The sequence below is a fragment of the Rattus norvegicus genome, chromosome 1 (genome assembly GCF_036323735.1).
Source record: "Rattus norvegicus strain BN/NHsdMcwi chromosome 1, GRCr8, whole genome shotgun sequence".
NCBI classification, from domain to species: domain Eukaryota; kingdom Metazoa; phylum Chordata; class Mammalia; order Rodentia; family Muridae; genus Rattus; species Rattus norvegicus.
In genome coordinates, this window is record NC_086019.1 from 58,422,042 (window position 1) to 58,494,130 (window position 72,089).

At 37.1% G+C, this 72,089-nt stretch overlaps 1 protein-coding gene across 1 annotated transcript; it reads left to right on the forward strand.

Annotated features, from left to right (window-relative positions):
• Positions 1-6,742: 6,742 nt before the first annotated feature.
• Vom2r7 (vomeronasal 2 receptor, 7) lies at positions 6,743-35,615 on the forward strand. The gene is made up of 6 exons (NM_001099463.1): positions 6,743-6,963; positions 18,978-19,272; positions 19,585-20,376; positions 20,974-21,189; positions 22,725-22,848; positions 34,687-35,615. Exons 1-6 carry the CDS (start codon positions 6,743-6,745, stop codon positions 35,613-35,615), a joined length of 2,577 nt encoding a protein of 858 aa, NP_001092933.1.
• Positions 35,616-72,089: the final 36,474 nt, after the last annotated feature.

The window sequence follows — 72,089 nt, forward strand, 5'->3', positions numbered from 1 at the left end:
ATGCAAACTTTCCTTACTATTTTGAGGAGTGGGCTTATTCTATTATTGATTTCAAATTTATTAGATCTTTCTAGCAAAGCAGCTAATACTATCACCTAATACTTCCTTTCTAAAATTAATTGAATCATATCAGGAATTATCTAGAATCATTAATTCATCTAAACATTGTTAATTCATAAAAGTTCATCTTTATTTTAATCTTGAGGAAATCTGATCAATGGGAAAGTCATATCTGCAGTAAGAAGCAATACTGAGATAAAGTCCCTTTGAATTCTTGTAAATGAGCTCATCCATCGTAAAAATAGTGGGTCGCCTATAGTAAGTCTACTGGCTAGCTTATCCTAAATGGTTGCTGTTTTAGACTAAGAAAATGAAAAGAAGACTGTAATATCTTAGATTGATAAGGATTTTTGTATGATAGAAAATTTAATGTTATGAAGGTCTAGTTAGAATAATAATAATTAATGTAAGATGATATATGTCTAACTGCTTATATCTTTGCTAAATGCACAAATGAAGGTGCTAAATAACTTATGTAAGTAACAGCATATATTTTTAGGTACCCCAAGGAAAGTTTACCCAAGGCCAGATATTTAGACATATGCCCCTATCACTCAAAGGGTTGAAGAAGATTCTTCTTGCTAAAATGGGAATACACTCAAAGCAAGAGTTTTTATATGGTCTTGCCTTATTATAGTAATAAAATAAAACTTGTGGCTCTATCTTTGGGCCTTAATGTTTTTCATTGAACTTAAATTTCTTCTTTTTGTCTCTGGAAAGAGGAACTTGTACCCCTTCCACTTATAAAGAATTGCTACCTATTAACTTATCAAAGTCAATACTGTCCACTAGCATTTGTTTCCCTGGAAGACAACCTTGGCAGATTGGAATTAACATTGTTTTTTTTAACCCATGGGATGACTATTTTGGTTTCTGTACTGTGCCCAAACTCAGTAATAGAAAACTCAAAAGTCTCTTGATGGACTTTATCCATGATTAAAAGTTTAATTTGAAGCTAAAAGACCTAAAATTTAAAATTCGGATTTTGAAGGATAAACCTAAATTCCTTGACTTTTAAAAGCTAATCTTATAAACTATTAAGGGTAAGTTAAAAAAAAAACAAACCTGTGTTTGTAAATAATTGAATCAAATGATTAACCTAATTAATTAGTCACAATATAAAGGATCAAATCCTTTAATGCATTCAGAACTGTACTTTTAGTCCTGCTCACAAGGGATTTAAATAATAACTGTTTCAAGACTGATTTTCACTTCTAAATATGTCTTCCAAAATAAGCATAGAATGATTACAAGAAATAATTAAAAGTTGTCTATTTAGATACACTTTGGAGAGACAGGTTGTTCTCTAATACTTCAGAGATCTTCAGAAAGTGGCATTTGTTTTCTGTATATGAGTACATTGTAGTTATCTTCAGACACATCAGAAGAGGACATTGAATTCCATTACCAATCTTTATAAGCCACCATGTGGTTCCTGGGAATTAAAGTCAGGACCTCTAGAAGAGCAGTCAGTGCTCTTACCTCTGATCCATCTCTCCAACCCCAAGATGTTTTAATATTTTAAAGGAATTCTTTTTTAACAGAGAAACAAATCAGGTCCCTGTATCATTCTTTCTTTCCTCCAAAGAAGGTGACAGGCAAAAGGGCCTTGGTCTTAAAAGAAACGTATCAAAACTTGTTATAAACTTCCCATTATATTGACTGCTAAGAGCACAAAATAAAAACTGTCAACAAGTAGGACACTATTAATTGATTGCCCCACTTTACCTAGAGAAGGTAGGACATTAAAGACTTTTTAGAATTTAATGACAATAAAGGTACAAAATACTCAAACTGATTGGACATGATGAAAGCAGTGCTAAGAGGAAAACACGCAACTCTAAGTCCCTCCAAAAAGAAACTGGAGAGAGCATACATTAGCAGCTTGACAGCACAGCTAAAAGCTCTAGAACAAAAAGAAACAAAAAAAACGCAGGAGGAGTAGACCACAGGAAATAATAAAACTAAGACTGAAATCAACCAAGTAGAAACAACAACAACAACAACAACAACAACAACAACAACAGCAGCAGCAGCAGCAGCAGCAGCAGCAGCAGCAGCAGCAGAAGCAATAGCAAAATATACAAATAATAAAAAAACCAGGAACTTGTCCTTTGAGAAAATTAAGACATTAGATAAACCCTTAGCTTGCCAAACAAGAGGTCACAGAGAGTGTATCCAAATTAAGAAAATCAGAAAAGAAAAAGGAGACATAATAATAGAAACCAAGTAAATTAATAAAATCATCAGCCCCTACTACAAAAGCCTGTATTCAACAAACGTGGACAATCTTGATGAAATGAAAGTTAAATCAGAATCAGTTAAACCATCTGAACCATCCCAAAGAAATAGAAACAGTTATTAAAACTCTCCTAATTAAAAAAAAAACCAGGACCATAAGGGTTTAGTGGAGAATTCTATCAGACCTTCAAAGAAGACCTAATACCAATACTGTCCAAAGTATTCCACAAAAAAGAAATAGAAGGAATACTACCCAATTCTGTGTATGAAGCAAAAATTGTGCTTATACCTAAACCACACAAAGACAGAACTTCACACCAATTTTCCTTATGAATACCAATGCAAAAATACTCATTAAAATCCTCATAAAAGAATTCAAGGGTACATCAAAACAACATCCATCCTGATCAAGTGGGCTTCATCCCAGGGATACAGGGATGGTTAAATATATAGAAATCCATCAACATAATCCGCTATATAAACAAACTAAAAGAAAAGAAACCACACGATCATCTCATTTGATGCTGAGAAAGCATTTGGCAAGATTAAACACCCATTCATGTTAAAAGTCTTGGAAAGATCAGGAATTCAAGGTCCATGCCTAAACATAGTAAAAGCAATATACAGCAAACCAGTAGCCAACATCAAAAGAAATGGAGAGAAAATTGAAGCAAGTCCATCAAAATCAGGAACTAAACAAGGCTGCCCACTCTCTCCCTTTTTATTCATATAGTACTTGAAATCTTGAGCAACCAGACAACAAAAGGAGGTCAAGGGAAAACAAATTGGAAAGGGAAAATTAAAAATATCACTATTCGCAGATGATAAGATTGCATACTTAACTGACTCCAAAAGTTCCACCAGAGAGCTACTAAGCCTGATGAACAACTTCAGCAGTATGGCAGGATACAAACTTAACTCAAACAAATCAGTAGCCTTCCTCAACTCCAAGGATAAACAGGGTGAAAAAGAAATTAGAGAAATAACACCTTTCACAATAGTCACAAACAACATAAAATACCTCGGTTTGACACAAATGAAAAGAAATTGAAGAAGGTCTCAGAAGATGAAATGATCTCCCATACTCATTGATTGGCAGGATTAATAGAATAAAACATGGCAATTTTGCCAAAAGCAATCTACATATTTAACGCTGTCCCCATCAAAATTCCAACTCAATTCTTCATGGAATTAGAAAGAGCAATTTGCACATTCATTTGGGATAACAGAAAACCCAGGAGAGCAAAAAGTATCCTAAACAATAAAAGAGCTTCTGGGGCAATCAACATCCCTGACCTCAAGCTGAAATAGAGAGCAATAATAGTAAGAATTGTATGGTATTTGTACAGAGACAGGCAGGTAGATCATTGCAATAGAATTGAAGACTCAGAAATGAATGAACATACACATATGGTCACTTGATCTTTGAGCCAAAATTATCCTGTCGAAAAAAGCATTTTCAACAAATCTCTCTGGTTCACCTGGAGGTCAGCATGTAGAAGAATGCAAGTCGATCCATTATTATTACCTGTACAAAGCTCAAGTCCAAGTGGATCAAGGACTTCCATGTCAAACCAGATACACTCAAACTAATAGAAGAAAAGGTGGGGAAAAGCCTCGAACACATGGGTACTGGGGAAAATTTGTTGAACACAAACCAATGGCTTATGTTCTAAGATCAAGGATTGACAAATGGGACTTCATAAAGTTGCAAAGCTTCTGTAAGGCAAAGGACACTGTCATTAGGACAAAACTGCCACCATGAGATTGGGAAAAGATCTTTACCAATCCTACCAATCAGATAGAGGCCTAATATCTAATATATATATATATATATATATATATATATATATATATATATATATATATATATATATATATATAAAGAACTCAAGAAGATAGACTCCACAGAATCTAATACCCCTATTAAAAATGGGATAGAAACCTAAACAAAGAATTCTCAGCTGAGGAATATTGAATGGCTTAGAAGTACTTAAAGAAATCTGTAACATCTTTCATCCTCAGGGAAATGCAAATCAAAACAACATTGAGATCCCACCTTATACCAGTGAGAATGGCTAAGATCAAAAACTCAGGTGACAACAGATGGTGGCGAGATGACTGATGGGATTGCAAGCTGATACAACCACTCTGGAAATCAATCTGGAGGTGCCTCAGAAATTTGGACATTGCACTACCTGAGGACTCAGTTTTACCACTCCTGGGCATATATCCAAAAATTCTCCAACATATAACAAGGACACATGCTCCACTATGTTTATAACAGCCTTATTTATAAAAGCCAGAAGATGGAAAGAACTCAGATGTCCCTCAGCAGAGGAATGGATACAGAAAATGTCGTACATCTACACAGTGGAGTACTATTAACCTATTATAAACGATTCCTTCATGAAATTTATAGGAAAATGGATGGAACTAGAAAATGTCCTGAGTGAAGTAACTCAATCACAAAAAACACATAGGGTATACACTTACTGCTTAGTGTATATTAGCCCAAAAGCTTTTTTTTTTTTATTAACTTGAGTATTTCTTTTTTTCAACTTATTTATTTAATAAATTTTTTGCATTTATTTTTTTTTATTAACTTGAGTATTTCTTATTTACATTTCGAGTGTTATTCCCTTTCCCGGTTTCCGGGCAATCATCGCCCTAATCCCTCCCCCTCCCCTACTTTATGGGTGTTCCCCTCCCCATCCTCCCCCCAGTGCCGCCCTCCCCCCAACAATCACGTTCACTGGGGGTTCAGTCTTAGCAGGACCAAGAGCTTCCCCTTCCACTGGTGATCTTACTAGAATATTCATTGCTACCTATGAGGTCAGAGTCCAGAGTCCAGGGTCAGTCCATGTATAGTCTTTAGGTAGTGACTTAGTCCCTGGAAGCTCTGGTTGCTTGGCATTGTTGTTCATAAGGGGTCTCGAGTTCCTTCAAGCTCTTCGAGTTCTTTCTCTGATTCCTTCAACGGGGGTCCCGTTCTCAGTTCAGTGGTTTGCTGCTGGCATTCGCCTCTGGATTTGCTGTATTCTGGCTCTGTCTCTCAGGAGAGATCTACAAATCATACGTTAAGATAAGATAGTAAGAGTACATTTTCAAATTTGTGAAATATAAATGAACTGGATATTGTAAATATAACTCCTATTCTCATATTTCTCAAAGTTTTTATAATTGTGTATAGTGCCCTAATGTGAAATATAATTATCATTTTCAGAGTAAAAGTGGAGATGTTGATTTATCCTTTGCTTCCAATTGTGGTGTCAATTGACTACGAATATGTGACCCTGTATTAGAACTTGTAAATTTTTGTGCTGGCATTTTACTTGCTGACAAGATATATGGTGTTGTCATTTCTGTAACACAATTACTTTATATAAATGTTTGTTACTTCCTTGTCTGCCACACACACACACACAGACACACACACAGAGAGAGAGAGAGAGAGAGAGAGAGAGAGAGCGAGAGAGAGAGAGAGAGAGACAGACAGACAGACAGACAGACCTAATTTTCTGAGATTACCGTGCTAAAATGTTAAAATGAAAACTTCTGTGGAATACTCCAGAAGGCAATATTAGGGGGCATTGCTACTCTCACACTACCTTTTGCTGTTACTGTTCCTGTTTGTTTTGTTTTTACCTTCTTTGTTTTTTTGGTGTGTGTATGTGTAAAAAAAAGATGTCTTTTAAATGTTACAGAATGCAGAAAGAAGGTAGGAATGCAGAAATACAGTAGGAATGCAGTAATGCAGAATACGGATGATGAATCATGAGAGAAGAGCAACAGAGCAGTGAGGTAAGCCAAATGAGAACCACTTGGTAGAAATACAGTGGCAAGTGAGTCAGGACCAGAATGTTAGCTGAGAAACTGCCCTAACAAAAATATCAACAATATTATACAGTTTTCTCTGAGGCTTTACTGTTAAGCCACAAATAAGACCTCTCAAAAACCTTGGAATATATTAATCTTAAGTTGATATACCTGCAATATTTTCATTTTGGTCATTTTCATTTCCTTTTTCATGTAATTGGGCTATTCTGATATAACATGTGGTGAGCACCCTATATTGTTTTCATGTAAAAATTTTCTTGCTTCATATTTTTAGCCAATTCATCCCAAGAGGAGGTCAACTCTGATCTCCTCTGGATATTTGTATCATTGGCTGAAACCATAGTGCCTTTGGCTAGTAAGTATGAGCAAACTTATATTCTAGATTTTTTTATTTGGATAGAGGGCCTCATGTGTAGAGCCCAAGAAAAATAGTTTAAAAATTCCCAATAGAAAGGAAGGAGGCAACAAAAAATTTTATGATTAGTGTGACAGCCTCACTAGAGAACAAAGTTAAAAACAACCCTAGTTGCAAAACATGACCTCAGCATATATGTATTAGGCACTGCAAGATCTGTGTGAAGTGAACCAATTTATCAATAAGATGTTTTACTGGATCTTTATTTCCTGGTTCTTACAGATTCCCAAATTTGTCTCTTCCTTTATGACTGTGAATATCAGTCTGTGCTTTTACAAAACTCCTGAAGATTTTCACTATGAAGGAGACGTTGTGATAGGTGCATTTTTTCCTATCCATACTTACTATTCTCCAAACAAAGTTCCACATAAAACTGTACCATACCAATATATGGACAATTATTTACAGTAAGTACAATTATTCATTTTTAATGTTTAGAATTCTTATTAAGGGGTGTGATATTAAAATGTACTAATATGTTGGTTTACTTTAATGTAACAACTCATAGATATTCTAAAATCTATTTTTTAAATTTATTATCACTTTTACTCTTTTCCTCTCTCATGTGGAAATAAATGTTAACTTGGCATTTATTCATTTTAGTTTCCTCATTTGGTTAATGAAGTAAACCTCTTCTTTGCAACTGCTGCTATACCACAATGTCAGAATAGTTTTCAATATTATGATCTCAAGGAAGGATAAATTAATCGCATCCTGACCTTGCTGCTCATATTCCGGGTGTGTTCTTGTGATTATTTCACTAAATGCAGTAAGTCCTGAGTGTTTGTTATACTGCTTGATTGAAGAGGCTGTGTTTTTGCTACATGCAGCTAATTTCAAAATAGTGTGTCACAATTAGAAGTTGTGAATACCTTTGTGCTGCACAGACATTTCATCTATCTCACGTTTTCTTATAAGTGTTTGCTGATATAAGTTTTTTCTCCAATTCCCAGTGTTTAACGACTTATGCTTTTTTGCAGTATTTTCGTTTTTATGGCTGTATTTACCAAGACATCAGGAATATGAGGGGGTCAACTTTTGGCTGTTTTAGCTTGCATGAAATATTCCAGATAGATGGATAGTGTCAGCAGGTCTTTATGAATTAGACAGAACTATTCCTGTATGTTTCCCAAAAAAGGAGATAAGATGTATTTATCTCAACCAAACCTTCCAATTCCTTGAAGACCATCTTATATATGTATTTATACAGAAAGTAGGGCACTGAAATAGAACATTAATACTTAGAAATCCCCTTAAAAGCATAACAAAACCTTTTGGGAGTTAACAAGTTAAAAATAACCAAAAGAAATACAAGTGTGAAGATAAATTACACTCAGTATGACAATATTATGTAAATATTTGGTAAAATCATAGTGAGATATTAAGAATTTTATCAAACATAGTAGAAGAGAAGGGAAGTTTATTTATGAATGCATACTGAACACTATGTTACTCTGAGGGTTTTATTTTGAAAATTTAAAACAACAAATATGATTATGGAAAATTTGATTTTTAGGTAAAATGATTGATATTCAGTATTTATTTATCTCCATTTATTTTGATGAATCATAAATTGTCTCAGAAACAAAACACAATGTTCTCAAATGCTTAGCAGATAGAGAAATTTCAGATGTTAGGGAGTCTCTTCTATTTCATCATAATTAATGCTTCTTATAACTTCACTATCTCTGTGTCCTTTACACTCAGCAATTTCAGACATGAAAATGCGTTGACTTGTTCTTCCATTATATTGTGCAGTATCAAGTCATTCACTGCAAAGACTATAGTTTTTGTGCTGTGAGTATTAGTGTCTGGCTTGTTCATTAAAAGTAAAATATTTTCCTTGTCACAAATATTTAACTTGTCAGAAAAAATTATGATAGAAATTTATTGAAGTTTTTATAAATAGTTAACAGTATTATTCATTCTCTAAGCATAACCTTCCTATAGAATTGATCTCAAATTGGCATACATACTGCAAAGATAAAAACATTCTTTTTTTAAAAATTGGATATTTCTTTACTTACATTTCACATGTTATTCCTTTTCCTGGTTTCCTGTCCATAAGCCCTGTATTCCCTCTCCTTCTCCTTCTTCTATGAGGGTGTTCCCCTCCCTGTCCACCCCTTAATGCCCCCTGGCATTCCCTTACACTGGGGGTCAAACCTTGGCAGGCCCAAGGGCATCTCCTTCATCTGGTGCTCAACAAGGCCATGCCCTGCTACATATGGAGTTGGAGTCAGTCCATGTATAGTTGTTAGGTAGTGGTTTAGTCTGTGGAAGCTGAAAACATTCTTTTGTCATTCTTAGTAAATTCTTTACCTATCCGTTTGAAATTTTTCTATGCATTTTAAAGGCATGAATTCCTATCTTTCTCTGCGATTCTTATTCATATTGTGTAGTTTCCTGTTGAACATAGAAGGATTTTAAGAAGAAATTGGCTTTCTTAATTGTCACATTAATAGTACAGTCTTCTCAAATTTACTATAATATGAACATCTTTGTGTGTGGACAAACTTTGATACAGCTCACATTTTCAGGTGAAAGAAAAATTGTGAGGACAAATTTTCTCATCCTACAATGAGTATCTTGAGATCACTCAGGCCCTCTAATCAGGATCCTACACTTGTTAAAACAATATATTAGGCAATATGTTCAGTCACTTTATTGATCTTTGTAATATGATTTCAGATACAACTGAAAATGCCCTCTATATTTTTATGAGAGTAAATTACTTTCTCTCACATCAATTAAAATATGGATATTAACTTTTCTGTCCAAATGGTTTTAATCAACCATGTATTCATTTATTCTATTTGTAGCTTTATAAAGTTGATATATCACAAGAACATATCTCTTAGTAGTAGTTATATACCATCATCATCAATTTTTGATAATAAATACAATTATTATCTGGAAAGTTGTTTTAAAATATTTTACTTTATAGTATATTTTGTTCATATTTGATATTTTATATCCATTGCTCAATTTACAGAAAGTTATATTACAGCTAGAGGTTTTCAATATTTATTCCCTGATAATATACAAACATTTATCATTTTAAATGCAGAAGTATTTAGTTATAAACATTACATAGATAGATAGGTTATAACTAATCCAAATGAAGATTATATTTCTTTGAAAAATGAAAAATCTATGCAACATTGCATTGCCAATTTTATATATATTTTGAATGAATGTGGTGCTAATCTTAGCTAGATTTTGATTCTGAATTGGCTTTAACATTGATATCCTCTTTGAATTTCAGCAGTATATTTTTTTAGTACATGGAGATATAGACTGGATCATGAGTGCTCACAAGTATCCTTCATGGCCTTCCTTTTATTTATGTTAATCAGAAAATCCTTTTCTTGGTGTTTTTCCTGTTGCTTCCAGTTCCCCTCATTCATTCTCAGTTTAGGCTTTCCTTTGGCATTCAGGTCTTGTTCGTTAGCTTTTTATCAGTGTGTTTTGTAAGTAAAAATATAATATGGACAGATATTTTTGAGCAAAACCAGAAATACCAACACAGTGAGCTCATAAAATGTATAGCAAACTCTGTGCCCTAAGGACGTTTAGAAAATCTCACTGAAGTAAGAACAGATGTCTCTTATTTTTCAGCATGGTAAGGATTAGAAATTCATCTCATACAGATAAATGTATGCATCCAATTAAAATATTCATGTTCAGTAATAATTCAGACATGTATAGACTGATTTTCTATAAAATTAATTTCATTCTCAAATAATATAATATTAAAAATGTAATGTTTTAATTTGTTTCACTGCAATTATGTAAGTAAATAGAGAATATTTTCTAAGATGCTCAAAAATGTTTATGTTGTAAAAAATTCATGCAGTCATTTCATAGATGTTTGATGTTTCCAAGTGATTTGTATGGTATTTTGTTGTAACTATCATATTTCTATGAATTTCATTTCTGATTCATCAGAATTGCATTTTTTGAGTGCGTTCAATCTTATATTTTAATATTGAACTAGGTTCCCACTTTCTTAATATTTTCACATGGCTCAAACCCCAGTAATTTGAATAACATCTAAAAACATGTAGGTACTTTATGTATATTAATCATAATTTTGATCCAATATCTGAGAAACAAGATTAAAAATCACTCTGAGGCAAGGAATTTTAACAAAAGAGTCAGAGAACAATATTTTTTTTCATTCTATTGCTTGTTTTCTTGGGTGTGCCCATAATCCTTAGTATTAAGTTCTCTTTCCTTTTCTCTGGTTCTTTCTTTGGATGTTTTGCAGAACCTAAGAGTTCTTTGTGATGCTGAGAGTAGCAGTTATTTAAGTTATTTAAATCTAGCTTTCCTATCATATGGCTGTTCTCCATCATGTATCTTTGCTCCTAGCCTAATTAACAAACATCATTATCACTTTTATTTTTCACTAGGCAGTTATTCAATTTGAAAGCTCAGTATCAGTTGGTATATTTCTGAAAACTCTAAGGAGATTCTTTTCAGTCTTTAAAAACCTATTCAGCCTGTGTAATTTTACTGCTATATGGAATTCATTTGGTGGTGCATAACATTTTGTGTAATCTTTCCCTTGTAAGAATATTGCATCTTCAGAAGACTACTTCAAAGAATATCCTAGTGAGAGTGAGAGAGAAAGAGAGAGAGAGAGAGAGAGAGAGAGAGAGAGAGAGAGAGAGAGTGTGTTTGTGTGTGTGTGTGTGTGTGTGTGTGTGTGCATGCATGTGTGTTTGCATGTGTATAAGTTTATGTCATTCTTGGCTATTAATAGGGAATAGTCCATGAATTAAGAAAGAGAAAGAGAGATTCATAAGGTTTTACATAGAGCAAAAGAAAGGGGAAATAATGTAATTAAGTCACAATGTTGAGAAAAATAATAAAAATAATTGTCATTTCAAAATATATTTATTTTATTCCACTTTCTATCAAAATCGGTATTCAATATAGGATGATAAAGTTTGTCTTATTAAAATTTCTTTTCTTTGCTCTGTGATTGATTATATTGTGCTCCTTTGGTGTCTGTAGAATGCAATACATAAAAGTTATACTAATGACTCATGCATAGGGAATTGTCAAAAATCATTTATATCTTCAAATATGTGTGTGTGTGTGTTTATTTGAATACACAGTATTTATCAATGAAAAAATGTTAGTTATTCTATTTCCCAAATTAAATATTCTTACCAATTCTTTTCCATTGAATAATATTATTTTATTTACTCAGTATTTTTCTACTTTTCATTAAAAATTGTTCAAAGTAAAAGGTTGATGACCTGAGGTAATATATATCTTTTTTATTAATTTTTTTATTACCTTAAGTATTTCTTTTTTTTCCTTTTTTTTCAGAGCTGGGGAACGAACTCAGGGCCTTGCACTTGCTAGGCAACTTAAATATTTCTTATTTACATTTCGAGTATTATTCCATTTCCCGGTTTCTGGGCCAACATCCCACTAACCCCTCTGCCTCCCTTCTTTTTTTTTATTATTAACTTGAGTATTTCTTATATACATTTCGAGTGTTATTCCCTTTCCCGGTTTCTGGGCATACATCCCCCTACCCCTTCCCTTCCTTATGGGTGTTCCCATCCTCACCCTCCCCCCATTGCCGCCCTCCCCCCAACAGTCTAGTTCACTGGGGGTTCAGTCTTAGCAGGACCCAGGGCTTCCCCTTCCACTGGTGCTCTTACTAGGATATTCATTGCTACCTATGAGGTCAGAGTCCAGGGTCAGTCCATGTATAGTCTTTAGGTAGTGGCTTAGTCCCTGGAAGCTCTGGTTGGTTGGCATTGATGTGCATATGGGGTCTCGAGCCCCTTCAAGCTCTTCCAGTTCTTTCTCTGATTCCTTCAACGGGGGTCCTATTCTCAGTTCAGTGGTTTGCTGCTGGCATTCGCCTCTGTATTTGCTGTATTCTGGCTGTGTCTCTCAGGAGCGATCTACATCCGGCTCCTGTCGGTCTGCACTTCTTTGCTTCATCCATCTTGTCTATATGGGTGGCTGTATATGTATGGGCCACCTGTGGGGCAGGCTCTGAATGGGTGTTCCTTCAGTCTCTTTTAATCTTTGCCTCTCTATTCCCTGCAAGGGTATTCTTGTTCCCCTTTTAAAGAAGGAGTGAAGCATTCACATTTTGATCATGCGTCTTGAGTTTCATTTGTTCTAGGCATCTAGGGTAATTCAAGCATTTGGGCTAATAGCCACTTATCAATGAGTGCATACCATGTATGTCTTTCTGTGATTGGGTTAGCTCACTCAGGATGATATTTTCCAGTTCCAACCATTTGCCTATGAATTTCATAAAGTCATTGTTTTTGATAGCTGAGAAATATTCCATTGTGTAGATGTACCATATTTTCTGTATCCATTCCTCTGTTGAAGGGCATCTGGGTTCTTTCCAGCTTCTGGCTATTATAAATAAGGCTGCGATGAACATAGTGGAGCACATGTCTTTTTTATATGTTGGGGCATCTTTTGGGTATATGCCCAAGAGAGGTATAGCTGGATCCTCAGGCAGTTCAATGTCCAATTTTCTGAGGAACCTCCAGACTGATTTCCGGGATGGTTGTACCAGTCTGCAATCCCACCAACAATGGAGGAGTGTTCCTCTTTCTCCGCATCCTTGCCAACATCTGCTGTCACCTGAGTTTTTGATCTTAGCCATTCTCACTGGTGTGAGGTGAAATCTCAGGGTTGTTTTGATTTGCATTTCCCTTATGACTAAAGATGTTGAACATTTCTTTAGGTGTTTCTCAGCCATTCGGCATTCCTCAGCTGTGAATTCTTTGTTTAGCTCTGAACCCCATTTTTTAATAGGGTTATTTGTCTCCCTGCGGTCTAACTTCTTGAGTTCTTTGTATATTTTGGTTATAAGGCCTCTATCTGTTGTAGGATTGGTAAAGATCTTTTCCCAATCTGTTGGTTGCCGATTTGTCCTAACCACAGTGTCCTTTGCCTTACAGAAGCTTTGTAGTTTTATGAGATCCCATTTGTCGATTCTTGATCTTAGAGCATAAGCCATTGGTGTTTTGTTCAGGAAATTTTTTCCAGTGCCCATATGTTCCAGATGCTTCTCTAGTTTTTCTTCTATTAGTTTGAGTGTGTCTGGTTTGATGTGGAGGTCCTTGATCCACTTGGACTTAAGCTTTGTACAGGGTGATAAGCATGGATCGATCTGCATTCTTCTACATATTGACCTCCAGTTGAACCAGCACCATTTGCTGAAAAAGCTATCTTTTTTCCATTGGATGGTTTTGGCTCCTTTGTCAAAAATCACGTCACCACAGTTGTGTGGATTCATTTCTGGGTCTTCAATTCTATTCCATTGGTCTATCTGTCTGTCTCTGTACCAATACCATGCAGTTTTTATCACTATTGCTCTGTAATACTGCTTGAGTTCAGGGATAGTGATTCCCCCTGAAGTCCTTTTATTGTTGAGGATAGTTTTAGCTATCCTGGGTTTTCTGTTATTCCAGATGAATTTGCAAATTGTTCTGTCTAACTCTTTGAAGAATTGGATTGTTATTTTGATGGGGATTGCATTGAATCTGTAGATTGCTTTTGGTAAAATGGCCATTTTTACTATATTAATCCTGCCAATCCATGAGCATGGGAGATCTTTCCATCTTCTGAGGTCTTCTTCAATTTATTTCTTCAGAGTCTTGATCTTTTACTTGCTTGGTTAAAGTCACACCGAGGTATTTTATATTATTTGGGTCTATTATGAAGGGTGTTGTTTCCCTAATTTCTTTCTTGGCTTGTTTCTCTTTTGTGTAGAGGAAGGCTACTGATCTATTTGAATTAATTTTATACACAGCCACTTTGCTGAAGTTGTTTATCAGGTTTAGTATTTCTCTGGTGGAACTTTTGGGATCACTTAAATATACTATCATATCATCTGCAAATAGTGATATTTTGACTTCTTCTTTTCCAATCTGTATCCCTTGACCTCCTTTTGTTGTCTGATTGCTCTGGCTAGAAATTCAAGAACTATATTGAACAAGTAGGGAGAGAGTGGGCAGCCTTGTCTAGTCCCTGATTTTAGTGGGATTGCTTCAAGTTTCTCTCCATTTGGTTTAATGTTAGCAACTGGTTTGCTGTATATGACTTTTTACTATGTTTAGGTATGGGCCTTGAATTTCTATTCTTTCCAGGACTTTTATCATGAAGGGGTGTTGAATTTTGTCAAATGCTTTCTCAGCATCTAATGAAATGATCATGTGGTTTTGTTCTTTCAGTTTCTTTATATAATGGATCACGTTGATGGTTTTCCGTATATTAAACCATCCCTGCATGCCTGGGATGAAGCCTACTTGATCATGGTGGATGATTGTTTTGATGTGCTCTTTGATTCGGTTTGCCAGAATTTCATTGAGTATTTTTGCATCGATATTCAAAAGGGAAATTGGTTTGAAGTTCTCTTTCTTTGTTGGGTCTTTGTGTCGTTTAGGTATAAGAGTGATTTTGGCTTCATAGAAGGAATTCGGTAGGGCTCCATCTGTTTCAATTTTGTGGAATAGTTTGGATAATATTGGTATGAGGTCATCTATGAAGGTCTGATAGAATTCTGCACTAAACCCGTCTGGACCTGGGCTCTTTTTGGTTGGGAGACCTTTAATGACTGCTTCTATTTCCTTAGGAGTTATGGTGTTGTTTAACTGAATTATCTGTTCCTGATTTAACTTCCGTACTTGGTATCTGTCTAGGAAATTGTCCATTTCCTGCAGAATTTCAAGTTTTGTTGAATATAGGCTTTTATAGTAAGATCTGATGATTTTTTGAATTTCCTCTGAATCTGTAGTTATGTCTTTCTTTTCCTTTCTGATTTTGTTAATTTGGACACACTCTCTGTGTCCTCTCGTAAGTCTGGCTAAGGGTTTATCTATCTTGCTGATTTTCTCAAAGAACCAACTTTTGTTCTGTTGATTCTTTCTATGGTCCTTTTTGTTTCTAGTTGGTTGATTTCAGCTCTGAGTTTGATTATTTCCTGTCTTCTACTCCTCCTGGGTGTATTTGCTTCTTTTTGTTCTAGAGCTTTTAGGTGTTCTGTCAAGCTCCTGACATATGCTCCCTCCTGTTTTTTTCTACAGGCACCCAGAGCTATGAGTTTTCCTCTTAGCACAGCTTTCATTGTGTCCCATAAGTTTTGGTATGTTGTACCTTCATTTTCATTAAATTCTAAGAAGTCTTTAATTTCTTTCTTTATTTCTTCCTTGATCAGGTTATCGTTGAGTAGAGCATTGTTCAACTTCCAGGTATATGTTCTTCCCTTATTGTTATTGAAGACCAGTTTTAGGCCGTGGTGGTCTGATAGCACGTATGGGATTATTTCTATCCTTCTGTACCTGTGGAGGCCCGTTTTTTGACCAATTATATGGTCAGTTTTGGAGAAAGTCCCATGAGGAGCTGAGATGAATATATATCCTTTTGCGTTAGGATAGAATGTTCTATAAATATCTGTTAAGTCCATTTGGCTCATGATTTCTCTTAGTCTGTCTATGTCTCTGTTTAATTTCCGTTTCCATGATCTGTCCATTGATGAGAGTGGGGTGTTGAAATCCCCTACTATTATTGTGTGAGGTGCAATGTGTGTTTCGAGCTTTAGTAAGGTTTCTTTTATGTATGTAGGTGCCCTTGTATTTGGGGCATAGATATTTAGGATTGAGAGTTCATCTTGGTGCATTTTTCCTTTGATGAATATGAAGTGTCCTTCCTTATCTTTTTTGATGACTTTTAATTGAAAATTGATTTTATTTGATATTAGAATGGCTACTCCAGCTTGCTTCTTCTGACCACTTGCTTGGAAAGTTGTTTTCCAGCCTTTCACTCTGAGGTAGTGTCTGTCTTTGTCTCTGAGGTGTGTTTCCTGTAGGCAGCAGAATGCAGGTTCCTCATTGCATATCCAGTTTGTTAATCTATGTCTTTTTATTGGGGAGTTGAGACCATTGATGTTGAGAGATATTAAGGAATAGTGATTATTGCTTCCCTTTATATTCATATTTGGTTGTGAGGTTATGTTTGTGTGCTTTTCTTCTCTTTGTTTTTTTTGCCAAGACGATTAGTTTCTTGCTTTTTCTAGGGTGTAGCTTGCCTCCTTATGTTGGGCTTTACCATTTATTATCTTTTGTAGTGCTGGATTTGTAAAAAGATATTGTGTAAATTTGGTTTCGTCATGGAATATCTTGGTTTCTCTATCTATGTTAATTTAGAGTTTTGCAGGATACAGTAACCTCGGCTGGCATTTGTGTTCTCTAAGGGTGTGTATGACATCTATCCATGATCTTCTGGCTTTCATAGTCTCTGGTGAAAAGTCTGGTGTGATTCTGATAGGTCTGCCTTTATATGTTACTTGACCTTTTTCCCCTTACTGCTTTTAATATTCTTTCTTTATTTTGTTCATTTGGTGTTTTGACTATTATTTGACGGGAGATGTTTCTTTTCTGATCCAATGTATTTGGAGTTCTGTAGGCTTCTTGTATGCTTATGGGTATCTCTTTCTTTAGGTTAGAGAAGTTTTCTTCTATGACTTTGTTGAAGATATTTACTGGTCCTTTGAGCTGGGAGTCTTCACTCTCTTCTATACCTATTATCCTTAGGTTTGATCTTCTCATTGAGTCCTGGATTTCCTGTATGTTTTGGACCAGTAGCTTTTTCCGTTTTACATTATCTTTGACAGTTGAGTCAATGATTTCTATGGAATCTTCTGCTCCTGATATTCTCTCTTCTATCTCTTGTATTGTTTGTGATGTTTATATGTACGGCTCCTTGTCTCTTCCTTTGGTTTTCTATATCGAGGGTTGTTTCCATGTGTTCTTTCTTGATTGCTTCTATTTCCATTTTTAATTCCTTCAACTGTTTGATTGTGTTTTCCTGGAATTCTTTCAGGGATTTTTGTGATTCCTCTCTGTAGGCTTCTACTTGTTTATTTATGTTTTCCTGCATTTCTCTAAGGGAGTTCTTCATGTCTTTCTTGAAGTCCTCCAGCATCATGATCAAATATGATTTTGCATCTAGATCTTGCTTTTCTGGTGTGTTTGGATATTCCGTGTTTGCTTTGGTGGGAGAATTGGGCTCCGATGATGCCATGTGGTCTTGATTTCTGTTGCTTGGGTTCCTGAGCTTGCCTCTCACCATCAGATTATCTCTAGTGTTACTTTGTTCTGCTATTTCTGACAGTGGCTAGACCGTCCTATAAGCCTGTGTGTCAGGAGTGCTGTAGACCTGTTTTCCTGTTTTCTTTCAGCCAGTTATGGGAACAGAGTGTTCTGCTTTCAGGCATGTAGTTTTTCCTATCTACAGGTCTTCAGCTGTTCCTCTGGTCCTGTACCCTGAGTTCACCAGGCAGGTCGCTTGGAGCAAAAAAGTTGGTCTTACCTGTGGTTCTGAGGCTCAAGTTTGCTCGTGGGCTGTTGCTTGTGAGCTCTCTGCAAGGCCACCAGAAGGACCTGTGCTGCCCTTTCCGGGAGCCCCTTTGCACCAGAGTCCCAGATGGCATTTGGCGTTTTCCTCTGGGGTCAGAGATGTGGGTAAAGTGTAGTCTCTTCTGGTTTCCCAGGCATGTCTGCCTCTCTGAAGGTTTAGCTCTCCCTCCAATGGGATTTTGTGCAGAGAACTGTTTATCTGGTCGGTCCCTTCAGGTTCTGGCGGTGTCTCAGACGCAGCGGACCTGCTGCTCCTGTGCCCTTATCTACGGGAACCCAGAGGCCGTATACAGTTTCCTCTTGGGCCAGGGATGTGGGCAGGGGTGGGCAGTGTTGGTGGTCTCTTCTGCTCTGCACTCAGGAGTGCCCACCTGTCTGGGCGGGTTTTGGGAGCTGTGAGCTGGAGGCAGGGAGCACGAGATTGGGACTGCCGCTCCTGAAGTAATATTTTAAAAAAGAATGTGAGTTAATGCTTATAATCCAGTAATTATATGGAGTAAGTTCTAAGCTCATTTATTATCCACTAGCAATTTCAGAATGCCGTAGTTAGAAAAATAATATCAGAGTTATGGTAACTATTACCTATAAGAAATGTATTTCATTTGTAATATTATTTAATAAACATATTGTTTCTAAAATCTGATTAGTTTAATAATGTATGATGAATTATCATAATTAGACATCTCAGAAGGTCAAGATTAACATATTAGGAGATCTGTAATTTTGTGAGAAAGTGATTCATAATAGGTAGACTGATATTTGTAGTATAATCTAATAGATTATAAATAAAGTATGTTTTGAGGAAATATAGTCATTGTGTAATAATATTTAATGATCTTGCCAAATATTAACATATTTACACAGTCTAGTTCCACGTATACATGGTGAAAAAGTTAAACTGCATAATTTATGGAAACAAAGATGTAGTATAAAATTTACAATATTTGATATGTGTCCCATGTTGCATTCCTTTTGTATTTGGTGTTATTTTGTCATTTATACAGGTATAATTTTAAGAACTACCAGTATATTCTGGCTTTGGTATTGGCCATTGAGGAGATAAATGGGAACCCCAATCTTTTACCTAATATATCTCTTGGATTTGATTTCTACAATATCAGATTCACTGAGAAAGAAACCCTTATGAATGCTTGTATTTGGATCACAGGTCAAGGACAGAAAAAGATTTTACCAAATTACAATTGTAACAAAAGAGTTTTTACTGCTGCACTTACAGGGACATCATGGACAGCATCTGCCCAAATTGGAACATTACTTCAACTCTTTAAATTTCCACAGGTAAGAGAATTTGGAGTGTGGACCTGGGAGTAAGGTCTCTTTGTTCATATTATAGGTGTTTTTAAAAATACAAGAAGAGTTTTAAAATTTTTTCAACATCAAAGGAAGTTCCAAAACACTTTAATGTGAATCAAGATTTCTCTTAAAATCAGGCCCTTGAAACTGAGAGGCTGGGTAGAAATTTCTGTAAATTATGTAAATGTAATTTTTCTTTAAAATTGAGATAAAACTAACTTTTTTCCCTGTTGTCATTTGTTGCTTCAGGAATGTAATTTTGCTCAATGTTAATATTCTTCTTCTTACTTGGTTCAGCTTTCTTTTGGACCTTATGATCCCATTTTGAGTGATCGTGGTCAATATTCTTCTCTGTATCAGATGACCCCTAAGTATACATCTCTTTCACAAGGCATTGTATCTTTGATGGTTCATTTTAGGTGGTCCTGGGTTGGTATCATCCTTCCAGATGACCACAAAGGAAACAAAATTTTATCAGAGTTCAGAGAAAATATGGAGAAAAAAGGAGTCTGCATAGCTTTTGTGAAAATAATCCCATTCACATGGACTAAGTATTTTAACAAATTCTGGGAAAATATGGATGAGACAAATGTCATAATTATTTATAGTGACATTGATTCCATCACAGGTATAATGCGAAATATTGGGCAAAGACTGTTGACGTGGAAAGTCTGGGTCATGAACATTGAACCTCATATTACTGATTATGCTGATTATTTCATGCTTGACTCATTTCATGGTAGCCTTATTTTTACACACCATTTTAAAGAGAGTTTTGAACTTACTAAGTTTATTCAAACAGTTAATCCTTACAAATATCCAGAAGATATTTACCTTCCTAAGTTATGGCATTTGTTCTTCAAGTGCTCATTTTCTGATATTGACTGTCAACTACTGGCTAACTGTCAATCCAACGCGTCTCTGGATGTATTACCTAGTCATATATTGGACATGGCAATCAGTGAAGAAAGCAACACTATCTACAATGCTGTGTATGCTGTGGCTCACAGTCTCCATCAGATGACTCTTCAACAAGTAGAAATACAACCACAGGAAAATGGGGAAGTGATGACCTTCTTCCCCTGGCAGGTAATAGCCACTCTACTATATTGTGTCATCAGCACCTTTATATGTGAGATTTGCAATTACAGAAAGTTGGGTATTATAAAATTATATTCATATTGTCCATAATCTTGGGAATTTTTGTATTTCGAAACTCATTTCAAGGTCAAGACAGTTTCCAGTGTGTGTTTGTGATAAATGGGATAAAAGAGTACAGGAGGATTATGGTATTAGGATTGTCATGTCATCAATATCTAGATATACAATATTCTCATGCTAAAAGTTGCAATTAAAAATCAATAATTTTTCTGTAAATTTTTATAACAGCAATAAATGAGTAGATAGGTAAGTGAATCAATTAGAATGATTGCACACCTAAACAATTCCCTTTTAGAAGTCAGCAACTTCATTTTAGATAGTTGATCTTTGTAGATAATCTGGAAGCAAATGGGTCTGGCTAGTATGGTATCCCACAAATCAGTCATTCATTCATTTAACATTATTAGACGCTTCATTAATTTGACATTTACATCATACTTTAAGATAAATAAGACACATTCAAAGCTATATGTTCATTTCAGTCTCCTAGATACAGTTTAATATAAATTTATGAATCTCTTTTAGCTAAACATTTTCCTAAAGGACATTGATAAGAGAGACAATATGAGTTTAGGTGGGAGAAAGAAATTAAATGCAGAATATGACATTTTTAACCTTTGGAATTTACCAAAGGGTCTTGGTCGTAAAGTGAAAATAGGATCCTTTTCAGGAAATGCTCCTGAGGGCCAACAGTTGTCCTTATCTGAACCTATGATACAATGGGCAGAAAGATTTTCAGAGGTGAGTCATGTATTAAATCAATACTTTAAGCTTGTGTTAATAAAATTTTAATTTCTCAAGATATGATACTTGTTTTCTGACTTAAGGTCCATTACTCTTTGATTACCAATACAAAATACCACAATGGTTGTACTAGAGTATTGTATGTTTTCATTCTTTGTTTCAGATTAGTGGTAATATTTAGTGTTAAATAAGACCCACAGTATTCATTCATATGAATATTATTTAGTCTCTACCTGTCAAATATTAGGAACACATTGGAAGAGGATATTTCCAGCTCTCAAATGTGCCTTGGGTCAATGTGTTTCAGAAATATTTTCATTCCAGATTAATAACATGAAACAATATAAAATTTACTTTTTATTGTAGGATCAAACAACATTTCCAAAGGTGATTCATGGAAAAATGGTTTATTTTTAGTTATGATCCAAAAATATAAAATCCTGTTATAGATAGAAGCATCACACCAAGGGTTAGTCATGAAGACACTCTCAAGAACCAGAATGATAATGTTTCTATACATCCATATTTACAGTAAGAAGAATGAGAAACCTAGAACTGAGGAGAAAATTAAAATGTTTCGATTCCAACCACATTGAAAAAATTTTCTCCAGCAAGTCTGTATCTTCAAAAGTTTAATTTACGTTCCAAATGGTGCCACAAATATGGAAATAAACACTCAAATACTTTAGCCCCTATGGTATTCAAAATACCATATAAGATCCCTGTTAGCATCCCTTAACTGTTCATATATTTTCAATAGGTCCATTGACAATCTTGCTTAAAGAATGTCTATCCCATGAACAATTGGGCTAGCTTTTTTCAACCTCTAGTATAAGGAGACCTATATCGGGTGCATGTGGAGAATCTTCTGGCTTGCATATCTCCTACAAATCTATACATAAACAATTTCAGGGTGTGTGCATTATATTTGGAAATATATAATATCCAAATTATGAAGATGTATATATATATATATATATATATATATATATATATATATATATATATATATATACAATGAATTCAGAAATGCATGAATAATGGTGCTTTCTTCTACCTTCTATACATTCATTCTGAGACATCATCAAAATTTAAGTGTCCCTTTTCAACTTATAAATTTATCTATATATTTTTCCTAGAAATACACATATCTGTTTCTATATCGAATCTAGATCCTATCAAATTGACAGAGCAGATCCTCAGTCATGATGGAAGTAAGTGTGATCAATGCATTAGTCAGAAAGTACAAAGATTGTATCACTCAGGATTTGTCTTTTATATTATATTCCCTATCACCTACGTTTCTCAAACTTGCCCATTCCTCATTACGGGTACAAATTCTCCAACACTCCGGTAATAATTATCTGATAAATCTTTAAGCACATTTGTTTCTCCAGGGTATAATCTTTCTAAAAATCCTCTGTATTTACAAGAATACTTGGGAAATGATTGTATAACATTCAAAAATTCTATTTGTGATGACTTTTGATAAAACACTAAGATTTAGATAACATTTCTTTAATTTTTCTTAGATCCCTCAGTCTGTATGTAGTAAGAGTTGTATGCCTGGATTCAGAAAAGTAACCCTGGAGGGCAAGGCCATCTGCTGTTACAATTGCACTCCCTGTGCAGACAATGAGATTTCTAATGAGACAGGTAAATGCAGGATTTACTGAAATCTTTCTCATTTCTTCACAGAACTCCATAATGATCTAGCCAATGAAATTGTCTAAATTCAAATCAAAAATAAATATTTTCACTTTGTTTAGGAATTTAAATGTCATAATTCTTCAGGATCTCTTTGAAATGGCCCACCATAGCCATTAAATATCATACGTGATTTATATTTTTAGTTCATTGCCAAATTGATCCTGGGAGAAAAAAAATAAATATTTTCAGTGTAGTTCACAGTATGTTTTATTTGATGGTACCATTTAGCACGTAATGACAAAGTATTAATATAGGTTTTCCAGTTATATTTAAATAACTTTTAACACTCAGATTCACATCTTTATATTAGTGATTATCTCAAACTCATTTTTCAAAATATATTTTCTCTCAATTTTTAGTTGTTCAATAATTTTGTACAATGTGTTTTGATCATATTCACTCCTTCTTAACTAAAGGGTTTGATCCAGTGAACAGGTACCATGACCACATCTACTATTAAAAGAATGATATTTAATTGTGGCTAGCTTACAGATTAAGAGGTTCAGTCCATTATCAAGGTGAGAGCATGGCAGCATCTAGGCAAGAATGGTGTTGGAGGTCTGAGAATTCTACATCTTGTTCTGAAGGCAAACAGAAGACTGCCTTCCAGACAGCAGGATCTTAAAGCCCATGTCCACTTGACACACCTACACCAACAAGGTCATACCTCTTAATAGTGCCACTCCTTGGGCCAAGCACATACAAATCATCACACTCCACTCCATGGCTCCCTATTCATGTTCAAACTTAAGTCTACTCTACAGGGACATACCCAGCTAAACATAATAATAAAAGTATCTTGTCTGTCTTCCATAGTTCCCATAGTCTATAGCAGTCTCAACAATGTTAAAACTCCAAAGTTCAAAGACCTATCTAAGTTTCATCTAATCTCTGAACTGCAATCCCCAAAGAAAGACAGCAAACTAGCTGAAAACTCCTTTTTCATCTTTCTTGAATATACAAACTTTTATCCTCTGGGCTGGGACCACACACTGTTAGCAACTTTCCTTGGCAAGTATCCCACAGCTCTGACTTCTTTAATACCTTAGAGTCTCCAAGTCAACTTCAACTTCACAGCTTCTTAATCAAATGTCTTGGATCCATACATGATCTTCTGGTCTCCTCCAAAGGACTTATATCACTTCTCTAACTCTGCCCTTTGGATCCTCTAACCTCTAGGATCTGGTTTTCTCCACTCCACCACTGCTCCTGGTATTCTCAGTGATCATGCCATGGTAATGACATCTCAAATATAGCATTTTCTGCTGCAAGTAGGCTTCACCAATAGTCTCTCAGAGGTTCTCTTCATGGTGTCTTGCCTCAGCTTCTTTGCCTGACCTTTTAACCTTGGGTCTTCAACTGCAGCTGAGGTCTCATCTTCACCAATGGTCTTCAATGGCCTCTCATGGTGCCACACCTCAGCTGCTCTCCATGACCCCTACATACCTGAAAAGCCAGGATCACCAGGGCAATTCTTACGCATTACCAAGTGCACCTCTAGCTGTAGGTGCTACCTTGGCTATCGCTAGCATTCTTATTCTCTAAGAAAATACTTCCAAGATTTCACCACAGTGATGTTGGGCCCTTCTTAATAACTGATAATTTCAATGTTCCAGGTAACCAGCATAAATTTTTCCAGTAGTCCCTTGACTCTAAAGTCAGAGATACAAGGCTGCTGAGTTCTGCTGTTTCCTGGGACTTAAACTTTGTCCCCTTTACTCTATCATATCACCACCAGCCTTCTGTTTTTCTACTCCTTCACAGTCTATGCTTGGCTATCCTCAAACTTCCTCCATAGATTTACCTTGAACGCAGAGATCTGCAGTCCTATTTCTAAGTATTAGGTTTAAAGATGTTTCCCCCAAGGCTGCTCTTAAGCTTTTCTCTTCTTGGAAATTGCTCTTGACCAGGCTGGACTTGAACTCAGAGATCTGCTTACCTCTCTCTCCTGACTTTGATAGTTTGAACCACTATGCCTGCCTAAATTTACCTGGGTGAGATCTTCCCCCAAAATCCTACTCTCTTAATTGGCTTATTTCCTGAAACATAGAATTCAGTTCCAATCTACTTCCTGGTGCCCCTTTAATTCTTGAGCCACATATTTTTTATTTTTCCTCTTTCATTTTGCATCTTTTCATTAAAAACCTTTTCATAAAAGTGAACTTTAGTAAGCACACAACAGAATTTATACCATGTTTTTTTGATACTTCCTTTTTCAAAGCAATCTAAATCACTTCACCATAACCTCAGGCTGTCTCCTTGGAATATAGCAAAAATTATACAAATTTTTTCACCAAAATACCACAAAATCATCTCTAAGTCACAACTAAAATTCTTCTCCATTGAAACATCTTGGACTAGGTCTGCAGATTTCAAATCACTCTCAGCAACAAAAACTTTGATATTCCTACTAGGAGATCCCTTAACCCCACTTAAAGGATTCCTCCGCTGTCCAAATCCAAAGCCACAAAATCCATATTCTTCTAAAAAACATGTTCAGGTCTGTCATAGCAATACACCAGTACCAACCTCTTCTTAGAGTTTTACTGCTATGAATACACACCATGACCACAGCAGCTCTTAAAACGTCAACATTTAATTGTGGCCAGGTTAAAATTTCAAACGTTCAGTCCATTAATATCAAGGCAAGATCCAGGAAGGCATGGCATAGGCAAGCTGAGAGATCTACATCTTGTTCTGAGAGCAAAAATGACAAGACTGCCTTCCAGGCATCTAGGGTGAGTGTCTTAATGCCCATGAGTATAGTACCACACCTAGTCCAATAAAGCCATACCTCTTAATAGTGCCACTCCCTGAGCCAAGCATATATAGACCATTGCAGCCCCCTCAATCCTCTCAGATCTAGTCCTTCTTTTCTAGCTATTCAATATTTTGCAATTAAACTTTCTAAAATTTTCTGTGATACTCATCTACTTTTATTGTTGTAGATCTCAATTGAAAGTAGTCAACCAACCATGAGATACCTGATAAAAATTGACTCTCTTCCAAAGAGCTAACAATTGCCAATATCTTATTTTCCAGGAGTGTGTTTTTATGTTTTATTCCTACCTACACTCTCTATGTGGGAGTTTGGTCTGATTTAAGTCTGCAACTTTCTAATTCATTTTCCCGTGGGCTATCAATTCATAAGTCCAAATGTCTAATACGTCTAGAAAACAATAATTAATTCTAGTTATCTGCACATTACAGGGCTTCGTGCTTTCTCTTGGATAAAATTTAAGAAACATTTTATTTTGTTACTGAGAATTTTGGAGAGGATTAGAGTTTGAGATCTTTTGGGGGGAGCTATGTTATGAGAGGCAAGTTTGAAATTTTAAAAGTGTATATGAAATCTGGATTCTTTTTTTTCTGATTTCTGATTTTAAATCAGAATAAAAGAATTTAATTCATCCAGTGCTCAAGTGTCATCCCTGCATGGATACTGTCATGCTTATTGATATGGCAGAAATGGACTAACAGTGCAAATCTATAAGGAAACACCCCTGTTAAATAGTTTTATAAGCTATTTTCTGTTCACAGAGGAATAGAACAATAACTAACACAGATAACAACACAACCCTTTAAATATTTTTGAAAATTTTACCTAGAAAATATCTAGCTGAGTTTAATCAAGAGTCAATTGATAGTTATAGCTTTTATATACACATTTTCATTATTATTAGTTAGATATCCTTTTCTGTTTCCTGTTGCTGAATGTAGATGCTACAGATTTTATTTTTAAATATTATAGATTAATTTGTATCACTATTTGAAATGTGAGAGTAACATTTTATTAAGGTCTGGTAGTGTGCTTTTGTTCTCATTAAGAACTTAGTGTGTATGATAGATGAACTATTGCCCAGAACTTTTCATATAATTCTTGTAAATAATGATCCACTTACCATATTACTGAATAAATTGATGAGGAGATTGTCATCATGAAAAATCTCTGCAATTAGGCCAATTCTTTTTATTGTTTAGGAATGAATATCTAGCACATGAATTAAAATTATAGAGGTATATGTACATACATGTACAATATGTGTTTGTATATGTACATAGGTAATATATGTATATATCTTATTTTATTTTATACATATATATATTCATATTTATATAGATAGAGAGAGAAAGAGAGTGAGATAAACAGATATAGCAAGATAGGGAGACAGACAGAGAACATGAGAGACACAGAGAATCACATTTTTATCATCATCAAAGTGAAAACATATTTTCTATCATTTATTTAATACTCCCATTATTGAATCTCAACCACACATATATTTTAAATTAGTGTTATTGTATTGACATGGAATCATAAAATTTATAGTAAGTTTTATTTTTCCTACCATAATTACATTATAAATAGTAGTAAAAATATTTTTAATGAACAGATAAAGTCTTTTAAATGAGAATTAATGAAGATTTATTGTCAATTTTAACATGATAATACATTATGTATTATGAAAATACACGGAATCTGAACTGATAAACTTTATAAAAAGGTTTGGGTGACTAGGGTGACAGCTGTCAGTCCTACTATCTTCTAATTTTCCTTTATAGAAATTTATCATTTCACCATACACAGATTTTTAATAGATTTCAGTTCAATTCAATAAATTTGGTCCCCTCAAGGAGATAACTTTTGAAAGAACCACTGTTACCTTCCTACATGTAATTTTGGCTGCAATTAAGGGAGTAGTATGTGTAGTAAATGAAATTTGCTATTTAATTTAAGGTCAGTCATAAAATAGATGAGAAACTATTACTAGTGCTTTTATGAAAGTCACAAAATCAACTTTTGAAATATAGTCACACTTTTTGTTCGCAGTTTCTTAGATTTTGTGTTATTTAACTGTCATTTCTATGAAACTACTGACATGAGCGTATGCTAGACATAAGCTGGCAGAGTACACAAATAAAGATATAAAGAAGAGAGGAGCTAAGGAAAGCATGATGTCCATGAACGCATTTCAAGGATATTGACTAGCTTTCTTCTTGGATTAAAACGATGACTACCAGATTTTTTATGATAGACTTTGTTTATGGCCTAAAATCATATAATTTTAAAACATATTAAAAAATACTCGGAGCTGCAAGATATACTTTTGGATGTAATTTTATGTATTGCTTTAATGAGACTGCTCAGAAATTCTAGGTACCCAACATACATTTCTTCTGTTTTTTTTGTTTGTTTTGTTTTGTTTTGTTTTGTTTCTGTTGTATTTTTTAAATCTCTGTAGGTAGACTGTAACAGAGGTAGTGTATATGGTTATATAATCAGCTTCAATGTCATATTTTCTATATTCCCATCCTCAAAACTTCCTGCCTTGTCACAGATTTGTAAAGTTTAGTATATTTTAAATATTATTATTTACTTTTACCCTCCAGATTTTATTATCCTCCTGCTCCACCCTCCAACTGTTCCATATGCCACATCTCCTCCTTGCCCCTGCTTGTGTCTCCACAAATATGTCTCCACCCCATACCATCACAGACCTCTAAACTTCCTTGGACCCCCAGTCCCTTGAGAATTAGGTTCATCTTCTTTGACTGAACCCAGACCCGGGTGTCCTCTGCTGTATATGTTTCAGGGGCCACATCTCAGCTGATATATGCTGCCGGGTTGGTGATTGTCTGAGAGATCTCGGGGGTCCAGATAACTGACACTGCTGGTCCTCCTACAGTATTGTCCTCCTCCTCATCTTCTTCCAGCTTTTCCCTAATTCAACAGAGAGGTCAGCAGCTTCTGTTCTTTGGTGGGGTACACATATTGGCATCTGACTCTTTCAGCTGCTGATTGGGTCTTTTGGAAAGTATCATCCTACCTGAGGTAACTTTAGTAATTTTCAGTTTCACTTGACTGACAGCAAAGATTTAAACCCACAATAAACACAGGGAGATACTTAAGAGTCAGAAATAGCCAAAGATATGAAAGATGCATCACATGTACATGTTCAGTATCTATAACATCTGTGAAGATTTATATGCTAATGTAAAGATCCTAAAATTAAAAAAAGTCATCTAAATTGTCTAAAGTGGATATCTAGTATTTGACTACAACAAATTTTCCTGCCCTAACTTGCTAATATTAAACAATTTGCCTGAATAGTTAATAAGTTCAAGTCCTAGCACTTGAAACTTACATCAAAATCTATCTAATTTTCATACGGCTAGAAATTGGAAATTTGCATTTGATTTCCCCAGCATCTTTACTGTCTATTGTAATTAAATATTTAAATTTCCTAAATCTGTAGGTTACATTACTATTGTCTATCTCCATGTAATAGAACACTATATGAAATTATAAACTCAGATTACAGAATTTATACAATTTACAGTGTATGCCATCTATAATGTAGAGATATAACAAGACTAAGAGGTATTTTAGAATATTCAATCTCTAGTTTTTTTCATATTTTTTTATTAACTTGAGTATTTCTTATTTGCATTTCGAATGTTATTCCCTTTCCCGGTTTCCGGGCAAAGATGCCACTAATCCCTCCCCCTCCCCTTCTTACTGGGTGTTCCCCTCCCCACCTTCCCCCATTGCCACCCTCCCCACAACAATCACGTTCATTGGGGGTTCAGTCTTAGCAGGACCAAGGGCTTCCCCTTCCACTGGTGATCTTACCAGGATATTCATTGCTACCTATGAGTTTAGAGCCCAGGGTCAGTCCATGTATAGTCTTTGGGTAGTGGCTTAGTCCCTGGAAGCTCTAGTTGCTTGGCATTGTTGTGCATAAGGGGTCTCGAGCCCCTTCAAGCTCTTCCAGTTCTTTCTCTGATTCCTTTAACGGGGGTCCTATTCTCAGTTCAGTGGTTTGCTGCTGGCATTCGCCTCTGTATTTGCTGTATTCTGGCTGTGTCTCTCAGGAGAGATCTACATCCAGCTCCTGTCGGCCTGCACTTCTTTGCTTCATCCATCTTGTCTAATTGGGTGGCTGTATATGTATGGGCCACATGTGGGGCAGGCTCTGAATGGGTGTTCCTTCTGTGTCTGTTTTAATCTTTGCCTCTCTATTCCCTGCCAAGGGTATTCTTGTTCCCCCTTTTAAAGAAGGAGTGAAGCATTCACATTTTGATTATCTGTCTTGAGTTTCATTTCTTCTAGGCATCTAGGGTAATTCAAGCATTTGGGCTAATAGCCACTTATCAATGAGTGCATACCATGCGTGTTTTTCTGTGATTGGGTTACCTCACTCAGGATGATATTTTCCAGTTCGAACCATTTATCTATGAATTTCATAAAGGCATTGTTTTTGATAGCTGAGTAATATTCCATTGTGTAGATGTACCACAGTTTCTGTATCCATTCCTCTGTTGAAGGGCATCTGGGTTCTTTCCAGCTTCTGGCTATTATAAATAAGGCTGCTATGAACATAGTGGAGCACGTCTCTCTTTTATATGTTGGGGCATCTTTTGGGTATATGCCTAAAAGTGGTATAGCTGGATCCTCAGGTAGTTCAATGTCCAATTTTCTGAGGAACCTCCAGACTGATTTCCAGAATGGTTGTACCAGTCTGCAATCCCACCAACAATGGAGGAGTGTTCCTCTTTCTCCGCATCCTCGCCAGCATTTGTTGTCATGTGAGTTTTTGATCTTAGCCATTCTCACTGGTGTGAGGTGAAATCTCAGGGTTGTTTTGATTTGCATTTCCCTTATGACTAAAGATGTTGAACATTTCTTTAGGTGTTTCTCAGCCATTTGGCATTCCTCAGCTGTGAATTCTTTGTTTAGCTCTGAACCCCATTTTTTAATAGGGTTATTTGTCTCCCTGTGGTCTAACTTCTTGGGTTCTTTGTATATTTTGGATATAAGCCTTCTATCTGTTGTAGGATTGGTAAAGATCTTTTCCCAATCTGTTGGTTGCCATTTTGTCCTAACCACAGTGTCCTTTGCCTTACAGAAGCTTTGCAGTTTTATGAGATCCCTTTGTCGATTCTTGATCTTAGAGCATAGGCCATTGGTGTTTTTTTCAGGAAATTTTTTCCAGTGCCCATGTGTTCAAGATGCCGCCCTAGTTTTTCTTCTCTTAGTTTGAGTGTATCTGGTTTGATGTGGAGGTCCTTGATCCACTTGGACTTAAGCTTTGTACAGGGTGATAAGCATGGATCGATCTGCATTCTTCTACATGTTGACCTCCAGTTGAACCAGCACCATTTGCTGAAAATGCTATCTTTTTTCCATTGGATGGTTTTGGCTCCTTTGTCAAAAATCAAGTGCCCATAGGTGTGTGGGTTCATTTCTGGGTCTTCAATTCTGTTCCATTCGTCTATCTGTCTGTCTCTGTACCAATACCATGCAGTTTTTATCACTATTCCTCTGTAATACTGCTTGAGTTCAGGGATAATGATTCCCCCAGAAGTCCTTTTATTGTTGAGGATAGTTTTAGCTATCCTGGGTTTTTTGTTATTCTAGATGAATTTGCAAATTGTTCTGTCTAACTCTTTGAAGAATTGGATTGATATTTTGATGGGGATTGCATTGAATCTGTAGATTGCTTTTGGTAAAATGGCCATTTTTACTATATTAATCCTGCCAATCCATGAGCATGGGAGATCTTTCCATCTTCTGAGGTGTTCTGCAATTTCTTTCTTCAGAGTCTTGAAGTTCTTATTGTACAGATCTTTTACTTGCTTGGTTACAGTCACACCGAGGTACTTTATATTATTTGGGTCTATTATGAAGGGTGTTGTTTAGCTAATTTCTTTCTTGGCTTGTTTCTCTTTTGTGTAGAGGAAGGCTACTGATTTATTTGAGTTAATTTTATACCCAGCCTCTTTGCTGAAGTTGTTTATCAGCTTTAGTAGTTCTCTGGTGAAACTTTTGGGATCACTTAAATATACTATCATATCATCTGCAAATAGTGATATTTTGACTTCTTCTTTTCCAATCTGTATCACCTTGATCTCCTTTTGTTTTCTTATTGCTCTGGCTAGGAATCGAGAACTATATTGAATAAGTAGGGAGAGAGTGGGCAGCCTTATCTAGTCCCTGATTTTAGTGGGATTGCTTCAAGTTTCTCTCCATTTAGTTTAATGTTAGCCACTGGTTTGCTGTACATGGCTTTTACTATGTTTAGGTATGGGCCTTGAATTCCTCTTCTTTCCAGGACTTTTATCATGAAGGGGTGTTGAATTTTGTCAAATGCTTTCTCAGCATCTAATGAAATGATCATGTGGTTTTGTTCTTTCACTTTGTTTATATAATGTATCATGTTGATGGTTTTCCATATATTAAACCATCCCTGCATGCCTGAGATGAAGCCTACTTGATCATGGTGGATGATTGTTTTGATGTGCTCTTGGATTCGGTTTGCCAGAATTTTGTTGAGTATTTTTGTGTCGATATTCATAAGGGAAATTGGTCTGAAGTTCTCTTTCTTTGTTGGGTCTTTGTGTGGTTTAGGTATAAGAGTAATTGTGGCTTCATAGAAGGAATTCGGTAGTGCTCCATCTGTTTTAATTTTGTGGAATTGTTTGGATAGTATTGGTATGACGTCTTCTATGAAGATCTGATAGAATTCTGCACTAAACCAGTCTGGACCTGGGCTCTTTTTGGTTGATAGACCTTTAATGACTGCTTCTATTTCCTTAGGAGTTATGGGGTTGTTTAACTGGTTTATCTGTTTCTGATTTAACTTCAGTACCTGGTATCTGTCTAGGAAATTGGCCATTTCTGGCAAATTTTCAAGTTTTGTTGAATATAGGCTTTTATAGTAAGATCTGATGGTTTTTTTAATTTCCTCTGAATCTGTAGTCATGTCTCCCTTTTCATTTCTGATTTTGTTAATTTGGACACACTCTCTGTGTCCTCTCATTAGTCTGGCTAGGGGTTTATCTATCTTGTTGATTTTCTCAAAGAACCAAGTTTTGGTTCTGTTGATTCTTTCTATGGTCCCATTTGTTTCTACTTGGTTGATTTCAGCTCTGAGTTTGATTATTTCCTGTCTTCTACTCCTCCTGGGTGTATTTGCTTCTTTTTGTTCTAGAGCTTTTAGGTGTGCCATCCAGCTGCTGACATATGCTCTCTCCTGTTTCTTTCTACAGAGCTAAGAGTTTTCCTCTAAGCACAGCTTTCATTGTGTCCCATAAGTTTGGGTATATTGTACCTTCATTTTCATTAAATTCTAGGAAGTCCTTAATTTCTTTCTTTATTTCTTCATTGACCAGGTTATCGTTGAGTAGAGCATTGTTCAACTTCCACGTATATGTGGGCGTTCTACCCCTATTGTTATTGAAGACCAGCTTTAGGCCGTGGTGGTCTGATAGCACGCATGGGATTATTTCTATCTTTCTGTACCTGTTGTGGCCCGTTTTTTGACCAATTATATGGTCAATTTTGGAGAAAGTACCATGAGGAGCTGAGAAGAATGTATATCCTTTTGCTTTATGATAGAATGTTCTATAAATATCTGTTAAGTCCATTTGGTTCATGAGTTCTCTTAGTCTGTCTACATCTCTGTTTAATTTCTGTTTTCATGACCTGTCCATTGATGAGAGTGGGGAGTTGAAATCTCCTACTATTATTGTGTGAGGTGCAATGTGTGTTTTGAGCTTTAATAAGGTTTCTTTTACGTATGTAGTTGCCCTTGTATTTGGGGCAATCTCTAGTTTTAAGAATAGGTAATATGTACAATTATGGTATATTAAATAAAGGAAAAATAATTCTCAGTATTTTTCTATTTCTTAATATTGATTGAAGAGTTGGATTAATTTAATTTTTCTTTTTTTATTAGATGTTTTTATTTACATTTCAAATGATATCCCCTTTCCCTCTTTCTAATCCTTAAACTCCCTATCCTACCCCTCTTCCCCATTTTTCTATGAGTGTGCTCCTCCCCAATCATCCACTCCTTCCTTCCTCCCTGACCTGACATTCACTTATATTGGGTGATTCAGCCTTGGCTTGACCAAAGGCTTCTCCTCCCGATTGGTGCTTAACAAGGCCATCCTCTGCCACACATGCAACTGGAGCCATGTGTCTGTCTATGTGTACATAGTAAATGGTGATTAGTCCCAGGGAGCTCTGGTTGGTTGTTATGATTGTTCTTATGGGGTTATAAACCCCTTCAGGTCGTACAATCCTTTCTCCATCTCTTTCATTTTGGACCCTCTTCTCCATCCAATGGTTGGTAGTGAGCAACTGCCTCTGTATTTGTCCATCTCTGGCAAAGCCTCTCAGGGGACAGCTATATCAGGCTCCTGTCAACATGTACTCCTTGGCAACCCCAATAGTGCTGGGTTTAATGTCTGTATATGGGATGGATCCCCATGTATGGCAGTCTCTTGATGGCCTTTCCTTTAGTCTCTGCTTCATGTTTTGTTTCTTTATGTCCTTCTGTAAATATTTTATTGTTCCCCCTTCTAAAATGTCTGAAGCATCCACAGATTGATTTTCCTTTTTCTTGAGCTTCATGTGGTCTGGGAATTGTGTCTTATATACCCAAGCTTTGGGACTAATATCTACTTATCAGTGGAAATGTAGATAACTTATGTAAGAGAAAGAATATGATGGTAGGAAAGAATGATTGAATGAAAACACACTATATGTGAATATGCATACTAGAAGAAATACATGAGAAAGAAGGAAAAGTATATAAATATTTAACTATTCATAACAGCGTGCTTATTACTTTTTTCCTGAGAAAAAAGGTAAGGTGGAATTTTTAACAGTCCTTGAATTTGTAACAGTCCTTGTACATAAAAATCACTCAGAAAAAATAAGGTATCAATTCAGTCTGGACTCATGATCTCATGATAACCTACATTTCTGACCAGATGTGGATCAGTGTATGAAGTGTCCAGAGAGTCATTATGCAAATCCAGAGAAGAACCATTGCTTCCAGAAAACTGTGAGCTTTCTGGCCTATGAAGACCCCTTGGGGATGATTCTGGCTAGTATATCTCTCTGCTTATCTGCACTCACAGCCTTTGTAATTGGGGTCTTTGTGAAGTACAGAGAGACTCCCATTGTGAAAGCCAATAATCGTGGTCTCAGTTACACTTTGCTCATCACAATCACCTTTTGTTTACTCTGTTCCTTGAACTTTATTGGTCAACCAAATGCAGCCACCTGTATTTTCCAGCAGACCATATTTGGAATTGCATTCACTGTGGCTCTGGCTACTGTATTGGCCAAAGCTATTACTGTGGTCATTGCTTTCAAAGCCACCATTCCAGGGAGAATGGTGAGGTGGTTAATGATATCAAGGGCCCCAAACTATATAATTCCTATTTGTACTCTGATCCAACTTCTTCTTTGTGCAATATGGATGGCAACCTCTCCTCCATTCATTGACCAAGATTTTCATGCTGAACATGGACACATCCTACTTTTGTGTAACAAGGGATCATCTCTTGCCTTCCACTGTGTTCTGGGATACCTCTGCTCCCTGGCAATTGGTGGTTACACCATGGCATTCTTATCTAGAAATCTGCCTGATACGTTCAATGAATCCAAATTTCTGTCATTCAGCATGCTGGTGTTCTTCTGTGTCTGGGTCACATTTCTTCCTGTCTACCATAGCACTAAGGGGAAGGTCATGGTGGCTATGGAAGTATTCTCTATCTTAGCTTCCAGTGCAGCCCTCCTTGGTTTTATATTTGCTCCTAAGTGTTACATTATCTTGTTGAGACCAGAAAAGAACTCATTTCATCATATGAGAGACAAAACACATTCTAGAAAGAATAAGTCTATTAAAATATAGTTGAAAAATAAATTTAGTTTCTATGTTAGCAAATGTTAAGAGGTTTGAATTTATTCCATATTCTATTCTAAAAACATAAGATATACAACTATAAAATGGATTCAACTCCATCAAACATTATTTCTTTAAACAATTATATTCTGGTGTTACAGCATGAGAGAAACTTCTCTATTTCATTTGTGAAAACCACATCTGCTCATTTGCTCAGTTTCTCTGAGTCAATAAATTGGTGGCATCATACCTGGATAATGTTGAAATTTTAATCTTTCTTTGATATAAAAATTCCTATGTTCTTTTCTTCTTTTAATGTGTTTATCAATCATAATTTGCATATAATTTCCTCTGCCTGAATTAGTACCATATTTAATATGACATGCTCATCCAAATATTATTTCTTAATGTCCATTAATAATTCATACTTATTCCATTGCTACATAGGTAATTTATAAATTTTCATATGTTCAATTTTTTTTCATTTTCATTAAATTGTGTATTTCTTGTTTACCTTTCAAATGTTATTGCCTTTCCCAGTTTCCTGTCCATCAGTCCCCTAGCCCCTTCACCTCCCCTTCTGAATGGGTGCTCCCTTCCCAATCTATTCTCCATTACTGCCTACCCCCCCCAATAATCCCCTACACTGAAGGTCTAACCTTGCCAGGAACAAGGGCTGCACCTTCCACTAGTGCCCCAATAAGGCTATTCACTGCTATCTATGAAGTTGGAGCTTAGGGTCAGTCCATGTATAGACTTTGGGTAGTGGTTTAGTTCCTGGAAGCTCTGGTTGGTTGGCATTGTTCTTCTTATGGGGTCGCAAGCCCCTTCAGCTATTTCAGTCCTTTCTCAAATTCCTTCAACAGTGGGTCCTGTTCTCAGTTCAGTGGTTTTCTACCACCATTCGCCTCTGTATTTTACATGTTCTGGCTGTGTCTCTCAGGGGAGATCTATATCCAGTTCCTGTCAGCATGTACATCTTAGCTTCATCCATCTTATCTAGTTTTGGCGACTGTATATATATGGGCCACATGTGGGGCAGGATCTGAATGTCTGTTCTTTCAGTTTCTGCTCTAAACTTTGACTCTCTATCCCCTCCTATGAATATTTTTGTTCCCCTTTTAAAGGAGTGAAGCATCTGAATTTTGATAACCCCACTTGGGCTAATATCCACTTATCAATGAATATATAACATGTATGTTTTTCTGTGATTGGGTTATTTCACTCAGGATGATGTTTTCTATTTCCATCCATTTGCCTATGAATTTCATAAAGTCATTGTTTTTGATAGCTGTGTAATATTCTGTTGTGTATATGTACTATATTTTCTGTATTCATTCCTCTGTTGAAGGGAATCTGGGTTCTGTCCAGATTCTGGCTACTATAATTAAGGCAGTCATGAACATAGTGGAGCATGTATCTTTGTTGTAGGTTGGAGCATCTTTTGGGTATATGTTCACGATAGGTATAACTGGGTCCTCAGGTAGTGGAATGTCCAATATTCTGAGGAAACTCCAGACTGATTGTCAGAGAGGTTGTACCAGTTTGCAATTCCACCAAAACTGGATGAGTGTTCCTCTTTATCAACATCCTCACCAGCATCTGCTGTTGCCTGAGTTTTTGATCTTAGACATTCTGACTGGTGTGAGGTGGAATCTCAGGATTGTTTTGATTTGCATTTCTTTGATGATAAAGGATGTTGAACATTTCCATAGGTGCTTCCCAGCCATTTGATATTTCTCAGCTGTGAATTCTTTCTTTAGCTCTGTCCCCATTTTTAATAGGGTTATTTGATTCTCTGAAATTTAACTTCAGGAGTTCTATGTATACTTTGGATATTAGCTCTCTATCAGATGGAGGATTGGTAAAGATCTCCCAATCTGTTGATTGCCATTTTGTCCTAGTGACAGTGTATTTTGCATTACAGAAGCTTTGCAGTTTTATGAGATCCCATTTGTCGATTCTTGATCTTAGAGCATAAGCCATTGGTGTTTTGTTCAGGAAATTTTCTCCAGTGCCCATGTGTTCGAGTAGCTTCCACACTTTTTCTTCTATTAGTTTGAATGTATCTAGTTTGATGTGGAGGTCCTTGATCCACTTGGACTTAAGCTTTGTACAGGGTGATAAGAATGGATTGATCTGCATTCTTCTACAAGTTTACCTTCAGTTGAACCAGCACCATTTGCTGAAAATGCTATCTTTTTTCCATTGGATGGTTTTGGCTCTTTTGTCAAAAATCAAGTGCCCATAGGTTTGTGGGTTCATTTCTGGATCTTCACTTCTATACCACTGGTCTATCTACCTGTCTCTGTACCAATACCATACAGCTTTTATTGCTATTGTTTTGTAATACTGCTTGAGTTTAGGGATAGTGATTCCCCCAGAAGTCCTTTTATTGTTGAGGATAGTTTTAGCTATCCTGGGTTTTTTTGTTATTCCAAATGAATCTGCAAACTGTTCAGTCTAACTCTCTGAAGAATTGGGTTGGTTTTTTGATGGGGATTGCATTGAATCTATAGATCGCTTTTGGTAAAATGGCCATTTTTACTATACTAATCCTGCCAATCCATGAGCATGGGAGATCTTTCCATCTTCTGAGGTATTCTTCAATTTCTTTCTTCAGAGCTTGAAGTTCTTTTTTTTAAGTGGCAAGTATTTTATTATACACACTATCAACTTGGATTTAGGGGAGGCATATTGTTGGTAGAGGTAACATTTTAATTGGATCTTCATTAACAATCAGGATCTTCTTACAAAGAAACAGAGAAAAGGATCCCAAAGTAGTTATATTAGCTCACATCTACTGAAATTGTATTTGTTACTTTTCTCACCATGACAAGAGAAATACCTGTGATGATACCTGAAGGAAGAAAGGCTTATTTTGGCTCACCGCTTTAGACACTCCATTATTAATTTGACCCATGTATTTGGGTGAGCTTGAAGTTCTTATCATACATATCTTTCACTTGTTTGGTTAATGTCACACCAAGGTATTTTATTATATTTGGGACTATTATGAAGGGTGTTGTATCTAAAAGTTATCATAAAAGATAAGAAAGAACATTGCATACTTACCTAAGGAAAAATCTATCAATATGAACTCTCAATTCTGAACATTTTTACTCCAAAACCTTATTAAAGCTAAAAGATTACACAAAACACCACAAAAAATAATAGTTGGATATTTCAACACCACACTCTCATCAATGGACAGATCATGGGAACAGAAAATAGAGACACAGAGAAACTAACAGAAGTTTTGAAAAAAACGGGTTTAACCGATATCTATAGAACATTTCACCCTCCAATAAAGGAATACACTGTCTCTCAGCACCTCATGGTACCTTCTTCAAAACTGACCATGTAATTGGTCACAAAACAGGCCCCAACATATACAAGAATATTAAAATAACCTTATGCATCCTATCAGATTACCACGGACTAAGGCTGATGTTCAATAACAACAAAAATGACAGAAAGTCCACATGGACATGGAATATGAACAGTGCTCTACTCAGTGATAACTAGGTCAAAGGAGAAATAAAGAAAGATATACAAATTTTTAAAATTTAATGATATAAAGGCACAGCATATACAAATTTTGGGACACAATGAAAGCAATGCTAGGAGGAAAATTCATAACTCTGAGTGCCTCTAAAGAGAAACTGAAGAGATCATACACTAGCAACTTGACAGCATACCTGAAAGCCCTAGAACAACCAAAAAGCAAATATACTCATAGATTTGTGAATTTTTTCTTAGGTGTTCCAAGCTTTTGGGATAACAGCCACTGATTAGTGAGTGTGTTCTTTTGTGACTGGGCTACCTCACTCAGGATGATATTTTCTTGTTCCATCCATTTTCCTTTGAATTTCATGTAGTCATTGTTTTTTTCTTTTTTTAAAATATTTATTTATTATAGATAAGTATACTGTAGCTGTCTTCAGACACACCAGAAGAGGGCATCAGATCTCCTTACAGATGGTTGTGAGCCACCATGTGGTTGCTGGGATTTGAACTCAGGACCTCGGGAAGAGCAGCCAGTGCTCTTGACCACTGAGCCATCCCTCCAGCCGTCATTGTTTTTTTCATTGCATAATTTTAAATTACATTTCAAAGGTTATTTCCTTTCCCGGTTTCCTGGACATAAGACCCCATCCCACCCCTCACCTTCTTCTATAAGGGTGTTTCTCCATGCCATCTATATCCCCTTTCTGTCCCCTAGCATTCCCCTACACTGGCGGCCCAACCTTGGCAGGACCAAAGGCTTCTCTTTCCACTGGTGCCCAGCAAGGCCATTCTCTGCTATTTATGCAGCTGGAGCCATGGATCAGTCCATGTATATTGTTTGGGTACTCATTTAAACCCTGGGAACTCTGGTTGCTTGACATTGTTGTTCTTCTGGGGTTGCAAGCCCCTTCAGCTCTTTCAATCCTTTCTCCAACTCCTCCAACAGGGGTCTCCTCAGTTCAGTGGTTTCCTGCTAGGATTCGCCCCTGTATTTGACATGCTTGGTCTGTGTCTCTCAGAAGACATCTAAATCCAGTTCCTATCAGCATGTACTTCATAGTTTCATCAATGTTATCTAGTTTTGGTGACTCTATACATATATGGACCACATGTGAGGAAGGCTCTTAATGTTCATTCCTTCAGTCTCTGCTGCAGACTTTGCCTCCATAGCCACTCTTATGAATATTTTCATTCCTCCTCTTAAGAAGGAGAGAAGCATGTGCACTTTAGTTATTCTTCTTCTTGAGCTTCATGTGGTCAGTGGATTGCATCTTGGGTAATTTGAGCTTTTGGGCTAACATCCACTTATCAGTGAGTGTATACCATGTGTGGTTTTTTCTTTTATTTCTTTTTTTGTGACTGAGTTACTTCACTCAGGATATTTTCTTGTTCAATACATTTGCCTATGAATTTCATGAAGTGATTGTTTTTGATAGCTGACTAGTACTCCATTGTGTAGATGTACCACATTTTCTATATCTATTCCTCTGTTGAAGGACATCTGGGTTCTGAAAAGATCTAATATTTTTTAGAATTTCCTCAGTTTCTCTTGCTAAGTCTCCCTTTTCATTTCTGATATTATTAATTTGGATACTCTCTGTGTGTTCTCTGGTTAGTATGGCTAAGGATTTATTTATCTTGTTGATTTTCTCAAAATTTATTTATTATAAGAACCATGTTCTGGTTTTGTTGACTCTTTGTATAGATATTTTTGTTTCTACTTGGTTGATTTCAGCTCTGAGTTTTATTATTTCTTGCTGTCTATTCCTCTTGAGTGAATTTACTTCCCTTTATTCTGGAGCTTTCAGGTGTGTGCTATCAAGATATTTAGTGTATGATCTTTCCAATTTCTTTTTGGAGGCACTCAGCGCTATAAATTTTCCACTAAGTATTGCTTTCATTGTATCATATAAGTTTCGGTATGTTATGCCTTCATTTTCATTAAATCCTAAGAAGCCTTTAATTTCTTTCCTCCTTCCTTCCTTCTTCCTTCTTCCTTCCTTCTTTCCTTCCTTTCTTTCTTTGTTCACTTCTTTTTTTCTTCCTTGACCAAGTTTTCATGGAGTGGAACATTGTTCAGCTTCCATGTGTATGAAGAATTTTTGTTGTTTTTGTTGCTATTGAAGAACAGCATTAGTCCATGTTGATCAGATAGGATGCATGGGATTAATTCAATCTCCTGGTATCTATAATTGTCAGTTTTTGAGAAGGTACCATGAGGTGCTGAGAAGAAGGCATACACTTTTGTTTAGGATCAAATGTCTTCTAGATGTGTCTTTAATTCATTTGTTTTATAACTTCTTTTAGTTTCAATGTGTCTCTTTTTTAGATTCTGTTTCCATGATCTGTCCATGGATGAGAGTGTGCTGTTGAAATCTCCTGCTATATAGTGTGTGGAGCAATACATGCTTTGATACTTAATAAAATTTCTCTTATGAATGTGGGTACCCTTGCATTTGGAGTGGAGATGATCAGAATTGATAGTTCATCTTGTTAGACTTTTCCTTTGATGAGTATGAAGTGTCCTTCCTTCTCTTTTTTGATAACTTTTGGATGAAAGTCAATTTTATTTGATATTAGAATGGCTGCTCCAGCTTGTTTTTTGGGACTATTTGCTAGGAACGTATCTTCCCAGCCTTTTACTCTTAGGTAGTGTTTTTTTTGTCACTGAGGTTTGTTTCCTGTATGTAGCAAAATGCTGGGTCCTGCTTACATATCCAGTCTGTTTGTCTATGTTTATTTATTGGGAAATTGATTTCATTGATATTAAGAGATATTAAAGGTTAGTTAATGGTTACTGTTACTTTTGTTTTTAGAGGTAAAATTATGTTTGTATGCCTAACTTCTTTTGGGTTTGTTGCAAGAAGATTAATTTCTTGCTTTTCTAAAGGTGTCGTTTCCTTCCTTGTGTTGAACTTTTCTATCTATTTTCCTTGTAGGACAGGATCTGTTGAAAGATATTGTGTATATTTGGTTTTGTCACAGAATATCTTGGATTCTCCATCTATGGCAATTGAGTGTTTGACTGGGTATAGTAGTCTGGGCTGGCATTTGTGTTCTCATTGGATCTGTATGACATCTGTCCAGGATCTTCTAGCTTTCATAGTCTCAGTTGAGAAGTCTGATGTAATTCTGATTCTATATGTTACTTGAGCTTTTTCCTTTACTGCTTTAGTAGTCTTTCTATGTTTTGTGCATTTGGTGTTTTGGCTTTTATGTGACAAGAGGAATTCCTTTTTTGGTACAATCTGGACTTCTGTTGGCTTCTTGTTTGTTCTTGAGCATCACTTTCTTTAGGTTTGGAAGTCTTCTTCTATAATTTATTGTAGATAATTACTGGATCTTTAATTTTGGAATCTTCATTATCTTCTACACCTATTATTCTTAGGTTTGGTTTTCTCATTGTGTCCTGGATTTTCTGGATTTTTGGGTTAGGAGCTTTTTGCTTTTTGCATTTTCTTTGACTACTTTGTCAATGTTTTCTATGGTATCCTCTGACCCTGACATTCTCTTTTTAATCTCTTGTATTCTGGTGATGATGCTTGCATCTATGATCCCTGATCTCTTTTCTATGTTCTCTATTTCCACAATTGTCTTCCTTTGCGATATATATACATTTTTTAATTTCCAATTTTAGATCCTGGTTGGTTTTATACAATTCCTTCATCAGTTTGGTTGTGTTTTCCTATAATTCTTTAAGGGACTTTTGCTTTAACTTTTAAAGTGCTTCTACTTGTTTACCTGTTTTCTCCTGTCTTTCTTTAAGGGAGTCATCTATGTTCTCTTAAAGTCCTCTATCATCATCATGTGATGTGATTTTAAATCTAAGTCTTGCTTTTATATGTGTGTTGATATTCAGTATTTGCTGTGGTGGTGAAACCGAGTTCTGATGATGCCAAATAGTCTTGGTTTCTGGTGTTTAGGTTCTTTTACTTGCCTTTTGCCATCTGGTTATCTCTTTTAGTTGGTGTTGCTGATTCTGACTGGAGCTTGTCCCTCCTGTGGGCTTCTCAACCCATTAGTCTGTCATTGTACAGCAATGGAGAGCAAGTTGTGTCTTATCTTTGGGATGTGGGCTTAGATGGGAGTGCACTTCTGGGAAACTAGCTCTCTATGGGCAGGTTTTGTGTTACAGGGCTGTGGGACAGTCCCATGTCTGGTAAGACATGGAGACCGGAAGGGTTCTTTTCTATACTGCACTGTGTCACCTGTTCCTCATGTGCTCCCAATGGGCCTCTTCTTTGACTTTCAGTGGAGAGAAGTTTGTGTTTTCATGTGGGCTTTGGATTTTTGAGGGCATGCAGTGCTGTCAGAACAGCTTGCTGCAGGCAGGATTTGTTTCTGAGGGCTGTGGGACAGCTCCAGCTCTTGGTGCAAATGGAGACCAGAAGGGTCCTGTCCTAGGCCTCCTTTTCAACACCTTGTTCCATAAGAGTATTTAAACACTTTAACACCATGTGTCTGTTCTCACCAAAGTGTCCTCCCATGTTTCTATAAGACAGTTTACAGAAAGTATATTGTGACAAAACTGAGTCTCCAAAGAAACCAGACATTTCCAATTCATGTCCTCATTTATGTTTAAAAATTGTCTTTTTCTCTAACATCAACAGTCTACACATAATAGAAACAGTTCTATACGCCATCAAAATTGAACATTTTATCACACTTTAAACAAACAGTTCATGTACAAGGTAGTATACGATAGTCAAAGAACTTAATATTTTTGTCAATATACAATAATTAATCAAAAGAATGTTAAATATCTTTTAATATATAAGAAGTGAGTGAAAACACTTTAAATGTTTGTTAATAATTAAGCAGAATGAACATAAATTTCCAACATTATACAATAATTAAATAAGACCTACCACCATAAATTCTAACAATCTTAACTTGTGAAAAAAAGCAAAAGCACTCACTGCAACTGAAGAGATGATAGTCTTCCTTAATTGCTTCCTTTTGATGTTTTGCAAACAATTCCTTGTCTGGGCCCTAGTGGGATTTTATGGTAAACGGGTTAATTAAAATTCACATGACAGCAGATGCTGACATGGATGTGGATAAAGAGGAACACTCCTGCATGGTTGGTGGGATTGCAAGCTGGTTACAACCACTCTGGAAATCAGTCTGGTGGTTCCTCAGAAAATTGGAGATAGTACTACTGGTGGACCCAGCTATACCACTCCTGGGCATATACCCAAAAGATGCTCCAACATATAGCAAGGACACATGCTCCACTATGTTTATAGCAGTCTTATTTATAATAGCCAGAAGCTGGAAAGAACCCCAATGTCTTTCAACAGAGGAATGGATACAGAAAATATGGTACACATGGAATTACACAATGGAATACTACTACAATGGTATTAAAAATGACTTTGTGAAATTCTTAGGCAAATGGATGTAACTAGAAAATATTATGTAAGGTAACCTAGTCACAAAACAGCATACATTGTATGCACTCACTGATAAGTGAATATTAGTCCAAAATCTTGGAAAACCCAAGATACCATTCAGACACCACATGAAGCTCAAAAGGATGGCCAAATTGTGGATGCTTCAGTCCTTCTTTGAATGGTGAACAAAAATACTCACAGGAGGAAATATAGAGAAAAAATGTGGAGCTGAGATTAAAGGCAAGGCTATCAAGAGACTGCACCACTTGGGGATCTATCCCATATAGATCCAACTAACCATGATAATATTGTTTATACCAAAATGTGCATGCTGACAGGATCCTGATATAGCTGTTTCCTGAGAGGATGTGCCAGAGCCTGACATATACAGAGGGGGATGTTCATAACCTGCAATTGAACTGAAAATGGGGTCCCCAATGGAGGAGTTAGAGAAAGAACTAAAGGATCTGAAAGGGTTTGCAAACCCATAAGAAGAACAAAAATATGAACCAACCAGACCGTCAGAGCTCCCAGGCATTATATCATCATCCCAAGAGGACACAGGAAAGGACCTGTGGTGCCACTGCATATGTAGCAGAGAATGGCCTTCTTGGGCATCAATGAGATGAGAGGCTCTTGGTCCTGCCAAGGTTTGTGCCCCCACTGTATATGGGAATGTCAGAGCAGGGAGTTAGGATGGATTGTGTGGATTGATGGGGAGAGCATCTTCACAGAAGCAGGGGGAGATAGTGAGTTTCTGAAGGGGAAACCGTGAAAAGGGCTAACATTTGAAATGTAAATTAAAAATCCAACAAAAGGGAAAGTTAGCTCTCTCGTGTGTTGTCAAGTCTGTATATCCAGTGTTAGTGTTGCCTGTCAAGTCTTTGTGTTGTTGTTCATTTTGGGGTAGCCTTTTTAAAAAGTTGATTGGCATGCTTTTTTTTTTCTTTGTAATCTATAATGGAGATAGTCTGTAAAACTGAGAAAGTGAATCACCTGGGCTATTTGCTTTGTGAACACATTCATGCCTCAGCTGAAAAGAAGGTTTTTTTTTCTCTTCTGGTAAGATGTAATCTTTATAAGCTCTATTGCTAACCATATTTTATTAGTCCTTGTAGATACATAAGCAAGATGAAACCCACAACTTAAAACTATTGCAGATTTCTAGTCTAATATCAACTCATAGTATATTTTTGTCTTAGATCCTCAGTTTTTTCAAAGACTCAGAGTCTCTCAATTGCTTTTGTTAATTTTTCCCTAGCATTAAAATAATTTCAAGTTATTTATCACATACCTTTAGAGTGTTACTCTTACTTTTTGTTTAATAAGCATTTTTGTAAGGTACGATTGGCTCTTTCTATAACTGCTTGTCTTGTCAGATTGGGTGCTATATCAATAACCTGCTTTATTCCGGAACATGCAAAGAATTTCTTCATCTTATTGAATATATATTCAGGGGCATTATCGGCTTTAATTTGTGTAGGTATCCACATCATTGTCAGTATTTCTAATAAGTATAAAATGACAAAATCATCCATTTCAGATATTAATGGAGTTGCCCAATGAAACCCTGTGTACATGTCAATGGCGTGCTTTATATACCATCATTTCTCAAATTCTGCAAAATGGAAAACATCCATCTAACAGATGTAATTTCTTTTAGTTCCCCTACGGTTACTCTCTACAGTTAACAGAGGTTGGTTGTTGTAGCTTGATATACATATGCAGGTAAGGGCTGGCACATGTTAGGTCAAGGGTCTTGATGGGACAGGAAAAACTAAGGCAGGGACAAAGTTTTGGTAGGGTGAGGGAGAAGAGAAAAGGAGAAAGAATCAAGGTGGAGACAGAGAAGGACAACTCAGATCTGGGTGGTCTTAAATGCTCATAGTTATGAATATTTCTTAAGGGTTGGATTTTTATAGGTCAAGTTATCTAGGTAGGCAGCTTTTATCTTTATCAATTGTATATCTTTATCAAATGGCTGTGAGTTTATTGTGTGGCTGTATTATAGATTGAGAATTTGACATATAAATCTGAGTGTTAAATTACAGATTATTGAGTCTTGATTTTAAGGGATTGTTGGGAGTTTAAACTTTAACTACCTGGAGCCAGGTGCTGGGAGTGTGGACAGAGTCTGCAACAGGGTGCTGTGATAGGCCAGCCACTGCTGGATATCTAGTGTCTTGATTCTTCCTGTCAACTGGGACCAGAAAGTTTCCAGCTAGGAGAGAGCCACTATCAACGGGGGTTAGCTGGTTCTAGCGGATAACTAGAGGTAACATGTCATGGTGCAACTCTAGGACTGGCCGCCACTGAGATGAAGGTGCCCCACAGATGCCATGATGCCCTACAGTGCTGGCACTAGCACAGAATAAAGTTTACATTTATTTTTAATAATTACCACAACATGTGGCATACCAACATGTTAGGCAAGAATCTACTAAAAATTTAAGTTAATCAGCCTAAAAATTAAGAGTTGAGTTTTATTTTCTAACTCATAAAGGGCTGGCACCATCATGAGTCAAGTGATGGCCCAAGTGCAGGAACTTTAAACAAAGCAACAGAGGAGGAGTCTGCTCACAGATGCTAGGTCCCCTGACATGAAAAGTACAGGCTGCTCCTAGCCACAGAAAGCTGATAATTGAAGCTTCCTGCTTCCTTAACAGATGTTGATTAAAATATGATATATTTAAAAGGCTGATTTATATGCTTTTAAAATAGACTCATATACAGTTAATCTGAGTCTCATGTGGAGTTTTGCCCATGGTTCTCAACTAAAGTAAGTAAAAAAATGCGTAAGTAAAGGTCTATAACACCAGGCAGAGCACATACAGACATATTTTATAGAAGTTATTAATAAAAGAAAGTCTGATGCTCCAGGTAGAGAGCTTAAGAGATAGATGTAGATTTTGGTCTACAGGAGGCTTATATTCTCTATTGTGGTCTCCATAGGAATTTTGGGCTAAAATCCTGGTTTGACAAGTTCCTTATTATTGGTATTGGTATTAATAGAAGCATGAACAAATTGTTTTTATAAATGCTGCCTAGTTTGTGCGTGTTTTTTTAATATTTACCATAGCAGGAGTCTCGTATTCTCTCTCTCTCTCTCTCTCTCTCTCTCTCTCTCTCTCTCTCTCTCTCTCTCTCTCAACTGGACATTTCTTTATTTATATTTCAAATGTTGTTCCCTTTCCCAGAATCCTGTCCATAAGCCATCTCCCCCACCCCCTTTCCTTCTTCTATAAGGGTGTTTCCCTCCACAACCACCCCATTACTAACACCACCCCAGCATTCCCTTACACTGGGGGTTCAACCTAGGCAAGACCAAGGACTTCTCCATCCATCTGTGCCCACCAAGGCCATCTTCATGCACTTCTTAGCTTCATCATTCTTATTTAGTTTTGGTGGTTGTTTATATGTGGGCCACATGTAGGGCAGGCTCTGAATGGACATTCCTTCAGTCTCTGCTCCAAACTTTGCCTCCATATACCCTGTTATGAATATTTTTGTTCTCCCCTTTTTTGTCTTTAATATCTCTCAGTATTTTTTTTATTAACTTGAATATTTCTTATCTACATTTTGAGTGTTATTCCCTTTCCCGGTTTACGGACCAACATGCCCCTAACCCCTCCCCCTCCCCTTCTTTATGGGTGTTCCCCTCCCCATTCTCGCCCCATTGTCGCCCTCCCCCCAACAATCACGTTCACTTGTGGTTCAGTCTTCGCAGGACCCAGGGCTTCCCCTTCCACTGGTGATCTTACTAGGATATTCAATGCTACCTATGAGGTCAGAGTCCCTGGTCAGTCCATGTATAGTCTTTGGGTAGTGGCTTAGTCCCTGGAAGCTCTGGTTGCTTGGCATTGTTGTTCATATGGGGTCTCGAGCTCCTTCAAGCTTTCCAGTTCTTTCTCTGATTCCCTCAACGGGGGTCCTGTTCTCAGTTCAGTGGTTTGCTGCTGGCATTCGCCTCTGTATTTGCTGTATTCTGGCTGTGTCTCTCAGGAGAGATCTACATCCAGCTCCTGTCGGCCTGCACTTCTTTGCTTCATCCATCTTGTCTAATTGGGTGGCTGTATATGTATGGGCCACATGTGGGGCAGGCTCTGAATGGGTGTTCCTTCTGTGTCTGTTTTAATCTTTGCCTCTCTCTTCCCTGCCAAGGGTATTCTTGTTCCCCTTTTAAAGAAGGAGTGAAGCATTCACATTTTGATTATCTGTCTTGAGTTTCATTTGTTCTAGGCATCTAGGGTAATTCAGGCATTTGGGCTAATAGACACTTATCAATGAGTGCATACCATGTGTGTTTTTCTGTGATTGGGTTACCTTACTCAGGATGATATTTTCCAGTTCCAACCATTTGCCTACGAATTTCATAAAGTCATTGTTTTTGATAGCTGAGTAATATTCCATTATGTAGATATACCACATTTTCTGTATCCATTCCTCTGTTGAAGGACATCTGGGTCGTTTCCAGCTTCTCGCTATTATAAGTAAGGCTGCTATGAACATAGTGGAGCACGTGTCTTTTTTATATGTTGGGGCATTTTTTGGGTATATGCCCAAGAGAGTTATAGCTGGATCCTCAGGCAGTTCAATGTCCAATTTCCTGAGGAACCTCCAGACTGATTTCCAGAATGGTTGTACCAGTCTGCAATCCCACCAACAATGGAGGAGTGTTCCTCTTTCTTCACATCCACGCCAGAATTTGTTGTCACGTGAGTTTTTGATCTTAGCCATTCTCACTGGTGTGAGGTGAAATCTCAGGGTTGTTTTGATTTGCATTTCCCTTATGACTAAAGATGTTGAACATTTCTTTAGGTGTTTCTCAGCCATTCGGCATTCCTCATCTGTGAATTCTTTGTTTAGCTCTGAACCCCATTTTATAATAGGGTTATCTGTCTCCCTGCAGTCTAACTTCTTGAGTTCTTTGTATATTTTGGATATAAGGCCTCTATCTGTTGTAGGATTGGTAAAGATCTTTTCCCAATCTGTTGGTTGATGTTTTGTCCTAACCACAGTGTCCTTTGCCTTACAGAAGCTTTGCAGTTTTATGAGATCCCATTTGTTGAATCTTGATCTCAGAGCATAAGCCATTTGTCTTTTGTTCAGGAAATTTTTTCCAGTGCCCATGTGTTCGAGATGCTGCCCTAGTTTTTCTTCCATTAGTTTGAGTGTATCTGGTTTGATGTGGAGGTCCTTGATCCACTTGGACTTAAGCTATGTACAGGGTGATAAGCATGGATCGATTTGCATTTTTCTACATGTTGACCTTCAGTTGAACCAGCACCATTTGCTGAAAATGCTATCTTTTTTTCCATTTGATGGTTTTGGCTCCTTTGTCAAAAATCAAGTGCCCATAGGTGTGTGGGTTCATTTCTGGGTCTTCAATTCTGTTCCATTTGTCTATCTGTCTGTCTCTGTACCAATACCATGCAGTTTTTATCACTATTGCTCTGTAATACTGCTTGAGGTCAGGGATAGTGATTACCCCTGAAGTCCTATTATTGTTGAGGATTGTTTTAGCTATCCTGGGTTTTTTGCTATTCCAGATGAATTTGCAAATTGTTCTGTCTAACTCTTTGAAGAAATGGATTGGTATTTTGATGGGGATTGCATTGAATCTGTAGATAGCTTTTGGTAAAATGGCCATTTTTACTATATTAATCCTGCCAATCCATGAGCATGGGAGATCTTTCCATTTTCTGAGGTCTTCTTCAATTTCTTTCTTCAGAGTCTTGAAGTTCTTATTGCACAGATCTTTTACTTGCTTGGTTAAAGTGACACAGAGGTACTTTATATTATTTGGGTCTATTATGAAGGGTGCCATTTCCCTAATTTCTTTCTCGGCTTCATTCTCTTTTGTGTAGAGGAAGGCTACTGATTTATTTGAGTTAATTTTATACCCAGCCACTTTGCTGAAGTTGTTTATCAGCTTTAGTAGTTCTCTGGTGGAGCTTTTGGGATCACTTAAATATACTATCATATCATCTGCAAATAGTGATATTTTGACTTCTTCTTTTCTGATCTGTATCCCCTTGACCTCCTTTTGTTGTCTGATTGCTCTGGCTAGAACTTCAAGAACTGTATTGAATAAGTAGGGAGAGAGTGGGCAGCCTTGTCTAGTCCCTGACTTTAGTGGGATTGCTTTAAGTTTCTCCCTATTTAGTTTAATGTTAGCAACTGGTTTGCTCTATATAGCTTTTACTATGTTTAGGTATGGGCCATGAATTCCTATTCTTTCCAGGACTTTTATCATGAAGGGGTGTTGAATTTTGTCAAATGCTTTCTCAGCGTCTAATGAAATGATCATGTGATTTTCTTCTTTCAGTTTGTTTATATAATGGATCATGTTGATGGTTTTCCGTATAATAAACCATCCCTGCATGCCTGGGATGAAGCCTACTTGATCATGGTGGATGATTGTTTTGATGTGCTCTTGGATTCGGTTTGCCAGAATTTTATTGAGTATTTTTGCGTTGATATTCATAAGGGAAATTGGTCTGAAGTTCTCCTTCTTTGTTGGGTCTTTGTGTGGTTTAGGTATAAGAGTAATTGTGGCTTCCTAGAAGGAATTTGGGAGTGCTCCATCTGTTTCAATTTTGTGGAATAGTTTGGATAATATTGGTATGAGGTCTTCTATGAAGGTCTGATAGAATTCTGCACTAAAGCTATCTTGACCTTGGTTCTTTTTGGTTGGGTGACTTTTAATGACTGCTTCTATTTCCTTAGGAGTTATGGGGTTGTTTAACTGGTTTATCTGTTCCTGATTTAACTTCGGTACCTGGTAACTGTCTAGGAAATTGTTCATCTCCTGCAGATTTTCAAGTTTTGTTGAATATAGGCTTTGATTGTAAGATATGATGATTTTTTGAATTTCCTTGAATCTGTAGTTATGTCTCCCTTTTCATTTCTGATTTTGTTAATTTGGACACACTCTCTGTGTCCTCTCATTAGTCTGGCTAAGGGTTTATCTATCTTGCTTATTTTCTCAAAGAACCAACTTTTGGTTCTGTTGATTCTTTCTATGGTCCTTTTTGTTTCTACTTGGTTGATTTCAGCTCTGAGTTTGATTATTTCCTGACTTCTACTCCTCCTGGGTGTATTTGCTTCTTTTTGTTCTAGAGCTTTTAGGTATGCTGTCAAGCTGGTGACATATGCTCTTTCCTGTTTCTTTCTGCAGGCACTCAGAGCTATGAGTTTTCTTCTTAGCACAGCTTTCATAGTGTCCCATAAGATTGGGTATGTTGTACCTTCATTTTCATTAAATTCTAAAAAAGTCTTTAATTTCTTTCTTTATTTCTTCCTTGACCTGGTTATCGTTGAGTAGACCATTGTTCAACTTCTACATATATGTGTTGTTCTTCCCTTATTGTTATTGAAGACCAGCTTTAGGCCATGGTGGTCTGATAGCACGCATGGGATTATTTCTATCTTTCTGTACCTGTTGAGGCCAGTTTTTTTTTTTTTTTTACCAATTTTTGGGTCAATTTTGGAGAAAGTCCCATGAGGAGCTGAGAAGAAGGTATATCCTTTTGCTTTAGGATAGAATGTTCTATAAATATCTGTTAAGTCCATTTGGTTCATGACTTCTCTTAGTCTGTCTACATCTCTGTTTAATTTCTGTTTTCATGACCTGTCCATTGACGAGAGTGGGGTGTTGAAATCTCCTACTATTATTGTGTGAGGTGCAATGTGTTTTTTGAGCTTTTATAAGGTTTCTTTTACGTATGTAAGTGCCCTTGCATTTGGGGCATAGATATTTAGGATTGAGAGTTCACCTTGGTGGATTTTTCCTTTGATGAATATGAAGTGTCCTTCCTTATCTTTTTTGATGACTTTTAGTTCAAAATTAAATTTATTGATATCAGAATGACTAGTCCAGCTTGCTTCTTCCGACCACTTGCTTGGAAAGTTGTTTTCCAGCCTTTCACTCTGAGGTAGTGTCTGTCTTTGTCTCTGAGGTCTGTTTCCTGTAGGCAGCAGAATGCAGGGTCCTCGTTGCGTATCTAGTTTGTTAATCTATGTCTTTTTATTGGGGAGTTGAGGCCATTGATGCTGAGAGATATTAAGGAATAGTGATTATTGCTTCCTGTTATATTCATATTTGGATCTGAGGTTATGTTTGTGTGCTTTTCTTCTCTTTGTTTTGTTGCCAAGATGATTAGTTTTTTGCTTCTTCTAGGGTATAGCTTGCCTCCTTATGTTGTGCTTTACCATTTATTATCCTTTGTAGGGCTGGATTTGTAGAACGATATTGTGTAAATTTGGTTTTGTCATGGAATATCTTGGTTTCTCCATCTATGTTAATTGAGATTTTTGCAGGATACAGTAACCTGAGCTGGCATTTGTGTTCTCTTAGGGTCTGTATGACATCTGTCTAGGATCTTCTGGCTTTCATAGTCTCTGGTAAAAAGTCTCGTGTGATTCTGATAGGTCTGCCTTTATATGTTACTTGACCTTTTTCCCTTACTGCTTTTAATATTCTTTCTTTATTTTGTGCATTTGCTGTTTTGACTATTATGTGACGGGAGGTGTTTCTTTTCTGGTCCAATCTATTTGGAGTTCTGTAGGCTTCTTGTATGCTTATGGGCATCTCTTTCTTTAGGTTAGGGATGTTTTCTTGTATGATTTTGTTGAAGATATTTACTGGTCCTTTGAGCTGGGAGTCTTCACTCTCTTCTATACCTATTATCCTTAGGTTTGATCTTCTCATTGAGTCCTGCATTTCCTGTATGTTTTGGACCAGTAGCTTTTTCTGCTTTACATTATCTTTGATAGTTGAGTCGATGATTTCTATGGAATCTTCTGCTCCTGAGATTCTCTCTTCTATCTCTTGTATTCTGTTGGTGAAGCTCATATCTACGGCTCCTTGTCTCTTCTTTTGGTTTTCTATATCCAGGGTTGTTTCCATGTGTTCTTTCTTGATTGCTTCTATTTTCATTTTTAATTTCTTCAACTGTTTGATTGTTTTTTCCTGGCATTCTTTTAGGGATTTTTGTGATTCCTCTCTGTAGGCTTCTACTTGTTTATTTTTGTTTTCCTGTGTTTCTCTAAGGGAGTTCTTCATGTCTTTCTTGAAGTCCTCCAGCATCATGATCAAATATGATTTGGAAATTAGATCTTCCTTTTCTGTTGTGTTTGGATATTCCGTGTTTGTTTTGGTGGGAGAATTTGGCTCCTCTGATGCCATGTAGTCTTGATTTCTGTTGCTTGGGTTCCTGAGCTTGCCTCTCACCATCAGATTATCTCTAGTGTGACTTTGTTCTGCTATTTCTGACAGTGGCTAGACCGTCCTATAAGCCTGTGTGTCAGGAGTGCTGTAGACCTGTTTTCCTGTTTTCTTTTAGCCAGTTATGGGAACAGAGTGTTCTGCTTTCGGTTGTGTAGTTTTTCCTATGTACAGCTTTTCAGCTGTTCCTGTGGGCCTGTGTCCTGAGTTCACTAGGCAGGTCGCTTGGTTTGTCTTACCTGTGGTCCCGAGGCTCAAGTTTGCTCGTGGGGTGCTCCCTATGAGCTCTTTGCCCAGGCAGCAACCAGGAAGATCTGCCCCGCCCTTTCCAGGAGCTTCCGTGCAGCATGGTTCCAGATGCCGTTTGGTGTTTTCCTCTGGAATCAGTAATGTGTGCAGAATGCCTTCTCTTCTGGTTTCCCAGGTGTGTCTGCCTCTCTGAAGGTTTAGCTCTCCCTCCCACGGGATTTGGGTGCAGAGAACTGTTTATCTGGTCGGTCCCTTCAGGTTCTGGCAGTGTCTCAGATGCAGGGGACCTGCTGCTGCTGTGCCCTTATCCAAGGGAACCCTGAGGCTGTATACAGTTTCCTCTTGGGCCAGGGATGTGGGCAGGGGTAAGCAGTGTTGGTGGTCTCTTCAGCTCTGCAGTCTCAGGAGTGCCCACCTGTCCAGGAGGTGAGGTCTCTCTCCCACGGGGTTTGGGAGCAGCGAGCTGCTGCAGGCAGGGATCCGCGGGTTTGAGCTTGTTCCCCCCTTTTAAGAAGGAGTGAAGCATCCACTTTTTGGTCATCCTTCTTCTTGAGCTTCATGTGGTCTGTGGATTGTATCTTGGGTAATTTGAGCTTTTGGACTAATATCTACTTTTCAGTGAGTGCATACCATATGTGTTTCCTTGTGATTGCGTTACCCCACTCAGGATGTTATTTTCTAATTCCATCCATTTGGCTATGAATTTCAGGAAATCATTGTTTTTGAAAGCTGAATAGTATACCTTTGTGGAGATCTACCACATTTTCTGTATCCATTCCTCTGTTGAAGTGCATCTGGGTTTTTTCCAGCTTCTGACTCTTATAAATAAGGCTGCTGTGAACATAGTGGAGCATGTGTGGTTGTTGTATTTTGGAGCATCTCTTAATGTGGGCTCCACGGGAATTTTGAGTTCGTTTCCTGACACAACAGGTCAGAAAAACCAAAATTGGCTCATACAATTTTTTAAGTTTACTTCATTTTTTAATTGTTTTAATTTTCATAATGGGTGTGATTTTGAGTCTTGTGAGTGTATTATTTCTCTGGAAGAGAGTGCAAGATACAAGCTTTTGTGGTTGTCGACTAAAGATCATGATATTTTGGGAGAAAGGTTTTGTCTCTCTGTTTTTAAAAAAAGTGATTAGGCTTTGCACACTTTCCAAAGGTATCTCAATGCACATGTACAACTTGAAGAAGTTATTGCATAGTCATTGTCCCAATTCCCTAAACTTTGGGAGCCTGGATGTAGTTATTCTAAGGTTATCTTTCTGGAGAATTTAGAAATGGTCATAATTTAATGGGGGAGAAATTAACTAAAATTGATTGGATAGGCATAATGTCATTTGGTCAAATCCTTATATTTGTTACTAAGATGAGTTATCTTTTACATTGATACAGAATATGATACAAATTTAAGATTTTCATTGGTATGAATTATTGGTTTAAAATTGAAATTAATATTGCTACTCTCACATATAAGCATTTGTGCATATACAACACATTTAATTACACAAGGCTTATATGCATTCCTTTACTGCTGTAAAAAATAATTTGAGATGATTAAACATGTGAATTACTGGTCAGATAGCAAATTAATGGCACTATGTTTACTGTTAGGGTGTTTTCAAGATAATTTATTAAGATAGTCAATGGATAACAGCCCAGAATACTTACATAGTTAGATGGTTTTCAAAAATGTCAGAAGTCCACTTCACTTGTTAAGACATAACTGCTCCTAAAAATTCCATTTGTGGACAGGAAGAAGCAGCTGACCATCTCTAACTCCAGGTGAGGTGCATAGTGGCTAGATGGTCACTGGTCAAAAATTGCCTATTTCTCCTACAGATCTGTACTGTCCCTGAGAGGACACAGTTTACGGGTTAGGGCAGCTTAGTTTGCCGAGACAGAATAAGATAATCCTTAATTTCTGTTTCACTAGTCTGTCAGATTCCTGGGCAAGAAGGATCGATGCATTTTTTTTGTTGCTAATAGTGTACAAATTCAGCCACCTCTACATTTAAAGCATCTCCTTCTGCATATAAAAGGTTCAGTCATTATATTAAGAGATTCTGGATAACCTTCTAATAGCATAAGGATTGCATGCAATTCTGACTTTTGGACTGATATATGTGCACTTTTGATCACGTTGCTTATTATATCTTACTTATTACCTGCTATTATCATCTTGTTGCATCTGTATAAAATGTTAGTGTCTCTGGAATTGCTGTTCTATTTACAATACATAGAAGAATCCAATTTGTTCTTTTTATAAATTCTACACATATGTTTTTTGGGTATTTGTTATTAATTTCACCCAAATAGTTACTGCAAGTTCTTTGCCAGTTTTCATTAACCATCCATAATGATCTCGGCATTTGTAAGGGGTACTACAATCTCCTGATGATTGAAGCACTTTTATTCTCCATTTTATTATTAATTCAGAAATGTTTTCTATATTTGTCTTGAATATTTTTTAGTTTGGTTATCAGTTAAAATATCCATTCCATAATAATATCTTACCTTTGAAAAATGAATGCAGTAAGTGAATGAATTGAAGGCAAGATGAACAAAATACAATCAAGTTTTGGATCAACTTGATTCACATATGACTCTTGTAGATTTTTGTTGTTGTTGTTTGTTTGTTCATTTGTTTTTTAATGCAAGAGTTAACACTTTTTCTGATTTAGCTATTAAACACCTTGGACTGCTTAAAATTAAATATTCTTGCAATGTTTGGTATTTGACTCTAATATACTTAATGCAATTGTAGATCTCATCCAGTTAATGGCTCCCATTAATTTTTGAAAATTGTTAAGAATGATCTCTGTGGATCTGTATCTTTGTTGTCAAATATTTGTTGAATGATTTTATAAAGTATATAAGAAAATGATTCTCCTTTTTGCATTTTTTCTGGAGCAACCTGTAACACTACCATGGCAATGTTCTTTATGTTCTTTATGTTAAGATAAGGATGCCAACTGTCCTCATATCTAATCAATATAGTACGTCAAGAGCTAGCCAGAATGATAAGACAATAAAAAAGACCAAAGGGATACAAATTGGCAATGAAGAAATAAAGGTATCACTATTTTCAGATGATATCATAGTATACATAAATAAGCCAAAAATTCTACCAGAGAAATTCTACAGCTGATGAACAACTTTAGCAAATTGGGAGGCTATAAAATTAACTCAAACGAATCAGGAGCATTTCTTTATAAAAAACAATAAACAGGCTGACAAAGAAATTAGGGAAACAACTCCCTTCACAATAGCCACAGATAATATAAAATATCTTGGGGTAACTCTAACCAAACAAATGAAAGATCTCTATGATAAGAACTTCAAGTCTCTCAAGAAAGAAATCAAAGATGATCTTAGAAAATGGAGAGATCTCCCATTCTCATGGATTGTCAGAATCAATATCATAAAAGTGGCCATCCTAAGGAAGGAAATCTACAGATTCAACTCGATCCCAATCAAAATCCCAACACAATTCTTCAAGAAGAAGAGATATTTTCAAATTCATCTGGATAAGCAAAAAATGCAGAAAAACAAAAACAATTTATTCCAATAAAAGAACTTCTGCAGTACTCCCCACCCCTGACCTCAAGCTCTACTACAGAGCAATAGTGATAGAAAGTGTATGGTATTGGCCCAGAGACAGACACCATCAATGGAATAGAATTTCACACTCAGAAATAAAACCACATAATTGTAGGCAATTTGTCTTTGACAAAGAAGCCAAAAATATAAAATGGGAAAAAAGAGCATCTTCAATAAATGGTGCTAGTCTATCTGGTAGTATGTGTGTATAAAAATGAAAATTGACCCATATTTTTTAGCGTGCACAAAGCTCAAGTCTAAGTGGATACAAGTAGATTAAAGACCTCGACATAAAATCAGATGAACTTAATCTAATAGTAGAGAAAGTGGGAAAGAGGCTTAAACTCATGGCACAGGGGGAAATTTTGTAAACAGAATTCAAATGGCTCATGCTCTAGGGTCAAAAATTGATAAATAGGACCTCATGAAACTGAAACACCCTGTAAGGCAAAGGACATAGTGAATAAGACAAAGCAGCAAAGTACAGATTGGGAAAACATCTTCACTAACCCCACATCTAATAGAAAGCTAATATCCAAAATATATAATGAACTCAAGAAGCTAACTACAAAAAATCCAAACAACCCAATAAAAAGAATGGGGTATAGAACTAAACAGAGAATTCACAATAGGAGAATCTCGTGAAATGGCTAAGAAACACTGAAGGAAGTGTTTGAAGTCCTTAGTTTCTGGGAAATGAAAATCATAATGACACTCAGATTCCACCTTACAATCAGAATTGCTAAGATTAAAACTTCTCATGATAGCAGATGTTGGCAAGGATGTGGAGAAAGAGGAACACTCCTCCCATGCTGATGGGATTACAATTAGGTAAAATTAGTCAGGAAATAAATCTGGAGATTCCGCAGATTGAAATATATGTAGATAGACCTACTTGAAGGTCCAGATACACCACTCTTGGGCATATAACCAAAAGATGTCCCACCATGCCACAGGGGTATATGTTCCACTACGTTCATTGTGTTCTTGTTTGTCATAGCCAGAAACTCGAAACAATCCCAATATCTCATAACAGAAGAATAGATACAAAAAACTTGGTTCATTTACATGGAATATTAATCAGTTAGAAAACGAACATCCTGAATTTTGCAGGTAAATGGATGGAACTATAAAATATCATCCTAAGTGAGGTGACTCAGACTCAAAAAGACATGCATGATGTTACTCACTAATGATTACATATTAGACAAAAACAATATAGAATACCCAGGATACAGTCCACAGAACAAGCTGAACGGCCCATGGGAGGATGCCCCAGTACCACTTGGGAGGGAGATAGAAGCAGTCACAGGAGAAGGAAGCAGGGAAAGACCCTGGATGGGAAAGGGGTCAGGGAGGGGAAGAGTGTAAAGCAATCAGGTATTGAGTGGTGGAAAAATACTGAAGCCCTGAAGGCAAGCAGAAAGAATGGAAACAGGCTACCTTGGACTCGAGGTAGGAGGTGAGGGGACTCCAAAATGTACCAGAGACCTGGAAGTTGAGAGACTCTCAAGACTCAAAGAAAGGGACCTTAGATGAAATGCTCTACAGTGGGGATAAGGAACTTGTAGAGACCACATCCAGCAGAAAGACAGGGGCATCAAGTGAGGGATGGATTTGCCATCCCACAGTCAAAACTCTAACCCATAATTGTTCCTGTATGAAAAGAACTACAGGGACAAAAGTAGAGAACAGTCTGAGGAAAAGGAAATCCATCAACCGGCACAAACTGGGATTCAGCTCAAGGGGAGGCCCCAAGTCATAACACTATTACTGAGGCTATGTAGTGCTCTCACAAATGGACTTTTCATGGCTGTCTTCTGAAAGAGCCAACAAGCAGCTGAAAGAGTCAGATGCAGATATTTATGCCCAACCAATAGACAGAAGCTATTGACCACTAACAAAGTAGCATACACTAGCTGATACGAGGCCTCCAATCCATATACAGCAGAGGACTGCTGGTTCTGGGTTCAATCAGAGAAGATACATATAGCTCTTAGGAGATTGGAGGCCCCAGTGAGTGGGGAGATCTGGCAGGAAAGGGGTGTGGAGTATGGGGTGTGAGGACATTCTTGTGGAGATGGGGATTGGTAGGGAGGAAGTATGGGATATGGAAAAGCCAGAGGGTGGACCAGGAGGGGAATAAAATAAGGAATGTAAAAAAACAAAAATGTTAACTAAAATTAAAAAAGAAAATATTAATACTGAATGTAAGAAATCTGACCTTTCAATGCATGGGGAGGCCTGATAGTAAACAGCATAAGGGGCACAATTTGTTTTGGATCTCAGTTATTTAGCATTTCCTTAACAAATGGCTGTAGAAATACTGTTTAACTAATAAACCCTGGTGCAGATCACTTTCCACCCCGAGATCCAACACCTGCTTCAAATTAAAAGTCTTGTAGAGATCAGGGATACAATGTGCATATCTAAACATAATAAAGCAATATACTACAGATGACCTGCCAATATCAACATAAATAGGTGTTTAAAGCAATCCCACTAAAATCAGGGAAAAGAAAAGACTATCTACACTTTCTCTACCTCATCAATATAGTACTTGCAGTTCTAGCTTTAGCAATAAGAAATCTAAGGGAAATCAAAGCTATACAAGTAGGAAAGAAAGAGTTCATTAGCCGCAATACATAACAAAGGGGAGATAGAACCTAGAGAGACCATATCTAGTGGATAGGCATGACCCCCAGTTGAGAGTGGAGCCACCTACCCACCTCAAAGTTATTAATCCAGAATTCCTCTTGTCAAAAGGAAATGTAGGGGCAAAGAGTGGAGCAGAAATTGAAGGAAAGGCCACACAGAGAATGCACAACCTAGGAATCCATCCCATCTACAGACACCACACCCAGTCACTATTGCTGATGTCAGGAAGTGCTTACTGAAAGGAGTTGTCCCTTGAGAGGCTCTGCCAGAGCCAGACCAATTCAGATGCAGATGTACAAAGCCAAACATTAGCCTCAGCATGGGTATCCAGTGGAGAATTTAGGGCAAGGACAGTAGGAGCTTAAGGGCTATGGCTCCAGCTGTATATGTAGCAGGTGATTGCCTTATCTGGCATCACTTGGAGGGAAGACCCTCCATCCTCTGGATGCTTGATGACCCAGGATAGGGGAATGCTAGGGTGCTGAGGCAGGAGTGTGTGGGCCAGTGGGGTAGCAACCTCATAGAGGCAGGGAGGAAGGATTAGGGGACAGGGAGATTTTGGAGGCATCACTGGGAATGGGGATAATATTTGAAATGCAAATAAATAAAATAAGCAATAAAATAATGAAAAAAGAAAGAAGTCAAAGTACTGTTATTCACAGATGACAGAATAATATACATAAAGAACCTATAAAATTCTACCAGAGAATTCTGACATCTAATAATCACATTCAGCAAAGTAGCTAAATACAAAATCAACAACATTTTGTAAAGAACGGCAATAGCTCAGACACTAAAATAAAAACAACAATAATAATTTGGACCTCAAGAAACTGAAAAGTTTTTGTAAAGCAAAAAACTCCTGCAAGCAGATAGAACAGAAGCCTACAGAATGGAGAAAGATCTTCCTCAACCCTAAATTGTATAAAGGACTAATATCCGAAGTATATAATGAATTAAAAAATTGGATACCAACAAGTCAAAATCCAAATTGAAAAATGAGATACTAAGTAAAATGGAGAATTCTCAACAGAAGAATCTTTAATGGATGATGGAAAGTTGAAAAAAATATTCAGTATTATCTTTAGTCTTAAGGGAAATTCAAGTCAGAATGATGCACAGATTCTCTCTTTGTCTGCCAGAATGTCTAAGATCAAACATTCAAGTTACATCACATGCTGTAGAGGATTTGAAGCAAGTGAAACACACTTCCATTGCTTATTGAATTGGAAACATGTACAACTACTTTGGAAATTGTTTTGTTGATTTTTTCATAAAATTGGGAATAATTCTAGCACAGGCCCCAGCTAACTCCTGGGTACATACTGAAAAGATATTCCATTATACTACAGGAACACTTAATCATTCACATTCATAATAGTTTTATTTGTAATAACTTGAAACAACCTAGATGTCAGTTAGCTGAGGACTGAATAAAGAAAAATGTACATCTAAACAATACAATACTACTCAGTTATTAAAAACAAAGACATGACTCTGCACACGTCTCTGACGCCAGAGGAAAACACGAAACGCCATCTGGAACCCTGGTGCATGGAAGCTCCCGGAAAGGGCGGCACAGATATTCCTGGTTGCTGCCGCCGTGGAGAGATCGTAGGCAGCACCTGACGAGCAAACTTGAGCCTCTGGACCAAGGGTAAGACCAACTTTTCTGCTGCAAGAGACCTGCCTGGTGAACTCCAGACACAGGCCCACAGGAACAGGTGAAGACCTGTAGATAGGGAAAACTACACGCCCAAAAGCAGAACACTCTGTCCCCATAACGGGCTGAGAGAAAACAGGAAAACAGGTCTACAGCACGCCTGACACACAGGCTTATAGGACAGTCTAGCCACTGTCAGAAAGAGCAGAACAAAGTCACACTAGAGATAATCTGACGGCGAGAGGCAAACGCAGGAACCCAAGCAACAGAAACCAAGACTACATGGCATCATCGGAGCCTAATTCTCCCATCAAAGCAAACACAGAATATGCAAACACACCAGAAAAGCAAGATCTAGTTTCCAAATCATATTTGATCATGATGCTGGAGGACTTCAAGAAAGACGTGAAGAACTCCCTTAGAGAAACACAGGAAAACATTAATAAACAAGTAGAAGCCTACAGAGAGGAATCGCAAAAATCCTGAAAGAATTCCAGGAAAACATAAATAAACAAGCAGAAGCCCATAGAGAGGAGTCACAAAAATCCCTGAAAGAATTCCAGGAAAAAACAATCAAACAGTTGAAGGAATTAAAAATGGAAATAGAAGCAATCAAGAAAGAACACATGGAAACAACCCTGGATATAGAAAACCAAAAGAAGAGACAAGGAGCTGTAGATACAAGCTTCACCAACAGAATACAAGAGATGGAAGAGAGAATCTCAGTAGCAGAAGATTCCATAGAAATCATTGACTCAACTGTCAAAGATAATGTAAAGCGGAAAAAGCTACTGGTCCAAAACATACAGGAAATCCAGGACTCAATGAGAAGATCAAACCTAAGGATAATAGGTATAGAAGAGAGTGAAGACTCCGAGCTCAAAGGACCAGTAAATATCTTCAACAAAATCATACAAGAAAACTTCCCTAACATGAAAAAAGAGATACCCATAGGCATACAAGAAGCCTACAGAACTCCAAATAGATTGGACCAGAAAAGAAACACCTCCTGTCACATAATAGTCAAAACACCAAATGCACAAAATAAAGAAAGAATATTAAAAGTATAAGGGAAAAAGGTCAAGTAACATATAAAGGCAGACCTATCAGAATCACAGCAGACTTTCACCAGAAACTATGAAAGCCAGAAGATCCTGGACAGATGTCATACAGACCCTAATAGAACACAAATGCCAGCCCAGGTTACTGTATCCTGCAAAACTCTCAATTAACATAGATGGAGAAACCAAGATATTCCATGACAAAACGAAATTTACAGAATATCTTTCTAGAAATCCAGCCCTACAAAGGATAATAAATGGTAAAGCCCAACATAAGGAGACAAGCTATACCCTAGAAGAAGCAAGAAACTAATCGTCTTGGCAAAAAAACAAAGAGAAGAAAAGCACACAAACATAACCTCATATCCAAATATGAATATAACGGGAAGCAATAATCACTATTCCTTAATATCTCTCAATATTAATGGCCTCAACTCCCCAATAAAAAGACATAGATTAACAAACTGGATACGCAACGAGGACCCTGCATTCTGCTGCCTACAGGAAACAGACCTCAGAGACAAAGACAGACACTACCTCAGAGTGAAAGGCTGGAAAACAACTTTCCAAGCAAATGGTCAGAAGAAGCAAGCTGGAGTAGCCATTCTAATATCAAATGAAATCAATTTTCAACTAAAATTCATCAAAAAAGATAAGGAAGGACACTTCATATTCATCAAAGGAAAAATCCACCAAGATGAACTCTCAATCCTAAATATCTATGCCCTAAATACAAGGGCACCTACATACGTAAAAGAAACCTTACTAAAGCTCAACACACACATTGCACCTCACACAATAATAGTAGGAGATTTCAACACCCCACTCTCATCAATGGACAGATTATGGAAACAGAAATTAAACAGAGACGTAGACAGACTAAGAGAAGTCATGAGCCAAATGGACTTAACAGATATTTATAGAACATTCTATCCTAAAGCAAAAGGATATACCTTCTTCTCAGCTCCTCATGGTACTTTCTCCAAAACTGACCACATAATTGGTCAAAAAACGGGCCTCAACAGGTACAGAAAGATAGAAATAATCCCATGTGTGCTATCGGACCCCCACGGCCTAAAACTGGTCTTCAATAACAATAAGGGAAGAATGCCCACATATATGTGGAAATTGAGCAATGGTCTACTCAAAGATAACCTGGTTAAGGAAGAAATAAAGAAAGAAATTAAACACTTTTTAGAATTTAATGAAAATGAAGGTACAACATACCCAATCTTATGGGACACAATGAAAGCTGTGGTAAGAGGAAAACTCATAGCGCTGAGTGCCTGCAGAAAGAAACAGGAGAGAGCATATGTCAGCAGCTTGACAGCACACCTAAAAGCTCTAGAACAAAAAGAAGCAAATACACCCAGGAGGAGTAGAAGTCAGGAAATAATCAAACTCAGAGCTGAAATCAACCAAGTATAAACAAAAAGGAGCATAGAAAGAATCAATAGAACCAAAAGTTGGTTCTTTGAGAAAATCAACAAGATAGATAAACCCTTAGCCAGACTCATGAGAGGACACAGAGAGTGTGTCCAAATTAACAAAATCAGAAATGAAAAGGGAGACATAACTACTGATTCAGAAGAAATTCAAAAAATCATCAGATCTTACTACAAAAGCCTATATTCAACAAAACTTAAAAATCTACAGGAAATGGACAATTACCTAGACAAATACCAGGTACCGAAGTTAAATCAGGAACAGATAAACCAGTTAAACAACCCCATAACTCCTAAGGAAATAGAAGCAGTCATTAAAGGTCTCCCAAACAAAAAGGGCCCAGGTCCAGATGGGTTTAGTGCAGAATTCTATCAGACCTTCATAGAAGACCTCACACCAATATTATCCAAACTATTCCACAAAATTGAAACAGATGGATCACTACCGAATTCCTTCTATGAAGCCACAATTACTCTTATACCTAAACCACACAAAGACCCAACAAAGAAAGAGAACTTCAGACCAATTTCCCTTATGAATATCGACGCAAAAATACTCAATAAAATTCTGGCAAACCGAATCCAAGAGCACATCAAAACTATCATCCACCATGATCAAGTAGGCTTCATCCCAGGCATGCAGGGATGGTTTAATATAAGAAAACCATCAACGTGATCCATTATATAAACAAAGTGAAAGAACAAAACCACATGATCAGTTCATTAGATGCTGAGAAAGCATTTGACAAAATTCAACACCCCTTCATGATAAAACTCCTGGAAAGAATAGGAATTCAAGGCCCATACTAAACATAATAAAAGTCATATACAGCAAACCAGTTGCTAACATTAAACTAAACGGAGAGAAACTTGAAGCAATCTCACTAAAATCAGGGACTAGACAAGGCTGCCTACTCTCTCCCTACTTATTCAATATAGTTCTTGAAGTTCTAGGCAGAGCAATCAGACAACAAAGGAGGTCAAGGGGATACAGATCGGAAAAGAAGAAGTCAAAATATCACTATTTGCAGATGACATGATAGTATATATAAGTGATGCCAAAAGTTCCACCAGAGAACTACTAAAGCTGAAAAACAACTTCAGCAAAGTGGCTGTGTATAAAATTAACTCAAATAAATCAGTAGCCTTCCTCTACACAAAAGAGAAACAAGCCGAGAAAGAAATTAGGGAAACAACACCCTTCATAATAGACCCAAATAATATAAAGTACCTCGGTGTCACTTTAACCAAGCAAGTAAAAGATTTGTACAATAAGAACTTCAAGCCTCTGAAGAAAGAAATTGAAGAAGACCTCAGAAGATGGAAAGATCTCCCATGCTCATGGATTGGCAGGATTAATATAGTAAAAATGGCCATTTTACCAAAAGCGATCTACAGATTCAATGCAATCCCCATCAAAATACCAATCCAATTCTTCAAAGAGTTAGACAGAACAGTTTGCAAATTCATCTGGAATAACAAAAACCCAGGATAGCTAAAACTATCCTCAACAATAAAAGACTTCAGGGGGAATCACTATCCCTGAACTCAAGCAGTATTACAGAGCAATAGTGATAAAAACTGCATGGTATTGGTAAAGAGACAGACAGATAGACCAATGGAACAGAATTGAAGACCCAGAAATGAACCCACACACCTATGGGCACTTGATTTTTGACAAAGGAGCCTAAACCATCAAATGGAGAAAAGATAGCACTTTCAGCAATTGGTGCTGGTTCAACTGGAGGTCAACATATAGAAGAATGCAGATCGATCCATGTTTATCACCCTGTACATAGCTTAAGTCCAAGTGGATCAAGGACCTCCACATCAAACCAGATACACTCAAACTAATAGAAGAAAAACTAGGGAAGCATCTGGAACACATGGGTACTGGAAAAATTTTCCTGAACAAAACACCAATGGCTTATACTCTAAGATCAAGAATCGACAAATGGGATCTCATAAAACTGCAAAGCTTCTGTAAGGCAAAGGACACTGTGGTTAGGACAAAACGGCAACCAACATATTAGGAAAAGATCTTTACAAATCCTACAACTGATAGAGGCCTTATATCCAAAATATACAAAGAACTCAAGAAGTTAGACCGCAGGGAGACAAATAACCTTATTAAAAAATGGGGTTCAGAGCTAAACAAAGAATTCACAGATGAGGAATGCCGAATGGCTGAGAAACACCTAAAGAAATGTTCAACATCTTTAGTCATAAGGGAAATGCAAATCAAAACAACCCTGAGATTTCACCTCACACCAGTGAGAATGGCTAAGATCAAAAAGTCAGGTGACAGCAGATGCTGGCGAGGATGCAGAGAAAGAGGAACACTCCTCCATTGTTGGTGGGATTGCAGACTGGTACAACCATTCTGGAAATCAGTCTGGAGGTTCCTCAGAAAATTGGACATTGAACTGCCTGAGGATCCAGCTATACCTCTCTTGGGCATATACCCAAAAGATGCCCCAACATATAAAAAAGACACGTGCTCCACTATGTTCATCGCAGCCTTATGTATAATAGCCAGAAGCTGGAAAGAACCCATATGCCCTTCAACAGAGGAATGGATACAGAAAATGTGGTACATCTGCACAATGGAATATTACTCACCTATCAAAAACAATGACTTTATGAAATTCGTAGGCAAATGGTTGGAACTGGAAAATATCATCCTGAGTGAGGTAACCCAATCACAGAAAAACACAGATGGAATGCACTCACTGATGCTTGAATTACCCTAGATGCCTAGAACACATGAAACTCAAGACGGATGATCAAAATGTGAATGCTTTACTCCTTCTTTAAAAGGGGAACAAGAATACCCTTGGCAGGGAATAGAGAGGCAAAGATTAAAACAGACACAGAAGGAACACCCATTCAGAGCCTGCCCCACATGTGGCCCATACATATATAGCCATCCAATTAGACAAGATGGATGAAGCAAAGAAGTGCAGGCCAACAGGAGCCGGATGTAGATCGCTCCTGAGAGACACAGCCAGAATACAGCAAACAAAGAGGCAAATGCCAGCAGCAGACCACTGAACTGAGAATAGGACCCCTGTTAAAGGAATCAGAGAAAGAACTGGAAGAGCTTGAAGGGGCTCGAGACCCCATATGTACAACAATGCCAAGCAACCAGAGCTTCCAGGGACTAAGCCACTACCTAAAGACTATACATGGACCTACCCTGGACTCTGACTTCATAGGTAGCAATGAATATCCTAGTAAGAGCACCAGTGGAAGGGGAAGCCCTAGGTCCTGCTAAGACTGAACCCCCAGTGAACTAGATTGTTGGGGGGAGGGCGGCAATGGGGGAGGATGGGGAGGGGAACACCCATAAAGGAGGGGGAGGGAGGCGGATATTTGTCAGAAACCGAGAAAGGGAATAACACTCGAAATGTATATAAGAAATATTCAAGTTAATAAAAAAAAAACCAAAGACATAATGAAAATTGCAGGAAAACGAATGGAAATTTAGAATATCATCCTGAGTGTGGTATTGTAGACATAGAAAGACAAAGATTTTATGTCCTTATTTATAATTAGACACTAACCGTAAAGTGCTAGATAACCTTGCTACAATTTAGACAACAAAAATTCGTTAGTAAGCAGGACAGAAGGGAGAATCAATGAATCTCACCCAGAAGGGGGAAAATAGTAATAGTTAGTGGATGAAGTGAGACAGCTGAATGGAGAGAATGAGGTAAGGAATAATGGTGGTAATCTGGTGTGGGAAAGGAGGGAATGAGAGGGATTTGAGGGAGAATTGAAATTGGTGGTGGCCATCTCTGGCTTTAGCTGTAGGCCTACCTTGGGGTAGAATAAGTGGAATGTATGGTAGTGACCCTAGCTAAAACTCTTACCACTGGAAGATATAGAAATTTGCAACCTCTTATTGTCAGGCAGGACTTCCAGAAGAGAGATAGGAATATCACCCCACTCACAAAACCTTCAACACAAAATTTTTCCTAGGTACAAGTTGTACAAGGACAAAGATGTAACAGAGAATTAGTTACTGGACAATGATAGACTGTGAAATTCACACCCACTCCATGTGAGGTAGCCATCAACTGACATCATTAATAATATGTTTTTATGCTTGAAGACAGGAAATGTGCAAACAGTCTCATTAGGGGCTTCATCCAGCAGCTGGAGGAAAGAGATGCGAAGACCCACAACAAAACAAAAACCAAGACGTCAGGAGTCTTGTGAAGATTGCAGGATAGCGAATAAGCCAGAGGGTAAAGGACACTATAAGAAGACCCATAGATTCAACTAACCTTGGCCCATTGTGCTCAGAGACTGAACCACCAACCAAAGAGCATGCAGGTGCTGGACTTAGGCCTCCCTAAGCATTTGTAGCAGATGTACACCTTCCACTAAATGTTGGTGCCATAACAATCATACATTGGGCTCCCTCTGACTCTTTTGCCTGCCACTGAATCCCATTACTCTACCTGATTGGGCCTCAGTGGAAGAGGATGTGCCTAGTCCTGCTGGGACTAGATGGCTCAGGGCAGAGTGGTACCAAAAGGAGGCTCTCCCTCCTTTGAGAATTATGGGAGGGGATGGATTAGTAAAGGTGAAAATAGAAGGAGAGGATGGAAATAGGGCTGCTATCAGAAAGTTAAGTAAAACAAAAATCAATCACTGAAATAATTTATATATTAATCCTTGGAAAGAAAGTACATGAGTAGCATTAATCTGCTAAATAAACTAGAAATTGTGCATGTGGTTACATGATGTTTTAATTCCAGGTTTTTTTTCAAGATGAGGCAGGGGAAGCAAGTGTTGCATTTAGACTGGGCTACAGAGAAAAAATTGACCGCAGAAATAAACTAAAGAATAAATTCAGTTCCTGTTCCACCAAACAGAACAGCAACATTTGACCTGAAGCATCACTCAGAGCATATATTTACATGAGTGATAACTGTTATTGAAAAAAATCCCACATTTACTTATGGATATTTTCAGATGCAAGTACTGAGCAGGATGAGACAGGTAGTCCATTATGATTAATGACCAGTTGGTTGATCAGGAAGTTCAAGGTAAGCAAAACAAACAAACAAAACAATATAAAACAAAACAAAATAAAAATTTGGAATAATAAAAATAAAGGAAAAGTAGGAAAAGTAACATTTTAAGTGGAAGAAAAAGGTGAAAATCAGGAAGAGAAATATTGTGAAAATTGTGACCCCCAAAAATTAGATCAAGAACAAGAGGTATCATATAAAATTGCCCTGTCTAAATATCTTTCCACCTATGATCCATCTATCTACCTATCTATCATCTATCTATTTATCTTCCATTCATTCATTTTTAGTCTTTTTTTATGTGTGTGCCTGTGTGAGTTTATTTGTAGGGATATATGTTAATGTGACACATGTATGCTACTGTACATATCTGACACTTAGTGAAGATTCTTAGATGTATACCACATACATTAAAACCTGTTTAAAATCAAAGTCCCTAATTTCCCTGCTGTGTAGAACAAACTAGCTGACAATCAAGATTTCATGAACTCTTTAGTCATGGCTTCAAATCTGATGTGCAGAACACTGAATGGTACAGACATTTACCCTAGTGTCAGATTTTTACATGGGATTTGAGGTTTTTAACATAGGTCCTAATGTTTGCATTGTAAGAGCATTTGCCAACTACACATTTTCTCAGCAAGTTGTTCTGGCTATGAGTTATAACGACTCACAAAAAATCTGTATAAGAAGGCTGAAATATTTCCAGAAGTAGAATATGAGGTCCTTTTTTCTTTCTGATGCCCTAGTTCCACGACATTCCAGAAGCACACATTTAATGAGTATATTAGTGTAATAGACTTTCTGAAAGGTTTCAAAATTGGGAGGTGAGTATATGTCTAATCCTTGCTAGTATTCACACATATATCCTCAGGGCAGTCTCCTTATATTCAGTTTGAAACAATAACACTGGCTGGAGGGATCAGGCCAAGAGTATAGCTCACCGACTTACTAAATATTTTCTGTATTGGTAAGCCAGTTTATTGCCATAGACTTAGGGAAGTTTTCACTGATGTTAATTGACTCAGCTTTTAATATTCCCCAGGATCTACTGACTTGTACTGGAACAGAATTTATACCTCATTCCCAGGTGCATCATGGCATCAGTTCCCTTTGATGAAGGTGTCTCTGCTCAGCTGCTGACAAGGATATTGTAGTTCAGGTCCAGCGGTAAAATTAGGAGCTTCAGGACTTATAACTGCACTGGCTGCAAATAGACTATGTATACTTAGGACACATTCCTGACTCTGTTCCAGTCTCAGACCTCAGTCCTGGTGAGTGATTTCTTTTGGTTCATTTCAAGTTATGTACATGGATGATTACAAAAGGAGGTATGAGCGGAGTTGTAAAGGGTACGAGTTTTCTCACCAGCTTCAGGAAAGGTTGTGCTGTGAAAAATTGTGCTTCTGTGATGATAGAAATGTGTAAGATGTGAAATACCGTAGGCAAGGTCTAAGGATGTCAGGGTATCTGCTCTGAGGGGTTATGCTGGATCAGAGTGTTTAAGTATTATAATTGTTCTTCACACTTAATACAGGTGTTCTTCGGGGATTCAGTGTATGCAGAACACACTTACAAATTAGAGTCTTAGGTGTTTGGATAGAGTATAAAAAGATGGTACCTGATCTGTACTCTCATCCACAGATATGTAAACACACACACACACACACACACACACACACACGTACACACACACGCACACAAACATAGACACACAATCACACATTGAAAGCACAGAGCCTCACAGATCTTGGGTTTACTTACATTTAGTTGTTGTAAGTAAATATGGGGTATCTTAATTTTACCTCAATCATTTCAGTACAGAAATACACAATTTATACCTAACACTGAAAAACAACACCCATCTTCTGAAGCCAGGAAAAGAGTTTTGTAATTCCTGACACAGTTCGGATGAATTAAAGGCTTAGAGGCTCTTAATAGTTTGGGTGTTATATTTGCTAAACCAATGATACAAAAGCTACAAATTCATGTAACTATAGCAGTTAAATAGTAACATTTCCAGCTCACAGCTGGTATCTAGAAAAGTATCACGTGTGCTTCTCTGGTTGCATTCTAGAGCCAGGCAGTTCACTTTAGCTTCCATGCAACTGCATAACCCCTAACGTTCATCCCTTTTGCTGTTATTTTAGAGGTTCTGTCTTGGACATCTACATAAGTCTTAAATTTGTGAGACACAGGGGAGCAAAGATAGGAGAAATATAAGCTACACTCTTGTATGCAATGAGGGATGGATAGCTTACTCAAGGAAGTGTAAGCACAAGAAACCAGCAGCTGACAGGTCATACCACAGTAACATGTCATTATGGACATATCAGACCTAGTGTGCTAGTTGGTACTTGCGATTCCTATTTTGTTTCACATATTCAATTAGTGACATGGCTTTATTGAAGTATAAGTAATCAGCCATTACTTATGTAAATGTAATGTGCCTACTATCCTTATCTTGGAAATATTCATACAAACACACTCATATACACATACTCAATAGGTATCACAGCTAAAATTATGAACATAGCTGCAAATACTGTCAATTTTCTTACTGTCATGTAATACACTTGCCCACTCAAACACAAAGAATATAGTGACCTTCCTTATGTTTCTAT

Bases quoted from the DNA above. Each gene is read 5' to 3' on its own strand.
- Vom2r7 (NM_001099463.1), top strand. From the start codon at position 6,743: ATGTTTTACTGGATCTTTATTTCCTGGTTCTTACAGATTCCCAAATTT. The intron at 6,964-18,977 runs GTAAGTACAATT...TCATTTATACAG, and splicing joins TATATGGACAATTATTTACA to GTATAATTTTAAGAACTACC. The intron at 20,377-20,973 runs GTAATAGCCACT...AATCTCTTTTAG, and splicing joins TGACCTTCTTCCCCTGGCAG to CTAAACATTTTCCTAAAGGA.